Raw genomic sequence first — 72089 nt, forward strand, 5'->3', positions numbered from 1 at the left:
TGTATGTCAAAAGGCACTGTAGTGAGTGATGTTTGCATCTCAGCTGTGGAAAAGGGAAGAAAACTCTCTTGCCTCCCATTTGCTGCCCTGGAATCAGAGGGATCCCTTGAGTTTTCAGGGTGCTTTCCATGCTGGGTGGGTGACATATTTTGAGCTCTGTGCAGACCAGGCTGTTTATCCCAGTTACCTTCAGCCATTCCCAATCCCCTCCCCTCTGCCTCCACCACTAAAGATTATTTGCTTACAAAGGTTTTGTCTGTTCAACAAATAACTGGGTGCAAAATGCAATCCCCAGCAGAATGAAGTTAACTTGTTGAAGCTTTATGTAATTTAGGGTTTAACTTTGGTCTGAATTTAGTCTGACCTTCAGGATCCCTCCCATCACACAGAGACTGAAGCTGCAGGTGCTGGACTGGACTCAGCATCCCCATTTCCTGTTGGACACTTTGGTGGCAGAGCTTCTGATTTATTTTTCTCAGAAAAGAATCGACTTTGAGCTTCCTAAACCAATTCTGCAACTGGACCAACACGTGGCAAGTGGGGAAAACAGGAGAATTCATTTCTGAACTGCACTGCTGCATTAATCAATTAATGCAAATTAATGGATGTGGCCCATTAGTGTGAAACACATCGTTTTTTGGGAGGCTGGGAGAATTCAGAATATATTGAAATTCCATGTTATATTGTCAGCAGTTGCCAGTTCAATGAAGGAATGTATATGGTGCAAGAACTGAAACCATGGGGCATATTCCAGTTTTGGGAAGTGACAACAAAGAATATGCAAGATGAAGGCAATTCCTTGCTGTTAAAATGCTCATTCCTCTGGCAAGAAATAGGAGATACTTGGTGGCTGAACAGGGTTATGCTGTGACCTTGAGACATACCTTTGGAAGGAGATGAGTGGGAAGTCTTTTAAATAGAATTTAAAAAGCATTTCTGAAAGATGCATATTTATATATACATATAAAACTAGAGGATAAAATTAATCTGAAGCATGCCCTGGCTTTTATGTAGTAAGTTAAATTTGTGAATGGCTTTTTCCTTTTTTGTTTAATTTTATTTTTTTAAATTAATCCCTCTTTGTTGGGTTCCATAAGCATCCCACACATCCACACAAACATTAGCTTTGTTTCTTTGGTGCTGATGCAACAGATTTTCCATTTCCAAGGTTAAACTTCCCTCTGTGCAATAAAGCAGGAATATAAAAGTCTTGGAAATGTTAAGATTGCACTGAACTATGACAGCTGTTCTTGCTAACTTTGCTGCTTACCAGGGCTGAGGCTTCTACTGAGCAGAGAATTAACATCTGCTGTCACAAGCTGATTCCAGAAGTGACAGTAAGTTCCAAACTGAAAAACATTGGCACAATTTCTCCATATCCCTTACACTGAAGGCAACTTATGGGATTCACTGACTATGTGCAAGGGAGGCAGTGTTCAGTAATTAATGGTGTATTTAAAATCTGTGGCACACATTTGCATTTGTCTCCAGAGAAAGAGTAAGATGACAGCACGTAGGTAAATACTGAGCAGAATTTCACACTTGCAGGATTCCTCTGTCTCAGCAATCTGTAAGCTCTCTGTAACCAACCAAAGATTATATTTACCCTACCGAGAAAAATAATCCTTATTAAAGAGTTTTCTGACTGTTTGTGCTTTCCCCTTATTTCTTTTCCTGTCACTTTTACTTCTTGTTTTGAAATCTGCCTGTGGTGAGCGGATTCTCTGGGTTCTCTGTGAACCTGTCAGGTTTTCAGTGGTCAATAAAGCCCTCAAGTCTTTCCAGGTGAATAACTTACAGAACGAGGAGTGACTTCAATGATCAATGCCCAGAAGTGAGAGCTGAATTTGAAGACTGACATGTTTATCTTACCACGTTTGGCTCATTGATGCCCCGTGATTGGGTCTGCAGACAACATTAATAATGAAGTGCAGAGCCATCTGTTCAGCTGTCTATTGGAAATGAATCAGGAGAGGAGCCCGGCTCCAACTGCTCCAAATACCTACAGAAAACTTCCAGGGAAGAAAATGAGGCAGCTGTAACCCCAAAAGGCTTCTTGACTGTAAGGAATGCTCAGGGATCTCACACCAGTTACTCAGCCCACTTGGACACGCTGCAGCATCAGTGAAAAACCCAACTATGACTAAATCCTGCCTCCTCTGCCAGTGTGGGATTTCTGTTTGCTGCAGATGCTTCAGGAAAAATATGGAGAAACATCCCAGGCACTTACTTGAAAAAAAGAGGGAGGTTCATCTGTTTGCTCTCAGGAGACGTGGCGCAGCTGTCATTTCAAATCAGATTTTCAATAGGTGTGTGGGAGTACGTGTGAGACGGAGGGAAGATAAGAGAACTTACACTTAGAGAAGACAAAGACAAGCTCTTCACGTACCAAAGCTATTCCTTTGTTGCTCCTACTAGTTCAGCCTCGGCCACCCTGAAGTTTCCACTTCTTTTCACTTCCTAAGATTCCCTACAGCCACGGGTAATGCACTCTGGCAAAATGCTGTGCTAAACCAAGACCTAAATTGTAAGACCCACAGAACACATCAGTAATTTCACACAAGAGAAACATCTTCAACAATAAGGAGCATTAAGTACCAGCTTCTGAAGCATTCCTGGCAGGATAGAAAAGAAACCTGACTGACAATTCATTCCTCGTAGTATGGTGAGATTGATTGCCTTAGAAAGCCTATGCAATCACATTCACAGTGATATTATTTGAAGGCTCTGTATAATTCATCGACCACTGTCATGCATTGTGCATGTGATGTTATATTTTGGACACACTGGGAAATATTAGATATAAAATTACTTTGTATGATGCAGCCCAGACGTAAAAAAGTGCCTTGCTTGGGACTACATGATTCAGTGAGAACATATAAATGGGAAATTACTGGAGCTGAAATTTTATTGCAAAGTTATTTATCTTTCTTATTACTTTCTGGATCCTTTTGTGCTTATGGTTTGCCACAACAGATAGAACAACTCTTACTTACACTTTACACTGAGGATTATGAAGGTGGGAGTAGGCACTGCATACCAAAACCTGAATTTTTTACATGTGTATATATAGGTTTATGCATACACAGACACACAGACATTGTCTGACTAAACAGTTCCAGAATTACACTGAACACGAATAGTGAAGTGTTATTTCAAGAGAGGAAGATGTGAAGGTTACTTGATTTTAAAGAAAAGGAAGGGTCTTTTCATTTGGAGAAGAAGTTGTTATACATATATATAAATGTCCTGGCTCTCCATGGATTTCATAGGTAGAAAAGCAAATGTTTCTAAGGAAAATACCTACTCATAAAGGTGAATATGGACATCTATAGCTTTTACTTCTGTAAATGATAGAGAATGCTTTCAGTTCCCATCACCGGCTTAGGACTTCACTCAAGGTGCATCCCACACACCATTTAGTTTGTCAAATTAATTTCATGTTCATGTATGTAATTAGAGCACTGGCATTCCAAAATTTCACAAATGGGCTTTTATTTGCATTCTGAGTGTAACCACTGATGGTCACGGCTGCGCTCGTAAATCAGTCGAGTCCTGGCACTGCACCACAGAGTGGGCACTGGATTCATGTGGATTTAACTTTGGCCTCTGCCAACTGCAGTTTCTAAACATTTAAATTTCTGAACTGCCTTTCCAGAAGAATCTGACAAGTGATACACAACAAGCTAGGAGAGAACAAGCCGAGAGAGAGACAGGCCCAGAGTTTGCAGGGAGCAGCCAGCGAGGCACCACTGACTGCAGTGTGCCCCCAGAGCCCACCCTGGCATCACTAATTCCAAAGCCATCCTTACTTCTCTTTTATAAAGGTACCCACTGTGTGATCCCAGCCCTCTGGAAGAAGACAGAAAGAAAAAGGACATCCACATTTAAATACCCTAATCTCCAGCTGGATTCAGCACTCTAAGAGGAAAGGGAATTAGGGGTTACAGAGGAGGCTCCAGCACGATACACATCTCCAAAGGCCTGCCCTTTGCTCCAGCTGCTTCCCCCCTGGAAGCTGAGCAGAGTCTAACTCAGGCTGCTTTAAAAGCATCTTCAACAAATATGAGAAAATGAATTAAAAATAGTAGAAGGAGAATCCCATATGATGCAGCCAGTTGAGATCTTTGCATTATTTCTTATTCTCTATAGTCTGAAAGGATTGCAATTATGCTAATTTTTTGTGAAGGCTCATCATGGCAAGTTGGGGAGGAAGCATAAAATACATTAATTTATGGGGCTGTAGCAGAACTTTCTGTAACTCATACAAAGAACCTAAAGATTCCACGACCTGCATGGCTGTTCATATACAGGATAACAGCAGAAATCCTAAAATACACAAAGAACCAGATTTGCCAGGAGGTGGTAAATATTCTGGGTGATGCAGGATCTGCTAAACATGTAAAATATGAATACAATTAAAGAAGAAACCATAGCTGTAGTTTAAACAAGGTATTTGCAGAGCTGTGTGTGCTCAGAGTTTCACAAATAGGAAACTTCCAGCTGAAAACTTCTTGTGTATTAAAACCTTTGCTCTTAATTGTGGCTATGTGACAATAATGTTAGTTAAATGATCTTGGAATTTATCTCACACAGGTATCTCTAAGGATCTACATATTAACATGGAAGTGCAGTTGCATTCCTGATAGTGATGTCTTGGAAATAAATCCTTACAGAGGGATCTCTCAGCTCCAACGAAAAGAGTTTTGAGATGTTCAGAAGTAGAAACAATTTTTTCCCAGTGGAAAGGTCCAATAAGCTGTCTCAGAGCAGCTGATGAACAGCTAAACTGATTCGGCCTGTAATTAGGAAACATGTATTTGTTGTGAGAGGGTATTTTGAAGGGAAAGGGCAGAGGAGAAGAGAGTTTTTCATTTGAAGAATGTGATATCACTTAGTGCTTAGTAGCAAAAAAAGACTTATTTTGATCTTTTCCCTTGCCTGTCATTTTCCTGTGCATGTCAAGTTGTGTGCAAGCCTCCATAAATCAGCTGTAATAAAATCCAACTCATAGAAATGGTATCAAGTTATTTAAGCATTCCCAGAAAGATGACACAGGAATGACAAATACCTCTTTTAACAAGGCAACACGTTCACCTTGGCTATTAACTGGTGCATCTAATTTGTATTTTTATTTAAAATACAGATTTATAAATGCATCCTCGTTGTCCCAAAATTAAGCATAAAAAGACAGAGAAATGTCTGTGTTTGGTTATGACATATAGTTTGCCCAGTCTTTAATTAAAATGAAGTATATTTTTTATAATTCAGTGCCATGATCATTTTTGTTCAAAAACATATCTCTTAAGCTTTAGTCCTGCACGTATCTGCTGGAAAAATGCATTAGTACACTGCTTCATAAATGGGAATTATTTTAACCTTTCGTAACGTTAAACCCGTTTCCAAAGGTTAATATTCAACATGGAACGAGTCCTGAACAAATGGGGATCTCACCCCAGGCATTATTAACCAAGTGTTTAGAAATCACCTTTTCTGCATGAAGGGATGATCCCAAGTGACTAAACCCCAGGTATTCAGCTGGGTATTTAAGGAATTCCTTCCATCTATCTTTGCTGAGCAAAGCCCTGGAAGCTGCTGACCCCGAGTCCCTGGAATAGCAGGTTGTCCACAGGCCTGGATTGCTGCACTGGGGCGTTTCCCACTCATCCCAAACCACACCTTTATGCTCCTGCTGCTACATTTTTGATTGGAATTGAAAGCAAATACATCTCTAGAAAACTTAACTGTTTATTTTGTTACAGCAAGCTACGCTTCAGCCTCCACGGGAAACAAAAACTCCCTGCATGGAATTTCCAATACTGTAAATATTCATGGCTGTGTCAGATGAATTTCTTGCTCTGCACACAGAGCCCTTCAAAGCACATTCAAGCACCATGCAGCTAAAAAAATTAATTACTCTTTACCTTTTCTCTTTTGTCTTGGATTTATCCTTCTTTTTTTTTTTTCCACTAAATGTAAGACAATTTTTAATTGAACTGTCTCAGCATGGTGAGTTTTTTCTCTATCACTGCAGCCCTGTGAAAAATTGCCCTACATTAGTCCAACCTGAATTTGCACTGACTTCTTTTGTACCACGAGCTAGACTGGCAACTTAACCTGAAGAGACATGTCCTCTAAATGTGTTCTTGCTGTTGATTTTTTTAAATTCTATTCTACACAGAGGTAACATACCCTCAAATCCCATCTAGCTCAGACAGCCTCATAAACTTGGACAGTTTTAGGGAAGAACCCCAACTTTTCGTTGTCTATCCACCTCATTTCCTTCATAAAAAGCAAACTCTTTAGCTATAATTCCTATATTTTACAAAATGTTTTTGGGATCATAAGGACTTGTATCAGTATTATAATGTAAACAGTATTTGGAAAATAAACTAAAATATTTGGGGTAAAAAATGCTTTCTTTTGCAGCATTATACAATTTCTTAATTTTGTGATTGCCTGTAACTGAAGGGCCAAGAAATTGGGCTATAGGATGAATTCCTTGAGTTCATAGGCCTGTTTGTGGCCCTGTCCCAGAAAAACAATCTCTTTTGTCCACAACTCTGCTTTCCCAATTCTGAAACCCTGAGCCAGCAGGAAGCTCTAATTAAAGCTTCAGGAAAACCCCCAGGAACCACAGTCCAACCTACCTGCACATCTCACACGAGACATCCTGTGACTCACATGGAGGTGTTATGATTTTATACATAAAAAGCAATGGTTGCTCTAATTATGCTCTAATTGGTTCATAATTGACTGCAAAGGAAAGTGCATGTGCTCCTCTGACAGGTATGTGAAACACAAAAGACAAGAGTAAAAGTACAATATTGTCAGATTTTCCCAGACATTCTAACCAATACATCATTCCAATAAATTTTGGGTTTGAGATGAATACAAAAGCTGAACACATTCTATGGAACAGCTCCAGACAAACTGCCAGAACGAAAAAGATCCTGAATTCACAGTGTTTAATATATGATCACATCTCCAAGTACAGTAACTCAGAAGTGGGAGGGTACTGAGGGAATGTTAAATGTAGGGCATTATATATTAATATAATTTCTTTCTTTTCCCAAGATAAAGAATATTTTTGCTCACGCAGCCCTAATTTAGATGGCTTGTCAAGTCCTGCTTTGTGCAGTGTCACGATGAAAGACTCCAATGTGGGCCAGCAGAGGCAGTGCTGGGGCTTTCCAGCCCTTCCTGTACAAATTCTAATGAATCTCCTCCAATAAAAGGCCCCAGAAAGCTTCCTCAGCTAAACCCTCCATCAGAGCACCCATAAATTACCCATCTGTTTGCTTGTGCTGAGTTTCAGAACATTTTAGGATCTGCAGAAGTCTCACAGTGATTCCAGAGGGTGCTGTCCTCAGTGCCTGGATCCTGCCACGAGAGCAGGGTTGTGAGTGGCCCTGCACTGAGGAACGTGGGCTCTGCTCCAGGTCAACAGTTCCCAGCTTGTGCAGAGCCTGAGCAGTGCCAGGGGTCTGTGAGGAAAGGGAGGGGTGGACTGTGCACCCCCAGCCTGGCTCACACAGCTGCAGGGCCAGCCCTGGGCTTAGGGCAAGAGCCACATGCTGGGAGGCAACAGGGCTCCTGGCTCCCTATTCTGGATGTGTTAAGGCCCTGGGAAGCAAGGCAATCCCAAATGGTTTTGGGCATAGTCCATAGTGGGGACAACCACTATCACCAGGAGGGTGCAGAAAAGCAGAAACCTCCCCATTGCCATAGAAGCAAACAAACCAGCTTCCTGGGGCTCTCCACGTTACTCCTGTCAGGTGAGAGCCCGTGTTTCAACCTCCCATGTGACAGGCTCTCCTCTGGAGAGTCATCATCCCATTTTGTGTGCAGTGTTGAGGAGAGCTGAGCCTGCCCTGTGTGGGGAGCAGGGCTGACACACTCAGAACTCTGCCTTCATCTCCAGCTGTCATTACACAGCTGTATTATCAGACTGTGCTACAATAACACCTTGATTTCTCAGAGCAGGCACATCTCGCTGTTTTTCCTGTCATATTGCAGGAGATATTTGCTGGTTTGACCATCCCCATTAAGCAGATCCTTTATAGTCTGTGCATTGCCACAGTGCAAAGCAGTTTTAAGCTCCTACAAATAAAACATTTTATCATAATTAACTGCACGATGGGACAGAGCTCCCTAAAGACAACTATAAATATTACTTCCTTGCTGCTGACAGGCTGGCAATGAGGATTTGCCACTAGGCAAAGGAAACATCTATTTTTTTTACTACCTCAAGTAGCAGAGTGGGCTAATCAGAGTAGTAATTGCAATGATCATACTCTTTACCACTTGACTATGCAGAGAAACACACAGTGACATCACTGGAGAGTGGTCTTTGCTAAGCAGGATCAGTGGTGATGCAGCAAGGACTGGAATGTTAATAACTTGCAGTAAAATCAGCCATTTATGTTCTCATCAATCACCATCCCCACAGATAGAAATGCACTGAAAGAATTTCCATTGAAAGACTGGCTTTAATTAACTCTCACCCTCACTCAGCACAGCCAAACCCGTGCCTGGTTCAAGATTTGAGCTGCTCTGAATGTGCTCCCCTGTGCCTGCAAAGTGGTTTGATTTAGCAGAGCTTGTCTCAGGTGGCTCCTGCAGACCAGCCTTTCCCAGCTGGGAGAGCCACGAGAAGGAATCAGAAGGGTCAGGAAGCTTTGAAAATTTGACTGTGATGTAAATCAAAGGAAATCGTGTTTGCCCACTCCCTTTACATCTTTCTGTTTCAAGGTCAAGGATTTTCTGTAAACTTTTGCAGACACACGCAGGGAAAACGGTGACAACTCAGCCCTGTCCCAGAGCCACTTCAGCTCCCCCAGGGCAAATGCAAAGAGTGCCCTGAAAAAGGCAAGGAGGGAAATGGCCAGTCTGGGCAATCTCAGGTGCTCAGTCAATATGTAGCACAATAACTATTGGCAGTGTGAAAAAACCCCAACTAGATTTCTCTGGCTGTCAGCACCTTCCTTTCAGAGGAAACTCTGATGCCTCACTCCTGCAGGGTCAGGACACAATGAAAATATCACCCAGTGTGCTCAGGCTGAGAGATAGTTCCCCAAGTGGTGACTTTGAAAGAATAAGAAATCTCATGATGTAGAATCACGAATTCAGCCCCAGACAATCAGCAAAATGGGCTGACAGGCAGCAAAAGGCTAAACCTGGTCACAAACCACAGTTGTGTTGTACCTCCAAGGCAAAAAGTACTAAAATCTTAAGAACAGAAAGCCATTGGCTCAAGATACATCATGTGTTCACTGATTCAGATCCTTTTCTTATTTTCGTGTCACAACCCTTAATCCCTGGTGTCAAAAATCTCATCTAATTCTTTCAGCTCCTTGAATATATTCCCTCACATTGCCACGCAGGGGTGCAGGCTCATTACTTGCTACATGAACCTGCTCTGTTGGGTTTGTATTTCATTCCTGATTTTGTAATCCTTCAGATTAAGTCCTTTTATTGTCAGGCTCTTTTGGATCAACTTTATCAAGATTTTTATTTCTTCCTCGAGTTATTACTTTATTAAATTTAAATCTCTAATAAAGTCTCCTTTCCCCCATGACAATAACCTTATCATGAATAAAGTTTTCTCACAACTTTTGCAATTTTCCAAGACTATTTTCTCACTCAGACCTGATTTCTACATAAATTACATTATTTCTTTAGTGTACATGAGAAATTAAAAAAAAAATCTACACTATGAGTTGTGGGTGAAATTCCCACCTGCAGCACACTATGTTCTAGGATTTCCATGTGATACTGGCCTATTACTGGAATACTAATACTAGATTAGAGGCAACTACATCTGTGGCAATGCCATTCCAGTTCTTATTGATTATATACTCTTGTATAAGCTCAAAGCTTCTCAGCTATGTTTTGCTTCCATGTACTTATTATGGAGTCCTGTCACAGACTAAATTTGTGCTAATTGCCAATGGCTTCATTTTGTGAGAGAAGAGAACCAAATAACATCCTGAGGTCTTCTTTGCCTTCCCTACTGAATAACAAACCAGGGTTTTGTTTTATCTTATCCCTGTTCTTTACCACCAGGTAGTTGCACAACAGCCCTGCTCTGCTGTTGTGCTGGGAGCAGCAGCTCCTGATCAATCCAGGGGAGCAGGCAAAGACATCCCTCTTTTCCTGGCAGGCTGCACTTCTTCAGGAGCATAAAATCCATGTAAGGTCAGACAAGCAACCCTCGCCGTGCTGGAGACTCCATTATTCTTTGGCTGCTTTCCCCTCAGCCTTGCAAGTTAAACCTCTCAAGGGTCAGCTAATTAGAAATCACCCATGAAATTAGGGAGGCTCCCATCTCTGTTATCCCTTCGAGCTCTCTGGAGAGTGTTGCCTGCATCCAGTGCTTGGTCACTTGGAGCTCAAGGCTCACATCTCTAATCAGGGATGTGCCAAAGTGCCTGAGTTCAGTGGAGGTGCTGGGCAGACAGTTCCCCACCCCACTCCTGTCTAAGGGTCCCAGCAGGGGCGGGTGCTCAGTGCCAACCTGAGCACACTTGGCAGAGCAGCTGATCCTCTACAGGGCTTTGTACCCCCTTACAACACTCCAAACCCCCTTCACACTGGGCCACACAGGGAGCTACAGTGCCCAAATATGGCCTGAACTGCCTGAGCAAATTAACAGCTTAATAACAGGACACCTGGTGTTCACAATTACAGCGGCCACTGCTCCAGAGTTTGGCTTAGGAAAGGGAGGGATAATGAATTATTCAACAGCTACTCTGATCCTCAGATTGTCCTTTGCCTTCAATAAACCTTTACACTCTTATTTCTAATCATCCTCCCTCTTATTTATAATCATCCTTTTACTTTGTAATTGTTAAATGCTAAGTAATTGTTAAATATCTCTGCTATTTCCTGAATAGATTATAGGCACTGAAAAATAAGAATTACTAATATATTTGCAATATTTTTTTCTTAATTAATTTTTTCATGTTTGAATTAAACTACCAAAAATGAAAAGAGAGACTACAACCAAAAATCAACCAGAGGCCCTGACCAGTGTATAAGTAGTGCCTTGACAAATAAAAATACTGATGTGTTGACATCAATATTTAAGTCAGAAATGGTATTATTGCATTCTAAGTAAGGATACAAAATACAATGTCTCTTAGTCATGAATTAGATGAAATATTGATGCCATCTGCTTTAAACTTCTATGGCTATTATTTGGTTATTTAAACTAATACATTGGTCTGAGATAAAATCAGTAACTGTTACATATACAGCTCCCACAGTGAATCCTCAGGAACAGTTTTGCTGTGTGCATTAGACCAAAATATACCAATAAAAAGTCTGAGTAGAGGAATATTGCACGGACAGCCTCACGAAAGTTGGAGATGATGTTATTGCAGCTCACTGGAGCTGCTCCCGTGCTGATCTTGGTGCCTCTTGCTGCTCACTGGAAGCCCCCCTACACTGCCATGGAGAACCTGGGGAACAGGGCCTGAACCCCCCCTGCTGTGCTGGAAACACAGCTTGGCCTTCTGCAAATCACATCCCTTCTGCCCTGGCTCTGCAGAGATCACAGACAAGCCAGTTATGATGCATTAGAAAATGCACTTTTTCAGCTTGCTCCTGGCTTCTTTAAATTCCACATTTAAGCAGCTACTTAAAGCTCACTGTTTTTAAAGTCCCTGGCTGTCTAGAGCCTCCTCTATCTTGCTGTGACTGTTTCATTCTTTGATATTGTCTTTGACTCAATACTCTAATTTTTAGCACCAAGTTTCTAAGTATTTGTCCAATTCTACTAGTCAAGACCTTCCTGAGTCTAACCTGTTAAATAAACCTTCCCTACAAGTCCATGGAAGCATGAGATAATATTTTGAGTTCACTAAGCTTTGGATTAGGGTTATGAGTAAAATTATTTAAGTGTAAAATAATTGAAGTAACTTAACAAGTCCTAAGTTTCAACCCACGCGAACTTTGATCAATTCAGGCCTGACTGGAAGAAGTTCTGAGCAATTCTTGTTTCCTTCAAAATCAATAAGTGGCACAGCAGCTCTCAATCTCTCTTTATTTGATCCACAAGTAAGAGCTTAAGAATTTGACCCCACAAGGCAAAACTTTTTCTGCATAATCAATATGCGAGACAAGAGCCATATCCAAGACAGCTCTGCTGCCTAAACCCTGCTTAAAAATTGTCTCGGTGTCTGGGCTGGAGATAACCTCAGGCTCTGTGGAATTCCAGGAAAACAGATGGAATTAGCAAGTATATAGAAGGGGTTTTCAGAAGTGCTGCGATGGAGTCTTTCATAAATAACAACTCTCTGCAGTTCTGAGCTCTAAATTACTGTATGATAACATCTTCCCAAAGACAATATCTCTCAACACTGTGCATTTGTGGCTTCTTTACCGTGGTACCAGAATCAATAATGTCCTATCAAGCCCAGGAGAAAATGAAGGGAGTTTCCAGGACCCAGAGCTGAACTCCTTTCAGGCTGACTTAGTCCTGGATAAAACAGAGTAATAAGGTTCTCTACATTGATGCAAATGCATTCCTAAAGGTCACCTTAAGTTTAAAGAAAGCATTGGGAGGAAAATCTGATTTCTCAGTGCTGATTCAATAGCACAATGTGTTAGCACTTCCACAATGTGCTGGCACTTTTTAGGAGACTTTGCCACTGGCACTTGCTATTTTTATCTCCCCACCAGGCAGCTCAGCAAAACCCAAGAAACAATTTAACTTTGTTCATTCTTCCCCCTTGCGTATATAATAATACAGGAAGAAGAAATAAGGTGAAAACATAAAATGATCATTAAAAATGAATGAGAAGAGCGTGGATAGAAGATTTATGGACTGTATCCTCATCGGCACATGGCTTTTTTTTTTTATTTTGCTGTAGGTTAAAGAGAATATTAACTGTTTGCTCTGATTAGAGTGCATCATGTTGTAGCACTGAAGAAACAACAGAGGAATAAATTCTGAATAGATCAATACTGTGGCTGCTGCTTCTCCCTCCCTCCAGGGGAAAGGGAATTATCTGTCTTTTGTTCTGCAACCACCTACTTCCAGTCTGTGCTAACTCAGTTGTCAGCTGGCACATCAAGTGAAGGTACAACTCTGTTCCTCAACTGCCTGCCTTCTTTTCACCACTCCATGGAAACTGGGCACACAGGAGAGCAGTGGGGGGGTTGCAATATTTTCACACACACACAAGGGTTTGGTAGTTTATCAATCTGATCTGAAAACCAGAGAACGAAAAATTCTGTTCTGCCCTTGACTTCTGTGTTACATCCTGGAAAATGACCATTCCAACACGCCCAGTACAACCACTGGAACATGTAACTCCACCTGCTGCCATCTTTGGGAGTACAGTGACTGTTAAATGGTTCGTTGCACTGCACTCTACATTTATAAAAACTAATCAAAAAAGGGAGCATAGGTTTGGAATGGCAATCTCACACTAATCAACAGCCTAAGGGCTCTCCTCCTTGAAGGAGGAATAAGGACAGTCACATCAAACCTTGGTGTGCAATGTCTTGTTCAAGTTCACACCCAAGCTCATTTCACAACTTTCTCACACAGATAAGCAGAATTCATCCTGACATATGGAACTAAAGAGCCTTTATGTACCTTTGTGCTAAAGAGGGAATTAAGAATACCTTTAAGAGGTCACCACTGAAAATTTAAATACTTAGTTGTATCTTAGCATAGGAGCCTCTTGGCAAAGTATTAGAAAGACCAACCTGCACCCCAAGAACTCTGAAAGGGGCACTCACCAAACAGCAACTGTTTTGCTCTCTTGTTGTTTGCTGTGGGAGCCCTGACTGTCACTCCTACAGCTTTCCTGAGGTACAGAATGAGTTCAGGTACAAACTGCAAGCCAGGGAGCATTTCTAGTTCAATCTGTCCTACAACTGCATGATCATATTTAACACTTAGCCAGCATTTGGTTCTACAAAGTGACCTTGCTGCAGCAGTTTCAGTGGTGTTCAGACAACACTAATATTATAAAGAAATTACAATTCATAGAATGCACAGGTAGCTTTTGAAGGCACTCACAAGAGCACTGAAACAATAATGCAGTACCACAAAAAACAAACAAAAACCCACATTTAAGGCTGTTGAACTGTAGAGTCTGAAAATTGCTTTAAGTCCACAATGATACTGGAACAACAGATGGTTTGACAAACATTTTCCAGGAGTGCAAAGCACGTTCCTTCCCCCTCCACTACCCACCACAATTTTCCTGTCTTCTGATCAACATGAAAACAGCAGATCTTACAGTGACACTCCCAGAGGAGAGCCCAAACCAAGGCACTGTGTGCCAGTGCATTTAGAGATTTATGATTTGCCTCAAGCCTCTTCTGCAAGTGCAGTGGGGTCCTGTAGTGCAGATCTCGGGGCATTAGGTCATCTCAAAGCATCCAAACTGTACACAGCCACCAGGACATGGAAACTACCAAAATATGCCATGTGGCAGAATTTCTGCCCCAGCAGAGATCTCAGGAGCAGCTTTCAGGGATGCAGAAGAATGCAGACCATTCCTACTTTAGTCTGTAAGCAGATGGCAGCAATAGTTTGCCTCAGAAATAAGTGACCAGAATTGTTCAGTGCATTATTCTATCAGGAGGAAAGCATCCCACTTTTTTTTTTTTTTTTTTTACACATTTGTTATACTTATTTTTCACAGAACAGCAAGAAGGTCTGTGGGAGGGAAGAATACATTGTTGCTTAGCAATGGGATGCTCATAACATGATTGATTTTTTAAAGGTTTTGCTAAATATACACATACAAAACAAAGATAAAACCTTAAGTACAATGGAGAAGTCGAATTGCATTCCTAAAAATGGAATTACTTAGATCAAAGATTCCCTTTTTCTCTGTATCTGGTACCCAATCAAGTAAATACCCAGGGAGAGATTGTAAGAAATGTGGCAAGTACAAAAAGTGGTAATTTCTCTCAATTTTGTCAACACGTTCAGGACTTGCTGATCCACAGAGTGCAGCCATGCCATTCCTGCATCCTCATGGAAGCATCCCCCAGTAATTCACAGTGTAGTCAGGGAATGTGTACCAAATGCTTCCAGTGTTTCTGTCAAACTGCCTCCTGGTGATCTCACTGTCTTTATTGTTCCTTGTTCCCCTTCTCTGTACTGGTGCTCCCAACTTCTGCTCCCCAGACCTCCCAGCAAAGCAAGAGGCAAAGTCCCTGACCAGCTCTTTACTTCCAAGTAGATATTCAAATACTTTGGGTGTTTAAATAGATTCACCACCTGTAATTTGCTAAAAGACCAAAAGATCCTGCCAGAAGATCCTGCCTGTTGCAAAGTCTATGGGAATATCAGGTTTGGGAAAGTAACAGTAATTTTCCTCGCTATAGAGAGAAAATTTTCTCTTTTCTGTAAAATTAAATCAAGTACACAATTTTCACTTAAATGTACAGAACCCCCCCAGCCAATTTATATCGAAGCACCAATGAAGTTTCATTTGTATTTCTTTTTGCAAAAGTTTTTTTAAACCTTAAAGTCAAGAGAACTTGAAAACCCTTAAGTTTATGACTTGTAATATGTTCCATCAGTTTCTTTTTTGCTATGATTCACTAATATTCATGCTGATGAAAGAAAATCTTATCTACTTTTTCTGCCTAATTAAAATGTGAAGAATGTACAAAAAAAGTGAAGAAATAATCAAGCATATTTTTCTAGTTCTTTTTTGCTGGAATAACATTTTGAGAAGAGGTCCTTCTTGTTTTTATGCTATTAATAATCCTCCATTTGCAAAATCATCAATGTCTGCACAATTATAAAACTGTAATTTCAATTACTGAAGTATGAACAAGTGGGATGAAAGCATGAGTTATGAGGGAGAAACACTGCTTTTTCTTCAACAGTTCACTATTAAATCAGGAAACTAACAATCTGGGAGTGGTAAATGGACTTATTTCTAAACAGAACATTGGGTAAAATTAGATTACACAGGCAAGTAATTTCTGAAGCTAAGCAGGTTTGAAGTGCCATCAGCTGGGTGGACAAGTTGCACAGCTGGTGTTCTTACAGGAGGCTCAGAGCACTGGTAAAGAAGAGATACTCAAGTGAATACACAGCCCTCCAAGTATTTTGGCTGCTCCTACGCTGATTTTCATCACATCTTCGGGCCTCTCAGATGGAACAATGGGACCTGAACTTCTTTCTCCCACAGATTAGCAAAAGGCATTGTTAAGAGTTAAATGGAATGGAAAATAGGCTTCTCTCAGACACTTAAACATCTCTTCTGCAGACCAGGAACAGCTGCCTCCATCTCAGACACAATGGTGCACAAGCCTTTGTAGCTGGTTTGCCATGGAATTTGAGGGGTTTCTGAAAGCCTGAAGTACCAAACACAAGGGTTAATGCATAGATTAAGGATGCCAAGTGTCTGGCTTTTGGGAGAAATAGGAGAGAAGCTACAGAAACAGTATTCAGCTACCCCTGGTTTTCTTTAGAGCTGTGTATGGATTGGAGGGAGTGGGACTGTGAGAAACTCAATGTGAGAAAGTTCTGAGGTATTAAGGGAAACAGGGATTTCCTCACGTTTGGAAAGTACAAACCATGGCACCTGTGAGACTTGTTCCACCTCTGCCGACAGAAAAATTTTGTCTGAGGTTTGCTAAGGAAGAGAATTTCAAATCCCCAGACCTGTGGAAGCTCAGGATAATGTAAGTGATAAAAATATCTAAAACACAGTCAAGCTCCAGCACACAGTTTGCTGGTTTTCTTGCATTTGCTGCAGCAGCTTCTGAAAAAGAGAGGACAAATTTCCCTTTGGAGTGCTATGAACTGTACACTCTCATAATCCAGCTCCCTCCAAGGCAAACCTCTCCTGTGGGCAATTTAAGAGCAGGTGATTTGAATACCATTTACACCTCAGGCTTATGATCTGTAACTCTTACAGATCTTAACAAAAAACCAAAATGACAAAGGCACTCACGGCTGTAGAATCCTGCCATTAGCAACTGGAAATATTGACTGTGACACGTCTCATTTGTAGCATCACAGAGAGACTGAGCTATACCAGAGGAGCTGGAGCATTCCAGGAACTCAGGTTTTGAAACTGTTGCCTTCAACACTAGAGAAGTATTAATTCAGCAGAAAAATGTTCTGTAGAGGATTTTCCCAAACAGTCAAGTCACCAATTCAGCTGTGTTTGTCAAGCCCATGATATATAGGGCACAAAAACTGATTGCAGCAGTTGCCTCACAACTCCCTGTGCTGAAGCAATGACAGCAAAACCAAGGCAGCCATGGAGTGATAATGCAAAAAAATTTTATCAGGTAGATCAAATATCTCCGAGCCAAGTAACCCAGCAGAGCAGTTGGGTTAATTATTGCATTGGTGCAAATAATCTTTCCAAATCTCTCTCTTTAGAAATAAGGCAAAAAGATAAAAAAAAAATCAATGTTGGGGGTGTATTCTGTACACATATAAACTACAGTTTTGTTGCCCAGCATCTTCCAGGGCCTATTGTTGCCTTGTTTTCACCTTCTTGTGCCACTTCCCACGAGATGATCCAACAGCCTGTTTGCAAAAACTGTGGTGACAGATCCTGCCTGAAAACTGACTGTGTGGAATATTTCACTTCTGGAAGGCAGGTCTGAGGTTCCACCCACCCCACTGAACACCAAACTGGACACCTCCAAAACACACAAGACAAATAATAAAAATTTCAGAAATAATAGTAATTCTTAAAAATATGGAAATATATTACAATAAATAGCGTTGCACACCAAGGGCAGCATTTGCCATTAAATGGAATGGATGGGTATTCCTGGTTCGAGGCTATGTATTGGCATTTTTTTTCCTAGAACACTCAAAAAAATACAGTTCTAAAGAACCTGAGTGATTTTGGTACCAGCTTCCATTTCCAAAATATCAAGAACTTGATAAAGTTATGAGAGGGAAGCTACTGGGAATTGATTTTACAGAGAACCATCATTATTTTTAATCCCTCATCCTAACAACAAAACTTTCCATGTTTTAAAATAAAAACTGCAGCTTTGCAAAACTGAGCTCACAACTTCCAGCCTTCTAAATTCTGCTGCTTTTCTGTGCTGTGTTAATAACCATCGAGAAGACATAATTAAACCATAGAAATCACTGCAGTTCCACCTCCCATCCCTTCTTGGCTAAAAATGTAAGAAAAACATAGCAAATGAGATTTTGTCTCAAGTGTTTTCCCCCTGCTATTAAAGATGCTTCTCTGAAAGGAGCACTTGCTGTTTTTCTGCTATTAATAATCCTCCATTTGTGCCATCAGCCCATCCCTCCAGCAACACGCTGTGTTCCAGCTCCTGCCTCGGATCCTCTGCCTGGATCTAATGAGGAGATGGACTAAAATCATGGAAAGCTGCATCTCTTCTCTATGTGGTGGTGGGAATTTGGCTGGTGTGAGTTTTTCTTCACTGGGTGGGTGTTTCATTAAGGAGTGTTCATCTATTTAGTGAAGCAAATCTGCATCAAAACTTATTGATCTGGTGTCCATTTGCCCTCACATAAACAGGGATGAGTTGGACCAGCCCTATCACTTCCTAGTTAATGCCATGGGAAGTCTGGTAATGGGAATGGGGAGAGGATTGACCCTCCTAAGTGGAAATTCGGACACCTTATCACCTTTAAACCTACTGTGGAGTTGGTACAAAACAAAAAAGAAAGGAGGAATAAAAAATAACAACCCCCCCTGTGATATTTAGACTATTTTAGTGCTGCCACTGCTTAAATCTCTGGAATACTGTGTTCAGGAGTTCTCATTAACAGGGATTTTAATGGGAGATATTTTTCTGAGCAGCTAAGTCGTTTATGCTTACATAAGACTGCCATTTACAACAAGAAGTATAATAGCATCTTTGAGCTTTTTAATTAAAAATTAATTAGGAGATTTAAGAACAAACTCATTGGGGGTTACTGTACAATAACATGTTTACAAAATTAGGTCTGGGCTTTTTGTTTTTGTTAAGTGTTTCAATCAATTCTGTGTCTATTAAATATAATTACGTATGATGCTTCCTCAAAATTATAATGTAGCATTTAAAGAGCAGCTGGGAAAAGTCTGTAATTTTAACTTCAGAACTAGGGTAACCATTAAAATGCAAATAGGTGCAAACAGCAGTTTGTTGATGAAGAGACCCCTCAGCATAAACATTTTACCCATTAATCTTGAGATTACGAAGATTCCTTCTGCTTTATTACTACTTATTACTTTTACCAGTTAGGTTTCCTGGAAGATGTCAGATTCCCTCAAGAATAATTCACCGAAATTTGGAAATAAAACCTGTTCTTACTGAGCAGGATAACCCAGATATAAACAGTCACTTCTGTGCATACTCGTATGCTAAGAATATATTACACGGAAATTTCTACAGTGAATTAAGGAAAAAGAAAGATTTTGTTCCTTTTTCTAATAGACTTATCACTTTGAAAAAGAACCCAGGTATTTCACTTCTACCTTAGCTTAAGCAAGTAGCTTAAGTGGATCAGACTTCAATCTTCTACCCTGATTTAGGAAGGCATTCAACCATTTGCTTAATTTTACTTTGAACGAGGGAAAGAAAGAGTGAGCTCAGGTTTCAGAGATGTATTTCTGGCCTAGGGATTTATTTATGTTAAATTTGTTTATTCCAAAGATTTAGGTGGAGTTATTCTAATTTGCTGCTACTTCTGTAAGAAGAGAATTTGATCCACTCTGTTCTTCAATGAAATTCTTTGGGTGAGTAAGCAAGTAATGTGGATCTGATTGAAATAAGTTATTTCACAAATTTGAGTAAATTCAGTTTAACATCAGTTTATCCAACAGAACTAAATCAACGTAGCAGCTTGAATAAGATTCCAATTATGGATGTCACACTGTGTTGGTATTTAGAGAGAGAGATTTTCTAAAGGGTGAAGCCTAAGAACTCTGCAGAGGTAAACACCAAACCTGGCTGTACCACAGCTCAGCTGGAGGTACAAGCATAAAATAACATGTAAAATCAAACATGCCACTCCTGGGAATGAACCAATACGAGCATCAGTCACTGTAACAGAGCTTCTGTCACTGGGGCTTAAAGCTTCCCCTCCCAACAGAATCAGGAGAACATTCCAAGCAGTTCCTACACTGGGATTCCACTGTCAGACCCTGACACAGCCACACCCCCAATTACACCCCTCTGGCCATCAGAGTGTGGGATCACACACTCAGTGCTTCAGTTCCAGGGCTGTTTGGTCACTGGTTTCATTGTCAGCATCGTGGTCTTTGAGCCCCTTAAACCCATTCCTGGGTATCCTGTTAAAAGCACCACAAAGTGTTGCACCCTCAGTGTTACCAAGAAAACCCCAAAAGCTCTGCTTTTACAGGGGGTTGAAGAAAGGCTCCTAAACACTCTGTCTATAAACAGATGATAAAATAACTTTGAATTGCTATAATATGTATCACACAGTGTCTTAAACACCACAAAAGAACAGGTTATTCCCTTCTTCCCCAAACTCTCTGCCCCAAACATGTACTGATCAACTCATTCATCCAAAGGATGTCCTTTCTGCCTTCTGCTTGTGGAAATGTTCTCTGGAATTATTTAGTATCTGTTTCTGTAAATATTAGGTAGGGTTCAACTGCATCCCACTGCCACATCACACCAGGCTCTGGTATAAACTCTCATCATTCGTTCTCTGAGAGGACATTTCCTTGAAGGAATTGCTCAGGCTTGTGAGATGTGAAAACTAAGTGAGGGCTGGGCAGTGAACAAAGGACTTCATCACTCAACTAAGCACAAAAGGCTTCACATCTTTGTCTGGTAAGTTTGTGACTCAGCCAAACAATTCATTAACAGACAGATGTTCATATTAGAGGTTTCTGGGGGACGATGAATCATGATTACACTTACAATGACAATGTTTGGCTGAAGGCAACCAGACCTAAGATTTCCTGAGTTCTAGATCAGAAAAATGTCACCCAAAAGGAAGAGGGAAGAACAAAGATTTTGCTGAGAGAAATCCAAGTTTAAACTAACACTAGGCAGGGAGAGAATGAATTTTCCTGAAATTCAAATGCGTGATTTCAAAGTGAAGGTCAAGAGTGTTTGTGATGACAGTGGCTGGATACCCAGAGTACCAGAGGGCTTTTATTGATCAGGAGAAGTTATCTCCAACAGAAGGCGGCTGCTGATTCAGAAGAGAAAACACAGGGGGCTCTGGAGAGCAGGGGAGACTTCTGAGGATGGGAAGAAAACAAGAAGTGCAAGGAGGAGGATCAGAGGAACTACTGGCCTGTGACTCTCACCTCCCCAAGGACAAGAGCCCAGTTGAAATGCAGGAAATTCCACTGAAATATCAGGAAAACTTCTTTGCACAGAGAGGTTGTGGAGTTTCCATCCTTGATATTGAACCTCTGGGTGGACAGTCCTTGACCCTGCTTTGAGCAGAGGCTTGAACAAGATGCTTTCTAGAGAGAAATCAGAATTGAAATGTGGCATTTGCTGTAGCTATTAGACTTGTTTATTTATGAGCTGTTACATAGTTATGAAGTAAAGAGATTGCTTTTTCCTCTCTGACTTTAGTATGCAAGATAGTTCCACGTAATCAGCATTTTCAATAAAGTAACAATTACTGGATGATCTATGGTTGTCCAAGTATGAGCCTTCTGCTTGTCTTCAGCTGAGAATCAAATTACTGCAACAGCTTTATTGAACTTCAAATGAGGCAGAAATAAAAGCACCATTTTAAAAATTGTTCTCTAAACCATCATTTCTTTATTCCTCATTCAGGTTAAACTCCTATCAGACACTCAGAGAACAGAAATAAAACAAGAACATTTACTCAAGCCAAATAATCCTCCTAAAAAATACGATAAATATAATGATGTTTGGGGTTTTTTTATAGAAAACAAAACAACTGAAAAACCAACCAACCAATCTAATTGATGGAGAACTGTGTCATAGAAAGATCCAAAGCCAAACTTGGAACCTCAAAAGAAAACAGAACTAAGACCAAGAATTGGATTTTTGGAACTTGGTCCAGTGCCTTTCCAGAAGTGACCCAAGTGTCAAGGTTAAGTCTGGTGCAAAGAATAGAATCAAACAAAACAACAAAAACCACATGACAGATGGGGCAGAATAAAGAGCACTTTAAACAGTTCTTTTTACCTTAAAATTTTGTGGAGTTTGGTTTTCAGGCTTGGGACACGTTAAGTAACAATTTTTTGCAGGAAACATCTTTGCTGTAGATAACAATAACATTTCCTTCTTTGTATTTATTATTTTTGTTTAGATTCACTCCACATATATAGGAGTACATATGAGATGAATACACATGCAGGATGTAACCATTTATGAGTCTCATCAGGGCTTGGAACAAAGTCCTGCTGAGAGCTGAAAATCCCAATTCATCCTGAAACCACCACCTCAAATCTCTGTAGAAACACTTCTAAAAACTGAAACCAATGAAGACAAAACCAGGAGCTGCACTGAAGAGCTGTAAACACACACACAAACTTTCTATGGCTGTTCAGAGATTCATTCTGCAACCAGTGCACTGCATGTACAGAGCATTCACTCCAGCTAACGACTCCAGGAGTGCCATGAGATGCAGGTACTCAGGAAAATGTGATTATGCCTTGAAGATTTTGAAGTTTTATTCCCCAAAAATAGTAGGTATCGTATGGTAGTTTCCAAATTCACCTGTTACAGTCTCTAAAACTTCACTGATACTTTGCCTTTCCTTCGCAGAGACATAACGTTAACAGACAAATAATTCCATTTTCAGCACACCGGGAGTGAGGAGCTCTGCCTTAGCAAGGTCACATGTTATAGCAACAGAACCGAATTAAAATGTGATTTTGGAGTGGCTTAGCCACCAAGACAAATTCCCTTAGATGAGCCCTGGGTTTTTAACAAACCTATCAAAACAACTCGAGGAATTAATGGCAACAATTCAGAGGAAATACAGTTATCATCCTTCTGACCTCTGTCTGGGTTTTTGAAATTCCTTTTGCCATTTGAGCCCTACATAATTTTTTTATATGATTCAGGCTTGAGAAGCCCATGCACATGCCTTCCAAGAAATCACCAAGAACTCCAGCTCTGCAATATTTTTGACAGGTGTTAATATTACTGATTTTCTGAGCAGAGGTTAGAACTTAGAAGAAAACTGTAAGGAATTAAGTTGGCCGGAGTCATTTGCAAGAAATATGGAAACAAGGAACGTTTTCATGACTTGCTGGTGCTTGATAGCTTCTATTAACATCACAGCACTTTTCTGCCAACATGTAGGTTGGTACAAATTAAAGCACTCTCGTAACTGTGCTAAAACATGTGCAGTTGTAGAAAGCCACAGAAGGTCCATGGGGAGATGTTCCAAGCAAATGGCTCTTCCAGCAAACTCTCCACTAAGCTGAGCTGTGAAATCTGCTGGGGTGGGTTAAACACCAAATCTCAGGGGGTTCAGAGAAGCATGTGCTGGTTTTTCCCTCTCATTGTTATTCCCAATGCATGAGCTGCTCTGTGTTTTCCAAGCACGTTCCTGTCCATGCCCAGGACAAGCCACTTCTCTCAAATTTCCAAGGAGATGTTTTACTGCATCCAAGGCCATCCTGGCTCAGCCAGGTCTGATCTACCCTCGGAATGCTGCTTCCCACACTCCTGGCACAGCTGGTTTTGGGAGTGCAGTTCACAACATAAATAAACCATTAAATGTTCACCCCCAGGACACCCTCCAGAACATTCCAAGGAGCCATTAGGGGGTTTTGTGTCAATCTGCCCCGTGGAGACGTTTGTAAAAGGCTCTTTTGCAGAGGACAATGAAACAGCTCCTTCAGGGAGTGTAAAAATGAATGAGATTAGTCACAGTATGGAGCCTTAATAGTAGGAAAAGCTGATATATATTAATACATTATGATGAATTACCATGGAGGAAAAGCAGAGAATAGCTAAGCATGGGTTAGTTTCTGTTAGATTTTGGTCAAATAACTCCACAAGCATTATTAAAATCACCTATTTTCTTACAGTGGACTAAATTCTATGTTTTGGAGGTTGGATTTTTTGTCCCCCTTTTTTTTTTTCTTTGTGTATTGTAATAAATTTTTAAAAAGCTATGATTTGGCTAATTTTTTGCCCTGGATGTCATCAATCAGAGATTAACTAAGAAACCTGAGGGGAAAAAAATATCACTTGTTATGTCAACCACTATTAGACTGCTTTATTCAAAGCAATTGAGTCAGTAATTATAATGAAAGTAAACAAACAAAATCATAATTTGTTTACCAGAAAAGCTTGTGGCCATGGCCTACTTGAGAATTAAGGGATTAACTGTGGGTAAAAAAGAAAAAAGCTGTGGATATTGGTCTAGTAGTTTGGAGTTTTTATGTGCCATGTGCAGAGAAAAATGTTTACTTGAACCTAAACCTTGCTGTTACTGGGATGGAACTTTATCCCAAGGAGGTTTATGCATGAAATTCAAACATAGTGAAAAAATTTCCTTTTAGAATTTATGTAACCATGTGCAGAAACCTACATTTTCAGGTGTTAACTTATTCATAGATATTTTTGGCTTTTCATTGGGTGTAGGGGAACATTTTCAAAGCAACAAGGAAGATTTGTTTTAAAAATCAATCCAAGAAGTATCACTATGTCCTTTTTTTTTTTTTTGTTTGATGCAAAAAACAACATTCCAGTATCTTTATGTGAAGGCATTTTAATTTGAAACACTGCACAGAATTTCCAGAAGCCAGGAAGATTGTACTTCTCTAATATGTGACAGGGAATCTACCCTTGAAGATGCAACAAAGGGAGAGAAGAAAAGCAACTTCCTGAGATGAAACCCTTGGTAAGATGCTACCAAAAATACTCTAGAGAGAAAGCAGATGGCCAAGGTGAGGCATCTCCCCTTCCCTCTGCAGAACCACCCCAGAGCATTAAAATTCACGGGACACATTTCCATGGGTCTGGTAGATCCTGCACATGTTGCTGAAGTCTCTAAAAGAACCAGTGTATAATCTCACCAAGGAGCAGGGTTTTTTTTAGGGAATTCCTTGCCCCAGCCCAAGTGTGGGAAGGAGCTCTGTTCAGAACAGGAGGTTTCTGAAGGAGGGGGACTGAGCTGACAGTCAGAGCAGCAACATCCTCATACCCCCTTCCCCCATCTATCAGAGTGAAGAAAAAATGGCAAGAAAATGGGATTTGCAAAACATTAACACTGTCCTTGCTCACAGACAACAGCAGATACACGCAGCATTTCTGAGAGATACTTGTACAGTGTGTATTTGACAAAATATCCAGAGAATTCCCAGCCTCCCCACTGAGACCACTGCTCTCTGTCCTTATTGTTAATTTAAGCCTGTTATTTCTTGCCATTTCCAGCAAGCCCACGGAAAACAATTTATATCCTTTTTGCAGAATGTTAAGCTTAAGACTTCACTTCTCCTGTACATTCTGGTCTTTCTTGCTCCTCTTTGAAGGGATGCACTTTGAAGGGATGTGGCCAAGTCAGAGTATTACCTCAGGTGAGGCTTTATTAAAGTAAACCCAATTAAAATGCTATATCAATATATTAAAACCAGATGGGCTTTCCTTCAAAACACATTTGGGGTCATACACACACACTTTTTCCTCTCTGAAAGCAGAGGCTTAAGTAGACAAGGGCAAAAACTGTGTTTCTCCACAGAAAAATGGGAGTTCTCTATTCAGTAATTAGGAACAATGACTACAGGCAACACTGCCTTCCTCTAGATAGAAATTAATTCATACTAAAATTAAGCATTTATTTAAGACAAAGTTACATGAACTTAGGAACCAGTTTAGCCACCATACCTTACAGAAACAGGAAAGCAAACAATGCCCCATTATTTTACTCTCAGTAATGACAAGTCAGCTGGCCTGAACATTTCCTATAGCTACAATTAAGCTGATAAAAGTCAGGGTGAAAGATATCTATCCCTCTATTGCTACAAATTAAACAAAAATCACTTACAGAAAATTGTGAATAGAGCCCTGGAGAACCAAAGAGCAGCGTAGCACATTTCAGAAAGTAATTTTCTGCAAGAATATTGCACGGGATAATAAAACTGCAGATAAGAACCTCATTTTAGTGCCTATCTTTTGCCTCTGCTGTGTTGTTACCTCAGGATTATGGTGGTGTTTTGGGAAGATAGGAGACAAAAAGGAAACCCCAAAGAAGATAGTGTCCTCATTACTCAGACATCGTGATAAGAGGTGACATAAAAAGCCTCTACTCAAGGAATGGGGTACCTGGTGGAACCCCTCTGCCAGCTGTTGGCAGGTTCAGCTACCTGGAGGCTCCAGCTGGAAAAATTAAACAATTTTGGCAAGAACCCCCACCCAGTAAACCTGACAGAACTAAATTACCTCCCCCAGGTACCCTCAACAACGAATGTTTCTGAAAGCTCTGCTTTGCTGGTTTAAAACAAATTATGTGTATTGAGAACAAATGGAATTTCGCATAAACTACAGATAAAAATCAGTAATTTTCCCCAGGTAAGACCTGGGTTCCCTAGAGTATCCTGCCAGCAATTTTAACCACTCCCTTCTCACAATCTGGAGTGGATTGTCCATCCTCCTCCTGCCATTTCTCTTCCAGAATTGCCTGAACTCATCAGATGTTTGGAATAGGAACAACGAATCTGAGCTAGAACTTACCTGCACTGGTGGAAGTCTCTGATGCCTGAGTAGGACCAGGGCTCCTGGGGGTCCAGGCCAGCTCTGTAAGTCTGGTCTAAATTACAGATAAATCCACACCCCACCTCTGAGGCACAGGCTGCCCATGGAAGAGGAGGCAGCTTGGACCTCTCCCTGCTCACAGCTGGAGAGTTTGGGGGTTGATTCCTTTATATTAAGGCTCACAGCAAAGGCTTCAGCTCTTTCAGGTGTTTCACCCTCCTAATCTTCCCACTCAAGGGAGCTCCAAGAACAGGGCACACACATGAGGACATTTAGAACCTAGTGGCAAACCCAACGCACTCCTACACACACGGGAGCATTTCAGGGTTTGGGGAAAATTTTAGTGGTGAAAGGCTGAAAGAGGAGGTATCTCACAATGGTACTAAATCATATAACTTCACTGAAAGTAATTTGATTTTGTTTTAAGGCAAACCATGGATGCACTGGAAATCTAAGCTTTGCTTAAATGACATTTCTAGTTCTCCTTGTTGCTAAGAAAAGCTTAAAAACAGGATAATGCAAACAGAATAATCGAAAGCAAATGAACAGGATATAGACAAAAGAGAACATATATATTAATTTCAAGCGAAGCTGGGGATCTAGGGAAAATCTGGCTGGGATTATCAGCTCATTTCAGTCATGTTGTATTGAGCAATCCCTCAGTGTTTGCAGAGGAATCTACAAAATCTGTGCATAGAGCAAAGCTCCAATGTGTTGATAAATAATCTTGCTGAACCTGGCAGAAGTTTATAACTGTGCAACACTGAGGCCTGGGAAGTGCTCAAATCTTCACTATCCCAGTAACAGACCCAGCAGTGAGAGGGGCTACGAGTTTTCTCATCTGAAACACTAAAACCAGAGACTTTATGATGGGACATAAAAGTCCTACAAGGAGGGGCAGCAGAGTCATGTGGATAATTCATGCACAATGTTTAGGAGGTGAATAAAAAAAAGAAAACTTGGTCCTGGACAAGAACTCAGGATTTCATTTTATGTGATGAAAATAATTCACATTCAATGAGCAGTAAGAGAATGTAGTGAACAAAGGGCTGTATTACAGAGAGAATACTCTTGAGAAAAAGCCTAAAAATTATATCCCCTACATTAGTAGCCATCTGCTTTAATTTGTGTTAAATTAGATACAGGGTAGATTCAACTGACTTGATCTCCTGTTTGCTTTGAGAGCTGCTTCAGTGATAAGAAAAACAGTCACTTTTTGCATGTCTTTTGTCTTTTATCATGGGAGTAACTTATTATGTCAGGTTGCATTGTAACACATCCATTGTGTGATTCTGTGCAACAGATGGCAGCTTAATAAGGTAAGTCAGGAAATTCGAGATACAGGTAAGGTCTTCTGTGATTTGGCAACGTCTTATCTGTCAAGCTGCTGGATATCTGATGAGCTGAGATAGAAATGACAGGGAAAAGAGGAGGGCAGGCCAAAGATATGGGTGCCATAATGCTGATTTAGTAAATACCAACCTGCAGATTGCTCAGGCACGGTGAGTAGGAGTGTAGGTTAAGGCTGCCAAAGCACAGAAGCAAACCTGTGTTGCTCCTGTTGCTGTCAATAGCTGACAGACAGGGCTGTGTCTGGAATCAAGGTGTAGACACGCAGGGAACAGAGAGAAAAGGAGACCTGATCAGCTGTTCCTGTTTTCTCCCAATCCTGCTTAGGGGTTGGGAATGCTGATTGGTGTTTCCTGTAGAACAGGAGTATGAGGTGTGGGCTGTTCAGGTATGTCCATGCAGCAGGAGGCCCACAGCCTGCCCAGGGAGAGCAGAAACCTTCCCAGAATGGGTATTTTGTTCTGTGAGGAACAGAAGCTTCCAAGGAAATTGAACCCCATGGTCTCTTCTCACCTGAGAGCCTGGTGAGCTGTTCTAACACAGTGGGTAGGGCAGATCTGTCAGTCCTGCTGTTTAATTACATTTATAGCTCAGCAGCAGAACAGGAATAGAATGTCCAGCCTTAGCAGAAGAAATGTCTGAGCACTGATGTTCTTTTCCTTCTAGTTCTTCATCTCCAACTGCCTGGATGGGGAGATGTTGCCAAGGGTACCTGAGGTTTTCCTGTTGGGTCAGCATCCTCCTAATTTGTAGGTCTGGCTCAATTTTATCACCTGGCTCAGAGCAGAAGAGATGCAAGGAAGGACTGTGGGGAATAAACTGACAGATGGACCAGGATAACTACAACCCCCCCTTAAACTGTGCTATCAGCTGCTGAGAGGAAAATATTGGTTACATATTAGATGTTTATCAGTAAAGTCCATGGTGTGATGGAGCTCGTTGATGTACCAAATTTATGCAGTTGAAGCTGTGAATGGCACATTTTCTCTTCCAACACTGACCAGGAAATTGGGAGTAATGGGCTTAATGCAAACGAGGCTTGGATGATCATATTCCTGTAGGAATCTGTTATGGGAGGACAGATTGCTGAAGAAGTGTTTTAGAGCTGATCCAAGAGCATCTGCAGAATACCTATTTAAAGAAGGTTGCACCACAAGCACCAGAGAAAACTCTTACGTGAAAAATATGTTTACAGTTCCTAAGCAAACTTTCAGAATTTGTTCTAGACAAAAGGCTACCCAGAAACCTACACTGCTGCTTCTAAGAAGAGCTAATTTGTATTTTGTTCTCTGGGGGACTTTTAAAAAACAGACCTGACAGCTACTGATTAACTGATCTAATAGTGCACATCTATTCTGCCTGTTAAAATCCTCATCATTACATATCAATTGGTAAATATCAAAAGGGAGGACATGTACACTGAACATCCATCTGATACTCTGTGAGCTTGATTCCACGTGTTTCATAAAACTCCTATGCTCTGTTGGTCTCACACCATTATTAAAGATAACACAATGTCTCTGTTTCTCACGGTTTAGGGATATTTTTCCCAACATGGACTAATTCTTTGTTTATATTTATAAAAATGATATATTCTTTGTATAAATTAATAAGTCAACTCTAGCACTCGCACTGCTCTTAATGGAAATGCTTATTACACAAGAGAAAACAATTTCAGAATATGCTTTGATGATACCCTAAATAGCATTTTACTTTCAATCTGAGAAACACCGTTGTACTTGGTATAAATTCAAATTAAGATTAGTGACCAGAATTGCCAATAAAATAAATGAATAGTTGGGGAATATTTAGATCTATCAGTGGAGTGCATGCTGTACTGAAACAACATTATGTCCTTGCAGGTATAGAATTTTAAATCACAGTAACATTATTATCAGTGTCTAGCTCCCTGCACTCTGCTTCACAGACACTATTATGCATTGAGCAGCAATTAGTGAGTCACCAGGGATACCTTCCTAGACTCTTCAGGTCAGAAAAGCTAATTAACCTTCCTCCTGTATTCTGAACAGACTTACAACAATCAGTGCCAAATCTCATCCTTCTTTTTAGTTTTTTTTTTTTTAAACAACTTCTAAAATATTGGTGGCAAATTAGGAAAAATGTAAAGAAGCTCTCCTGATAAAACCAGAAAATCCACTGAAGAGGTCAAAGACCTGAAACTGTGATCCAGGTTTGTTTGTTTATGCCAGGGATTCTTTGTTTAATAGATTTTTTTACAACGCTCCATGAAGGCAATTTAATTAACTGTCCATTTACACAACAGACACAGGGTGGAACTGGCATGTGAGAACAGCTGTGTTTGCTCTGGCCTGGTGTGCCAGTGCAGGGACAGTGACAATTGCTGCCCTTGGACAAAGGAACAGCCAAGCATCCTGTGACAGAGGTGTCACATCGTGTCAACGTGTGTGATGTCATGGCAGGGCAGGGGGTGACACCACTGGGGGTGATCTCACTCCAGACAGAGCTGTCATGCTGGGAGTGCTCAGGAGTTGCACTGGAGGGACTTCTCAATACATCAACTGTGGTGTCAGCACCTCCAGAAGGTGGCCAGAATGTCACCTCTAAAGTGATGGAAATACTGGTGGAGTGTATTGGAGTCAAGTGGAACATGCATCATTTTTAATGAGTTTAATTCTGGGTTTAATGCCTCATGAGAGGAAAGGATGTGCTTGCTCAGAAACAACACCCCAGAGAGGCAAACTGGCAGCTGAGCCTTCCCCCATGTGATGCCTGGAGGATTTTCCTTGTGCTGTCTTCCCTTGCAGTTCATTCTGGAAGTGATGACACATCTTTTTTTCTTCTTTAGCTGCTGCTCAGCCCCTCTTGCAGATCCCTCAGTTAACCTTTGACTATGGGACCATGATCTTCCTGGGGCAAGGAGGGGAAAACCTCCCAGCATTTCAAGCAATGTGGTGCCATAAAAAACCAGCAACAAATGGATCTCATTCTGACCATAATTCCAGCACCTTTTGTACAAACTGCTCTTCCAGTTTATTTATCTTTAAAAAGCAGAGAGGCAAGTCAAAGCAAATCTGGCAACACTTGTCATCTTGGCAAGTCGACTTTCCAAATATCCGGATGAATCCATGAAGGAAAGAAAAGAGTTGCAGCTTTTCCTTCTGCCCCAGGATGTGAAAGGCCCCTGTAGGACCCTCTACATTTCACTGCAATTCCATTAACCAGATCCCAGCCAAGGAGTGCCTTCAGGGGGGTGAAGTACCTCTTACATCCCTTGAGGGGTCAGAGGATGTTGTCAAGATTTTGACAAAAAAAGAGAAGGCAGAAGTAACGTGCATGTGAATAGGTTAGAACAGGTTTTCTGCAGCACTTAAATACAGGTTACAAAATCTTCAGATCCCAGCGAAAAGTTACAGGTGAACTCAGGGAAGAGAATCAATTTAATGCTCCCAGTGTTTTGCCCAAGTCTCAGGACATGAACTCTGCTAGAACAACATGGCATATCTGTAAAACTAATGTTTCAAACTCCTGTGTGATAAATTAGAATAATTCCACTCGTCATACTGCAAGCAACTGGCTGTTCAGAAGCCTTTGAAAAAGTACTTTCAAGATAAAATAAAATATGTGCTTGTTTTTTCTGTGTCTTTTTAAAAGAATGTTGTATCTTCACAGCTTCAGTGGTAAAAGAAACACTTCATGTAAAATGTGTTTCTCTCTGACATTTGGATGTCTTGCAAAGTGGTTTATTATAGATCTTGTGGACGTTTAGATAGTTAATTAAATGTCAGAAACATATTCTCTGTCCTTGTATGAATGAATATCAAGAGTTTATTTATTCATAGTCTATTTGTTATTCTTTTTCTGTTTCTCACACCAAATTATCAGTTGGAAAGAAAGTCATCAGGGACACTTAAAATTTTTAGGGGTCATAAATCTAATTAACCTCAGCAACTGTGCTTAAAATGGTGAATAATATTAGACAGGTTCTTACAGAACCATTCAGACTTACAGGTACATTTGCACCTGTTTTTTCAACTGACCCTTAAATTAATTCTCCAAACATTCATGGAAGGCATGATGTGAGAAGCTGAGAAGACAGAAACCAGGCTGGGATGAATTTCAGTTCTTAGCAAACACATTTAGAACTTTACACTTCAGGCCGTGGTCTGAATTGTGAATAATTCAGTTAAAATCGTGGGCCAAAGCTGCAATCCCTGCAATACACTGCGAGCTGTCAGAAGATTGGAGTGAAATGACATCTTTGGGCTTGTTTTTCTCTGTTTAAGGAATGAATGGAGAAGCAATGAGCTGTAGAATATTGGAAATTAATAATCTGGAAAGAATTAATTTTATTTAGGTCGGGTAGATATGAATTAAATTTTGTGAATGTCTTTAGCTTGGATAAATCCTAAATTCTCTTGCATTGCAGCATGTAGAGTGGGAAAGCATTCCTTGTATTTTCTGTTTTCATTGCAATTGATCACTCTGAAATGATAACCTGGGAGAATATCCATATTTTTTGCTTCCCAGCATAAAGAGTGGCCTCTGGTTAGTGCTGCCTGGTACCATGCTGGAGGGAAAAACATGTATCTCAGACCTGAGCAGCTGAAAAACATGAAATATTGAACAAAGTGAACTGTAAGAGACCATGTGTTTGCAAATTTCCCAGTAAAACAGGGAAAGAATTTAAGGGGAAAATGTGCAGGTGGAAAATTGAGCCAAGGAGATAAATGGTTTTGAGTCAGTAGAAAGGGATGGAACTATTGATGAGCACTTGGGTTTGTTTGTACGTATCTGACATTAGATGGAGATAAGAAAAGCTCATGCATCCCTGTCCAGGGGGGCACATCAGGCCCAGCCTTGCTGGGGGAGGGAGGGGATTGTCCTTCTCTGCTCTGACCTGGGGTGGCCTCATCTGGAATATTGGGGCAGTTTGGGGCACCACAATATAAGGAAGATATCGAGCCATTAGAAAAAGTCCAAAGGAGGGCAATGAAGGTGGGGAAGAGCCTTGATTTGAAGCCCTGTGAGCAGCTGAGGGCACCTGGTGTGTTCAGCTGGAGAAGAGGAGACTGAGGGGAGATCTCAGTGCAGGTACAACTGCCTGGGGAGGGGCAGAGGAGGGGCAGGGACTGAGCTCTGCTCTGGGGGACCAGGGACAGGACCCAGGGAATGGTCTGGAGCTGTGTCAGGGCAGGTTTAGGTTGGATGTCAGGAAAAGGTTCTTCCCCCAGAGGGTGGTTGGGCACTGCCCAAGCTCCCCAGGGCAGTGGGCACAGCCCCAAGGCTGCCAGAGCTCCAGGAGGGTTTGGATGATCCTTTGGGGCACAGGGTGTGACTCTGGGGATGCTCCTGTGCAAGGCCAAGGGTTGGACTGGATGATCCTTGTGAGTCCCTTCCAACTCAGCATGCTCCATGCTTCTGTGTTTGTGAGATCAAATGAACACCCTTGCACGTGGCTGTCACTCCCAGCCGGGCTCAGAGGGGGGTTCACACCCCTGTGCACTCAGGCAAAGTGCTCTGGGATTTGCTGAGCTGGTTTGTGCTCCTTAAGAGCTCCAGTGTGACCCCAGTCCTGCAGGATGAGGCCAGTCACACAAAACCCCAACTTCAAGGACATCAATCCTGCCCAGCTTATGTAAGGGCCCTTTCCTGCTTTCCAGATCCTTTGCCTCCCCATATGCTGTGAAATAGGATTAACCCTAAGGAAGGAAACACAGCAATTTCCGGCCTGAAAAGCCATTCTGATGAAACTGTCCACGAGCAGAGACTTACACAATTTACATCAAAAAAGGATAAAAATAACAGCTGCTATCTCTGCATTGATTGCTCTGGATCAAATAGAAGGATGTTTGAGAAATGCTGTAAGAAGTACAAAATTTGTGTCAGAGGTCCTGAAAAGAAAGCCCACAGTGCTTCCAAAAATGTCAAAAGCCAAGAGGTTCTTCAGATTATCTGCCTAATGTTGCACTGTGTTTTCTGTATTCCTGATAGAAATTTTCACTGGAAAAGATTTCCATATTAATCCTCCTTTTTACTGTCTGTAATGAAAGAAAATTCATTCTAATTTATGCAGCTACAGACAAAAAAAGCATTCAAAGTCTGCTGGGAATAGTTGACTAGTTTTTGTAATATTTTCCCACAGCATATTCAGTAAAGTTTACAGCACAGCAGAAGACTTAATTGTATTGAACATTAAAATCTTGTATATGTTCTACTGTAATCTGCATTGTATTTTAAGTGAAGATAATCCTTCAGTATTTGTTTATATGTGGGTTTATTTGTTCTCTGCGGTGCTGCAATTGTTTAAGACTGACAATTTTTAGTACTTGTTATTGCTATTATAACAGTACTGAACAAAACCCAACAGAGCCAGATATCGTCAGGTATAATTCTATTAATTCTATATGCTTTTTTTCCACAGCAGCAGAGCAAACTACAAAAAGTCAAATTCTAACCAAACATCTCGTTGACTCGGCACTGGAGTGTGTGTGTGTGAGGAGGTTCAGCTGCAGAACATAGAAATGTAGTGCCTGACTTCTGTTCAGATGGGAATCACTTATTTGTGTGCTTTGAGCTTCCTTTATGTTTCCAGGGGTAGTTAAACCTGGGAAGTTTGAGGCATGTAGGACCTGTGATCTGAGGAGAGCTGGGGATCAAAGGCTGAATCAGAAAAGATTTCTGCAAATTTTCCTTTAAGTCTTCTTGCCTCCCTCACAAGCTGGATCAGTTACAATTTTGGGTGTGGACATCAGATTGATACCATTACATTGCCTCTCCCTGCATATTTCACATAACAGTGTTCACTATTAAACAATTAGCAAAAGCTCTTATACTGGATGTTACTTTCTGAGGAATCCTGTTCACTGTTCCCAACTAATTTCTACAGTGGAAAAAAAGATAAAAATCCATATTTTTATGAAATAAGGAAAATAGAATTAGATAATGTTGGTATAAAAAATTCCAACTTAATGCCCACATTTATGTTGTTGTGTCTGTTCTGAAAGCAGCAGCTGATCTTTGCCACTGTTCCAGTGCCAGTACAGGTTGCTCTGGCAACAGGATGCACAGGCAACAAGATTCCACTCAAGGCAAAAAGTTTTAAGAAGGAGATTTTCCCTCTGATATTTACAGCTAAAAAATTGAGCACATAGTTAACTTTCAGCATCTAAGTATTTACCATTGATTTTAGCTCTCCCTTCTCACAACCCCAGTCATTTACTTCTCCTACAACACAATAAAAACTACCAATAAGAAAAATTTACCCCACTGACTCCAGAGAGAGTCCACCAGGTTAAATCTCTAGTCAAGGAGGAGGATTGCTGGTGGAATTTTCTTATGGATTAGTGTTATATTTTATATAACATTTTACTTACAAAGCTGACACAAAATCTTGGGACAATGCTCATGACATTTGGTTCTGAAATGTAATTGGGAGACATCCTCAGTGTGAAGGAGGAGTGGAATATCCTGCAGGACACTTTGGGTGACATTTAGAACTGGACTAATGGAAATAGGATGAAATGTGAGAGCACAAAATGCACAACTGTTCACTTAGGGAAGAGTAACAAGAATTTCTGGCACAAGCAGGGAGCTCGTTAGCTTGGAAATGACAGAGGTGGAGGAAGACCTGGCTCTATTCCCTGATCCCAGAGTGACTATGAACCACCAGGATAACCAGGGCCATGACCTGGCAAATGTCATGGCAAGGCATATCAGGAAAAAAACCCCGCTGGAATTTGAAAATGGAAGTTTTTTATGAATAAGATATTAACCACAGTGAGGAAATCTACCAGACTCTGGTCTTTTGTCCACACATTTTGAATTTTTTTGTTATTTTTTCATCATTTATAGATTCCTTTCTTTGCATTAGGTACAGATATTTCTAAGAGCATTAAACTACAAAGAGCTACAAAAAAGTTGGGAAGTAAGTCCTTCTCATGGATCTCAAACATAGCAGTGAAAAAACATACAATGAATTCTGGTTAATATTGTCACAGGCACACCCACTCTCAAGGTTGATACGGTATTAGAGAACACCAAGGCTCAATCCTTCCTTCTTTCCTTAAACCACAGCAGCTCTATCCCAGCCTGGTTGTTTGAAAATAAGATGTGGAATACACATCAGCACATGGCAAGTTAGATATTCCAATACCTTCACTGCTTTCCAGAGGAAACAAGGATGACAGCAATGCATGGCCAGGCAGCCAGTTCCTTATTTTAATCCCTTCATCAGAGCACTCATCACCCCCTGCCTACACATCATTCCACACTTCCAATGGGAATCACATTTTGAGGACAGAATTTTTGAGGCAGATTTCATCACTACAGGAAAAGTGATACTGGAGTGGATCCAACCTTGCCAGGAAAAGCTGTATTACCACATGTTTCCCAGTGACATACTGAACAGAAATGTGAAGTGCTGAGTGGGAGCCAAGCAAATTATTACACCTCTGCAAACAGAAATTGTCTCTAAAAACTGCTTTTTCCAACCATGGGCTCTCAATTCTGGACTAGTTCAGGTTTTTATTAACACAGAACAGTGATGAACTAAAAATCAAATTACAAGTTTGTGCTGTACAATGTTCCTCCACTTTGAAACTCCAAGGTAATGCCAGAACCCTGATGAAGATTCATTCTCAGTTTTCAGTCACAGTATGTATTTCTTTGACCCCTGTTGTCTGGGTGATCAACTAAATAAAAAGCAACCATAAAGAGCTGAAAACTGCACAATTTAAGATACATACTGGGAAAATAAGGCCACAATTAAAATAATGATGGGAGAGCTGAAAGATTTAATGCTGCAGATGATGGGCTGGGCTGCTGGAACAGTGGATTTCTCTGATAGGAATGCATGTAGCACTTCCTGAAGGCAATGCCAGTAGCTGGCATCAGAAGGGTGTCCCACACTTCAATTTTGTCCTGTCACTAAAACCTGCAATTGCTGTTCATGGCCACTGCTTTCCTCTATGCATTTCTTAGCATCAGTGTTAATAAAACATTTATTTAGGCTCATTCCATGTACCCAGAGAGCAGTGAAGCACTCAGAGGATGCTACTCAATATCCATATCATGGCATTACAGTTCCTATTAGAAAAATTTAGGGCTACATGCACAAACAAATTATCTTTGGTCTCTTGCCTCTGTTCCCTCAGTTTGACAAATCTGACCTGGTGGCCTAACAAGTTAATGTGATTTGCCATTTCACCAGGCTTGGTTAATCTTGATGGATGGGTTATGGTTATTTCAAGTACAACACAAACCAAATTACCAAAGTCTTTGGATCTCTTTCAGTAACTCAGTTTTCTACAAGAAGGCATTTTTATCCCTTTTGTGCGTATCATTTTTCTCAATCTATCCCTTTCTTTTTTCTTTCTTTTTTTTTTTTCTCCTGTTTAAAAATAAATAACATTGGCAACGCAGCAAATGTTGACTTTGATCCCTAAATTGCATTACATGCTCTTTCCCATGTGTTAAGCAGCAAGATTCAAGATTGGAAACTGCTTAAAATAATGTAGATTCACTGATCATGTCTTGGGGTAGATAATTGCATTGTTTCTAACCATGGAGATTAGAGTTACAAAGGGAGATACAGCCTTCCAGTAACTCTGGGCTGGGGGAATCTTTACATTGTGCTGTCAGATGAACTGTATTTAAAAATATCTGGCAATTGTACTTCTTTTAGTCTAATTCTTACATAAAAATCAAAGCAATTTTGCACAGTTTTTTTCAGCCATGGTTTGATTCCTTCAGGTTTCACTCGAGTAAAATTTGCAGTTTCTCTCCCCTCAGTTAACAAAGGAACAAAAGCAGTAAAATTACTTCTATTCCATAACTGAATAAACCAATCAGCTGTTCTCAGTTTAGCTCTCAATATCATTTTCAAGGTCATTTGTACTGTATTGTGGTAGCATGTTGTTTCCTGATCTCGGACTGGGACCTCCCTTTGCTACCCTGTGTGCAGACACTGCAAAAAAACCCTTTGTCTTTACCCCAGATGATGGCAGCATAAATTAACCTTCCGTAAAAGCCCTTTTCCTGTTATTTTATGAGCTTCAGCACCACTTGCTCTCTGAAGAACCATCATCTCAAGGTGTCTAGAACGGGGAAATGACACCAATATATCACCTTATGTTTTGGGAGAATGCATTGAGAAGCTGTACTGGGCTGGAGGATACAAAAGAATGAGTGTAAGAGAGAGATCTTTGAATTTTAGAGATGGGAACTGTTTGTATTCAAACACAAATATTGGAATAAATGTAAGTGAATATTTCAAGTACTCCATCCCAGTGATTCTCACTCAGAGAAATGGACTGGAAAATCAACTCTTGTAGTAAATTGGGTTAGAAGATAATAACAATGCAGATTTTGAATGTGTTTCATCATTCTGAACATGTCTAGATTACAGCAATTCTGGTTTCACTATAATTATAAACCCACAGTTTACCATGTTGCATATTGTATTCTGGATTGTGCATTCGGAATTTAATTGTCCTGGGAAATCTGTCCACGGAATTTAGTGTGCAAATCTGTTTTCCTCTCTTCCTGGTTATTGCTGATACTGCTAAAGCAGTGGGTTGAATCCCTGCCCTCTGTACAGGAGGTGATGGGATGAATATTGAGAGACATCAGATAGAGCAAGACCAGGCACCAACCAGTGCCATTACCTGGGACAATGTATTGGAACCTTGGAACACAAAATTAGGCATCACTGCTGGTGTGCACTGGGTTTTTCTGGCCCAGTTGAACCCCAGTGATGGGAGAACTCAGCCCTTCTAAAACCCAAGTCAAGCTTCCTACACACAGACCTAAAACTGGTAACAAAGTAGCCCCAATCCATTAGAAATTGAAGCCTGGTAACAATCACCCAGGTGCTGAGGAATAAATAAATAGGATTTTACCTTTCCTGTCCATAGACTCTAGAGGGACTCTACAGATCATTCTCTTCCATTGGCATCAAGGGAAATCCAAGCAGTTATTGACATGTGAGCAGAGCCAGACAATTACAGAAATTCTCCTTAAAGCCATTTTACTGGGACCAATCAGTAACAAATATATATAAAAACATCAATACCTTTTTATTTTAAAATGAAGATATTAACAATGATAAACAGCACTTGAATCTCTTAACATTTCACTCAGCTCTAATAGGTGGTCATTGTGTTTTTTTTCTTAAAGCAAAAGTTGATTCCAGGCACACACATGATACTATGAAGTCACTAAGTTTTCCCAGATAAGTTTGAAGCCCCTGAAAGCTGGGATGTGTAACAGAATTGCACACTAACTGCCAGGAATTGAACCATAGAATATAAAAAAGCTATTACTGAATGACATATTTTTTATGACTAGCTCCTTATTGCAGCAACTTTTTCTTTGAAGTATCCCTCTATAGTGGAATAATTTTATATGCAGCACCAATCTTCATGAATTCACTTGGTATTCATGTAGGTGCCACACGTATTTCCACTGATTTTCCACCACTGTTTAGGATTAGTTAATGGGCACTTTAAATAGAGTGCTACCCCCGTGGGAGTAAAATAATTTCAGTCTTGGTGCACATGTTTCCAAGTTAAAGCATAAATGATGATATTATATTGAGAACAGCTCAGTCAGTTGTTGCCTTTTTGAATAATATAACAACAGCCTGCTGAAAAAAACTATGGGGAGGGCAAGTGGAAAGAGCCTCTTGTCTCTGAGAAAAAAGCACTTGGGAATAAAATAATTACTTAGTCCATAACTACGGGGAGACAGATGCTGCTGGGAATTTGGGTGGTCAGTGAGGCTCTGCTAATTCACAGCTATTTGTGAGGATGGGTTTACTCACTTCTTTTCTGATGATCCTGGCTGTTCTACAAGTAATTCTCTTTTACAGAGGGTTCTGTCATTTTACTTGTTTTCTACCTTTCTTATTCCTGTGCATTACAGTGGTAGCAAACATGCTTTACAGCCAAGGAAAACTCTCTTGTGATTCACTGGGTGCTTCTTATAATCTGAATTCAAGTATGATGAAGAATTCTTTTCAGATGACTCAAGATAACTAAGGAATGCAAATTTATCTCCCTTTCTTTAATAAATACTCCCATTTTCTTAATAATACTGTATATGACTAATAATAACTAACAAATGCCATGTATTAATAATACAATAATAATATTAATAACTACTGGTTTACCCAAGATTTTTACTACTCTTGAATGATACAGCAGAAAATTAATACAAGAAATGAAACTATTCTACTATTCTTTTGTAAAAGATTTTCAGGCTTGTTGCTTTAAGCACTGCAAATTCAGTCTTTAAATAGGGCATCACCAGCATATTCCAAGAGTTTTGCAAGGCGCCATTTGAGTCATCAATGTGAATTCTGTAATAACCTTTTAGTTTGCAGATCCAATTCCCCTGATGAATAGTCCAGCACTCACAATGCTGAGGCTTATGGAAGGGAAGGATGGCATAACAACAGACACCCTGGGCACTGTGACCTTCCTGGAGGTGGTTCCTGCCTGGTGTGGGCTCAGACAAGGAGTCTCAGGAATGGTAGATGCTGCAGTGCTCCAGGAAAAGGGATCACCTTCTACCCAGTTCCTATTCCAATGACAGGGAATGACTCTAAACTCAACTACCCAAATTGCCCACGGCCTGACAAGGCATCCCCACATCTCTGCTACCCCCTGCCTGCCTTCCCTTTGCCTGCACTCCGGGTTTGGTTTCCACATTAAGAGTCGCTGCTGACGTGAATAAGGCCAGGGGGGAATACAAGCATTTATTAAAGCTTTGTGCTGAATTTCAAAGGATCCCAAGGAATCTGGCTGCTAGATGCCCATTAAAATTAATAGGAATTGGCATCCACCAAGTCTCTGTGGTTTTGATATCTCAGCTCTAACACTCTGCTTGTTTGGTGGCTTGTTTGAAGTGCTCGTACCCCGAGCTGCGAAGATCTGACATTGTTTGCACTGAGACACGAGAACTGTTTCTGTATTTGCACTGATCTTCTCTTTTTTATCACCCTGCACACCTTGGGTCAATTCTACCTCAAGAGTTCATTTCAGACCACAAATCTTTTAAGCTGACTCTGTTTTTTCTCTTAATAGAGCAGCCTGGGGATGCCACTGTCCCTGTGTGTTGTTACTTGGGACCTGTCATCAGTTCACACGTTTGATAGATGAAGCTGTGGAGAATTGCAATATCATTCAGATTCACACCCCTGAGAGATACAAACTGCAAATTGAGACAGGAAGCTTTGAAAGCTCTCCCAAGAGGCAAAATCACTTCTTTTTGCTGCTGATTATAAAGAAGATTGGCTGGCAGATGTTAATATTGGCAGTTACTCTCTGACAAATTTTCTCTAGGTACAGCTAATCAATTTTTGCAGCATGGAATGAGAAATGGAGCTTGAATATTCAGATGTCTAGACATGTAAATACATTACTTTTATAAATAGATTTAATGATTAATATCTATGAAAAATAAACACGAAAAATGGATAAAGCAGAAGTGTTGGGTGAAGATTCATGGATCATTTAGATAATGGATAACAAAATTTGTCTGTACATTAGGAGACTGAAATGACCTGTGCTGTTATCACATGTATTTGTACACAGCATTGGTCTTTCCAAAAAAATCTCTCTTAACTTAAAAACTGTCCCTGAAGACAGTTTAAGGGCAGTTATTTGAACCAGACCTGTTCCAGACAGAGAGCTCATTGATGTAATACAGACAATGCAGTTTGATCACTGCAGAAACAGGTGCTTTCTCTGAGCAGGGTCCTGCAAACACTCCAATAATTTGATAGCTCTGGAGAGGATGCTCTGAAGGCTGAGGTTTAGGGGAGTGCCAGAAGTGATCCCAGAATTGCACCATGATCATTGCATTCATAAATGTTCCCCTTTCATGGTGATTGAGTACAATTCTCAAGAGGAAAAAGTTGAAAGTTCCTCCCTGGAGACGAGCCGGGCCCATTCCCTACTGTGTTATTAACTCCTTGGATCTGCCCATGGGAGAAGCTTTCCAGCTCTGTGATCCATCCCCCACCCAAGTACCCTGCTGGTTTTACACACCAAATCCCATCAGCTCCTGTGAGTGCCTCTGACAATCCCTGTCAGGCTGCCAAGGAGCACCTGCAGGTAGCACAGAAGATTCTCCTGCTTTCCCAGCATATCTGCTCCCTTAGCTCTGGCAATATGATTAACCTCATTATTTAGGAATCAGTCCAGTGTGGCAAATGCTGAGGCACCACATGGCTTTGTGAGGATGGAAGCAACGTGTCTGTGTGGTGCAGGAAATGTTTCTGGACGGGTGGGTGAATTATGGATTGTGATTCATAGTTAAATACCCACCTAAAAGAAAATTCTCTCTGTGGAGACTATTTAGGCCGTTTCTATATTTTATAAAAGGCAATGGATCAAAGAAGAAGTCTAAAGCAGCAATGTGTACTTAATGACCTGTTCCAAGGAGTAAATTATGGCTGGAATTGTCAGGGTATTAAACTTAGTAGAGCAGAGCTTAAGCAACAGGGATGGAAATTTTCAAAATATAGTTCATCCTTTTACAGTGACACAATAGTAAAATAAAGGAACCCCTGACAATATGATTTATTGAAGAAACTAAACAAAATATGTTGGAGCTACTGTGTACCCAAGTTATTTAGCTGTTCTATTACTTTTAATGAATAGTCAAGATCAGTGAATATATTCAGCCAGATAAGGCATTTCTGATAAGGGGAGAGAGGTAAAGAAAGAAAACCTGCATCAATTTTTCATTCAGAGATTTATGTAGTGGAGGTTTGTATATATATAAAATCCCAAACAAGCTCTAAAATGAAACATCCTATTTTCTCTCCGGTCCTTTTATCCATTTAGAACCAAGGCCTGGCTAGAAAAATATATTTGTGTGATAATGTTTCAGGGAAAGGTCAGATAAATATCAGATGAGAGTTTCAGAAATTCACAGGTGTTTGTGGCATTTTCCTCTGTTCTCGGTGGGACAGGAGGCTGAAACAAACCACGGCCTCTGCTTGGAGCAAACTGCTCACAATGACATTCTACAACAATTTGAGCTGAGCAAAGACCTGTGGGTTGATCAATAAAGGACAATCACCTTTATTAGGGCTAAGCCTTCAGTGACTGAACAAGCCTGAGCAAGTGCTGCCCTCAAACTGTGCTCTGCACACAGCCCATGATTCACAATCTTGGCTCATTTTGCTGATTTAAACACTTGTACCTTTCCCAAAATTAATGAGGGTCAGGATATGACTTGATTCTTTCCCAAAGATGACAGGACTCCATAATGTTTTTGTGTGACCTGACTTGAAAGTGGAACACCCATTTCCTTATGCTGTATTTCCTTCTTTCCATATGACTCAGGGAAATATTTGTTGCAGGTGCAAGTGAGAGTGTTAGAAATGGAGCATTTCTGTTGCTCTTAGGTTCACAGCTGCATTGGATGTTTCAGGAGCTGACTCAAAAATTATTAACAATGAGGTTTTTGATGGAAAAAATAGATCTGTTAGAACCCATTTGGGTCTCCTAAATTTATCTGTGTATAAACTCAGTATACTAATAACTGTTTTAAAACTGTTCAAAAATGCTGAATAGCACATTGATGATTAATTTAATAAACTATGACATACTATTAATTTGATGACTAAAATCAGCACTGATCAGAATTTTAGGAATGTTTATTGGTTCTCTTTCAGAATGAAACCACACAGTCTCTCAGGTACTGTACATTTATGGAATGAAAAGATGGTCTTTGCACAAAGAAGAGTGATGGGTTTAGTAAAAGTTAGAGGAATGATGGGATTGTCAAACTGTTTACATGGAATCATAGCAAATCCAAGTTATAGGGAAGAGTTAGGGCAGGGCTCTGTAGAAACTTCCTGTACTTCCACAGGGATCACATTCCAGGCATGCAAGGAACCAAGATACTTGTGGGAAATTCTGCTAAAAATCCCTTCAAGCTGGTGTTGTTGGTGAAATGAAGGGAGAATACGATGACAACATTAAGATCTGAATAGACTTTATTAATAATCCATTAAACAGCCTCATAAATATATAAAAAGCTATGTAAGACCCAGATTAATAGAGTCCTTCCTCCAAAGAGATCGTTCAAGTACCTCAGTTCTTCTCCCAACTGCAGTAAATGGCAAAGCTCTCATGACTTCATACCCACTTTGGGACACAAAAGCCAAAGCACAATGCAGTGTTTTAGAAGGAGAAAAAATCCTGTCTTAAAAAAAAGGGGGAGGGGGAAAGAGATGAGTTCTCGGAAGCCAGAATACTTCAAAAAGTACCCGACCCAAGAAAAGAGAGCGTGAAGAAGAGTTTCTGAAACACAGGTCGACAAGAAGGACAGATACAAAGCATAATGTGAGACACAGTTTAGGAAGTTATACAATTTAGAAAATCCAAGCTCTGTGATGCCTCTAAAATTCAGTGTTAAAGTCTTGGCTCACATTTGTACTGTAAGAATTATTTTCTGTCTCCATGAGACCTGAGGTCACATGTTGAGCAGTGTGATACGGGATCTGACTATATTAATACTGTCTCCTTAGAGCAGTTCCTCAGCCCTCCAACCCCCATGGAGGAGGCACTGTGATTATTCCAGCATAGCTGAGACCCTGGGGCTGTATTTTGCTATTGATCCAGAGCTCTCCCTGACATTAATGGGAGCTTCTGTTCATCCTGGATGGAGTACAGCAGGTGCCTTTAGAAAAGTCTTGCCAATAACTGGAAAATCTTTTTAAAACCACAGTAAAATAACAATAAATAACATATTTAAGAAGCTATAATGAAACAAGGCAAAGGTGCAGATGAGTTTTCTATTGTTTATATTCCTGGGTCATGCATTACCTGTAACTTTACAATTAATCTTAACTCTGCATTAAGAACTGGCATTGTCACACAATTTAAGGCAGTTAATGGAAGAACAGGGAATTCTGTCTGTTTAGGAAAGGGCTGGCAAAGCCAGTGAGGAAGAAAAGGTATAAAAGGTGTGCAAGGAACAGCGATTTAGCTGTGGTAATGCCCTTGTAACACTGCAAGGCAGGGGCTTGGAGGGTCTTCACTCTTCAGAGACTGAAAGTGCCCTTGTTCTCAGAAGCCAGTGGTTCAATGGGTGACAGTTTTGGGAAGCTCAGCATCCAGGTACTGAGCCTGTTCTACCTGAGTGCATCTCTGTGCCACTGAATATGGGACTGCACTTCTCAGGAAAGAGCCTCCCTAGTTTGGGGTCAGCTAGGAAATACAGGAACTGAGAACATGGCATTTCTTGTCCTCTTTCCTTAAAAAAAAAGGCTGATTTGGCTCAAAGAATTCTGTGGTTTATCTTGTTTCTTTAAGGAGGTCCATATTTCAGTTGTGTCACTGTTCATTGAGAGCAACACACACAAATGACACCACTTGGAGTTGGTCGATTTTGGGCCACTCTCCTGGGTCTCCTTAGCACTGCTCCAGGGCAACATGGAAGTTGTGCAGCTGGAAGCGCCCACTGCACCCCAACAGCAGTGACAAGTGCCTTCTCTGCAGTGGGATTTGGCACAGGTAAAGGATTTGGGGTAGGTTTGCAGTTTACCCGAGTAGATCCAGTGCTCTGATTCTCTGAGACTTCACCTTTCGGCCCCTGCAATGTCCTTGCAGCTCATCTGTCTTTGTACAACTGCCTGAACTGCTGCCACCAATTAATGATAGTTAATAGGTGCCTGACTACTGAGAACACTTGAAGGCAGTAATTACAGCCTGTTCACACTCCTCTGCCCTGTAGGAGCAGAGCTGCTGCTGATTCTGCTGGGTAACATTTTATGACCCCTTATAGAGACTTGGGAAGGCTGTGATTGAGTATCTGAGAAAACATTGATCTAGTATTTCTATAAAGGTATTTGTAGGAGTGTGTAAAACATGTTTTGCTTCCATTTATACTCCTGCATAGTACATAGGCTTAACAACATCTTACAGTTTTCTTTTTGAGAAAGAGTTTGGCATACTCGAACTATGACTCTTTTCCCCCTTTCTGAATGTGTCAAGAACAAGCAGTGCTGTCAAATTACAGCACTGAAGAGGGAGAGAAGAGGAAGGTCTAGTTTTCATCTCTTTGCTGCTTTAAAGTCAGATCCTGAACCCCTGTAGGGCTGTATTTTTTAGCAAAGAGTTTTCTTCCTGCCCTGGAATTAATTTTGCATGGTGGGATGATGTTTAAGGGAGGGAGCAGACTGTGGAGTTTTAGTAGCTCTCTTCCCCAAAATGTTACCCATCTTCTCACTGACAACACAGAGCTCTATTTCTCTTGGTTTTATGTTCCATCTCCTTTCTCAGGACAGAGAGAAACATCTCAGTTGTACCTTGGGTACAACTGGAATACTGCTCATCCTATGTGGGAAATATGCAAAATATGTGTTTCTTCATTTCTCTGTTGGTTTGAAGGTCGGGGAATTTAGTGACAAAGAAATGAAGAAACAGATTCTTGTTCTGTTCTTGGTTTTACAAAACTTTCCCCTTTGCCCAGCACAATGCCATACAAAGTTTTCCTCTCTGGACACATGACAAAGAGATCAGGATGTACTGACACTCCTGCACTGCTGGTTTTCTCCCCTTTCCCCTGCCATCACTTATCCTCTCTGGAACTTCAAAGCAGCATTGCCCAGCTTTATCCTCAGATAATGTTTTCATTCTCAGTTGTGCCACTAATTAAAATCAATAGTTTTAAGAAGGTTGCACAAATTGTAAAATGTTGTCTGTGTTTTCCCTTCCCCTGCAGGTAAGAACTTTCTGGGCATTAGGAAAATCCGTCCAAAATACATTTATTTAGCATAGGCACAGTCAGGTTAATGAAAGCAGTAGGTGTCCCATCTCCAATTACCCAAACATGTTCTGCCACACAGGGTTTTACTTCCCAGCACCAGACAGAGAGATTAGGAGTCCTGAGGCTTTTGACAACCTTTCACCACAAGCTCTTTTCCCCCTCCGTGTAATTACATGCTCCAGCAGCCCCAGTTGCAGTGCCTGTGAAGGGAAGGTGTTTCCTTCAGGGTTATATTATTCTGCCTCTGGATTCTAATGAGAACAGGCAAAAGAAAAAACACCTTTTCTCTTATGATACATCTCTGGTGTCCACCTCCATGTTGCTCATAAACTCTGGTGTCCAACAGTGCAGCTGTTCACAGGGAAAACAAGTTCTTTCTCACCTTATGCACAGGGAATTTTTTAATCCCTGGATATGATCTTTTCAGGAGACTCCAGGCACTAGTTAGTACTCAGTGAGTACTCCTTGTGCAGGGAGAAAGGTCACAGAAGTCATTTTCAGTTAACCAGGAGAATTAACAAGTGACTCAAAGATAGTCACTGCACAAGAATGGTCTACACTGAGGATACATTTCTTGCTGCCTCAGTGCACAGATTTCATCCCCTTGATTTACAAATACAGAACTCTGGGTAATTGTGTGTACGGACTGGGCTACTTGTGATTTAAACAATCTTGGCAGATATATGCTGACTTGGAGAGATGTAAACTTTGCAGGGTGGTTCGTAGGTGAAAAGGGTTTTGGGAGGTCAGGGTGTTCTTGGAGAGTTCTAGAAAAATAGATGAAGATTGGAAGTAATTTTCCAGGAAGGCTGCATGGGAAGGTGTCTCAGGGTGAGCAGGCTGAGGACACCTGTCCAGCAGTCTGTCAGGAGGGATAAGCTGTCTCCCTACACGACCCTATTTGTAACAAAGAGACAACTTCATTAAGAGATCACTAACCAGTTAATTACCACTAGGTCATCTCTGCTCTACACTCACAGTAAGGATGATCAAAACCTGCTGTTGTCTGAATACACAAACACTTTAAGAGTAATTGTTTGTGTGGGGGTTTTGGATGTTTTGGTGGGATTAGAGGGACCAGGAACCACTTAGGAAGCAGCTCTGCCATCCTGCCCTGCAGCATCATCAAAGCAAACATTTAAGCCCTTCTCCAGAAAGACAACCTCTGGCTGAAAAGGGGGCACAGAACTGAACAATTCCACCTCCAGGGCAGGCCAGAGGCACCCACACACAGAAACCACTTTCCTGCCACCCTCTCTAACTGTGCTGGTGCTCCCAAAGGCCAGCTGGGACATGAGACACTGTGAGAACCCAGCCTGAAGCCTTCTCCAAAATTCAGTGTTTCACAGCAGGTACCACAAGCCAGACAAGAACAATGTCCATAAGCTACAGCACAAACCAGCTGTTGTCCACTGCTGAAATATTTGGCATGTGAAGCTCCCTGGAATTCTGTTTCTGGAGTGAGGAAGGAAAAAAAAGCACCCTCTGGATTTATTAACTTTTTTCCACTTCTTAAAAAAAAAAAAGAAAAAAAAGGAAAAAAAGAAAAAAGTGAGTAATGAGTACCCCAAATCCCCATCAATGTAGTAAAATGAAGCATGAAATGGTGTTCAGAGATGAAATCCATCTCATGAAAGGCTTTTGATGGACGTGAATTAACTGTTCAAGCTAAAAGGGATAAAGCTTTGGAAGTGCTTTGTACAGTTCCATTTCTCAGTAGGTGTGCCATTAATTTCTTTCTATTTTTTTGAATTCTCTGGGCGTCTGTGTCACCACAAAGCAAAAATTAAATGCTTCATTACCAATGTCTTTGTTTCAAAGAACAGACAAAAGCCATCAAATAATTGGTCTTATTTTCCAGGAGGTTGCTAGCAAATCAGAAGCACATCTTCCCGAATCACCAGGAGCTGAACTTTTCCTGGAAAATTCCTATTCACATTTGGAGGTTGCTTTGGAATCATATTTGCCAAAATAGCTTTATCACCCTTCCTGCCCTTCGCTCTTTCACACACCACTTCTGAAAAGGTGCAACACAAACCATTAGCGCCCAAAGTGTTGGGATTTTTACCTCACATTCCGCATTTATCCATATCCTTGGTTTTGCTAACACTCTTCTACACACAGTATCTATTCTGGGGAAACTGCTTCTTTCCTACTACTATTAATACCCTTCCTATGCTACTTATTCTCTAAATATCTGTGCTATTCTAAGTACAGTGTAAAAAATACTCTGAGCATGTCAATTCACAGCTTTCAAACTGTCTCCCTGATTCCAAGGAACTGTGTGTAAATCTGCTCCATGCTGTGCAGTAGCACAAGTGCAGGAAAAGCATCTTTCATTTGCAGGAATTCTCCTTCTGTGGATCGATGCAAGTCAACCGTGGCATCTTCCTAATCCTCACCAACAGTTTACCTGGGGCTGCTGCTCGGTGTCAGAGGCAGAACCCCCTCGTTGTAGCCTTGTGTGCTCCCTGCATGCTTTGTTACCCAGGAGCTTGCAAAGAAGCTGCACAGTTCCTGGTGCTCTGCTCCACATTCCCAGCAGTGCTCCCACACCGAGACCCTGCTCTCCAGCTGGTGCTCACTGTGAGGCAACGACAACTTCCAGCTCTAAATTGGCCCAAATAAATGAGCACCATGCACGAAACATGCCTGAAACACTCTTGGAGTACATAAGGAACATGTTTCCAGGCATGTTCAAACATACCTGGGCCTAGAAAACTCCTGGAACACAAGTAGAACACATCTGGAACATACAAGGAACACACGTGAAACATGTCCAGAACATATTTCAGGGCGTATTTGAACACACTTGGACCTGGAACACACCTGGAACAGACCTGAAATACTTCTTGAATATGCCTGGAATGTATTTCCAGGAGTGTTCAAAGATATCTGGACCTGGAACATGCCTGGAACACACCTGAAACACTCCTTGAACACTCCTGGAACACACCTGGAACGCACCTGAAACTTTCCTTGCACACATCTGGAACATGCCTGGAACACGTTTCCAGGGGTGTTCAAATATACCTGGCACACACCCAGAACACACCTGGAACACGTTTCCAGGAGTGTTCAGAAACTCCTGTAACATACCTGGAACAGGTTTCCAGGTATTTGCACCTGGACCACGTCTGGAACATGCCCAGAACACACCCAGGACATACAAGGAACACACCTGAACATGTTTCCAGGTGTATTCAAACACACCTGGACCTGGAACACTCCTGGAATAGGCCTGGAACACACCTTGAACATACCTGGAACATATTTCCAGGAGTGTTCAAACACACCCTCCTATCTGGGGACGTGACCTGTGGCCAGAGCTGCAAAGGGGGCTCAGCTCTGCAGAGGGAAGAACCACAGCAAAGTTCCACCTCCTTCCCTCTAACCAGGGAAAAGGCAGCTGGAGAGTGTGTTTGGGGGCGAGCTTTGTTCTCAGTGAAATCATCTTTTAACCTTCAGCTTCTTTAATCCCAAAAATATCAAATGCCTGGTTCACAATGTACTTTCTTATCCTTTAGGAAGCCTTCTGATTGGAATTTTGCAATTGATTTCAGGCATGTACTAAAGCCTCGAGGAAGGCCAGTTTCCCATCATTTAGCCTGCAGAGAAGGTGCAATGCAAATATTTTCCACAGCTCTCCTTCCAGGCTTTAGTGCCAGATTTTTATAAAGGTAACATGTAGGATTTTTCTGTGCAACCTGAGAGAAGAGCCAGAGGAGATGAATCACAAGTATTTTCCTGGGGTATCAAAATGTGTGTGTCTTTCGGAAACAAATTTAATAAGCGATGTGAGAAACTTGACTTGCTAAATGCAAATGAAAGGGGGTCTCAAGTTGTCTCTTATCTGTAGTTGCTTATTTCAATGATGTGCAAATGAGTAGCTTCCATGTACAAAAAATTACAGATTGGCAGAAAAACTTAATAAATCAACCTACTGCAGTAAGATGTCCAGGCAGTGTCACAGAATCACTGCCCTGGGGAGCCTGTTCAAGGAAAATTCCCCTTAAAATAGTGGGAGAAGGAATTAGACCTTACTGACAAAGGTGTTCCCAGCTGAAAAGCAAGAAACATCAGACTGTTTAATTTTATTGTGTTTGTCTGTAAGGCTACAGTGAAAATACTCTTGCCTACTTTCTAATATCTGGTTCTTTGGGGGGTTCTCTGTTGTGTAGTTTGGAGTCTACATAATGAATATTTTCAAATGGTTCACTTTTCTACCCAAATTGTACATGGAATTTTCTCCTACTGTTATATTTTCCTTACCTTTACACACTAATATATCTTTTCTTCCTGAGCTGTTTGAAGAGAAGCAATTCAGACACTTGCATTAGAAAACAAAGTCTGTTCATCTCCCAGGGATTCCAAGAGAAAACCTTAACAATCTGTGCCTGTGCTCACATTCCCTTTGGCTTAGTAAGAACAAGAACTAAAGATCTATAGGATCTATAGGACTACAGCAGGAACTATTGATTTACAGACAGCACAGATCTTTTATCAGAGATCTAACTTAGCCTTCAAACAGGCTGCTTTTCTCTCTAAAATATCTCATTTATGTATGCACTATGAATTCATTTGTAAATCATATGAAATTGCTCCCTAATACACTCCAGCTGGGGGATCTTATTTGTTAACACAAGCAACATTTACATTATTCCCATAAAGTTTTCAGACATACAATGGTGTTGAATCTTAAGAAGTGTCCAATAAGTAACTTGGAAAGCAAAGCTAAGGGATTTGTGAGGACACAATGTTTGAACTGTGTTGCAAATATTTTCCAGGATGCTGTTTCTCGTGATTAGGTGTGATTTCAAAAAGATTTTTCACATAATTTGTGCATAGATCTTTGATAAAGTCCTATCTGATTATGATAATAACTAACTATAGGTTATCAAGTGCCATGAACTGTGCTGAAGGTGTTTGACACACAACACTGAAGACACAGAAGAGTCACCTGTGCCACACCTGTTTATCCAGCCAGTTTGCCACTTTTAAAAGGCACAATTTGTCATGTACTGAGATTGTACACAGGGGGTGGAGATGGATTGAACAAGCTGTATTTTGAGCATGAATTATATATGTGGGTAATTTATTCAGAGTCTTTCACTCCTATAATTTTAGCTGAAAGCCCCAGAAAGCTTCTGATGAAGTTTTTTCTTTTGACTCGAAGGAATTACCCAGGAACAGTCCCTGGGTGGGGGAAAGGTGCATTTGTAGTCATTAAGCACTCAGGCAGCTGCTTTCAGCATCCTGTGGAAAATGTGCCCCCTAATTGTTGACTGCTGATTGTACAATGCACAGGTAGAACTCCATTGAGGTGCCATCAAAATTCATGGAACCATCCTATTAAATTCAGTGCACTTGAGATCAGACTGACAGGGTATTTAAAGCCCAAACGAAACTGTGGACTAACAGCTATGGTTTTGCATTTTTTTAATACTTTTAAAAGTTAAAATATTGACCTGCTTCCCATGATTTTATCTCAATGGCTCCTTATGGCAACACAGTAATAATTACATTTTCTCTTTCTTACAGATACTGAATTGTTTATAATAAGTAGTCCAAATTAACAGATTATTCTGCATATTCTGCTTTAACTAGCCAAGGTTCAGTTCTTTTGAATGTCATGTAAACAACACAATTAACAAATCCAATATCCAAACCCTACAGAATACTAAAATGGCATTTCACTTTTATTTACTTTATGGTATGCTGAGTGTATGTACTTCCAGTCACTAAATACACACTTACAGAATCACAAAGCTTGATTCATATGCCTGGAGATTAACTGGTTAAAGGGGATGGATATAGGTGCAGATAAAGGAAATATTTTGCCAGGATCACACTGGTACTGGGTTTAGGTGTAGCTGGGACACAGAACACCAGGCCCTGAAGGACTAAGACAGAAGAAATAACACAAAATCCCCCCCATACTGGTTAGAGGACAAATGTGTAGCCTGCATTAGAAAAACCCAAGAAACAGCATCCTCAGAGATGCTGGGGAGCCAGTAACAAAGGTGAAAATGGCCAAGAAAGAGAAGGCATGCTGGACCCTGGGAAACTGTGCAGCAACCTCTTGCCAAGAGCTGCATTAGAAATACAAATTTCCCAGCAAATTCCACTTACAGTAGGATGGATCCCAGAAAGCCACAGTCTGTAAGGCACAAGAAGATGAAGTTTGCAATCGTGTTGATTTATTCAGTTTGGGATTGCAGTGAAATGGGGAATTGCATCAGATACTGTCGTGTTAACGAGTTTTTTCCTTCTCCATAACGAACTATTATTATTTGTCTCTTAAATAGACCTGCTCTTATCAAATGAGCACATCTGTGTTGGCTTGCAGTTGATTGCTGGCCATTTATTAGTTCTTTCACTATATAGTTCTGTTCTTCACAGCCTAATCCCCAGTCTGACAATATTCCAGGAGTAATGTCTATTCAGTGAGTGGGAATGTTGACTCTACTCTCCTCAGGAGCCCTACTTGAAGCATTTGTAGCCCTTAATGATCCATATGGTGCTGCAAAGTTGTAGGCAGTGGGATGAAATACCCTATTTTCACCAATAACTTCACTCGAAAAGAAAACTGATTTCCAAGGCAGACAGGTGAGGAAAATGGGTAAATGATTCTAAAAGTGTTTGTCACATTGTGTAGAAACAGCAGCTCTCACAAACCCAGCTTTGGGCCACGTAGCAGTAGTTAATATTTGGTTATGTACCTACCAGACCCCAAAGCTGCAAGAGACAATAACCTATTTCAGTGTTCAGAAATCATCACAGGAAACCACAGTCCAGAAATCAAGGCAACTCTCCTGCCTCTGTTTGATCCCTCACACAACTCCAAAGTAGGGACTAGTCATGCATTATTTGCATTATTTTTCAGGTATAACTCACAGTTCTGAAGGACAGACAGGTAAATATTGGCACCTTATGCTATGGAAGCAAAGTGTTGCAGTATTAGAGAAAAATTCCCCCACAACACAGGCTTTAAATTGATATTTTGTGGTGGAAGTTGACACCCACCCACACTATAAACCCAGGTATTTGTTCCGCTTTGTGACACACATGATCATCTCACCAGCATTCCTGGCTGTTCTTCCCCTACTTTGTAAGTCTTCCATCCCTGTTATCACAGATTCCACCTCTTTGCAAGAAAATTCCCCAGAATTCCTACCATTGCTTCTATGCAATATATACATTTACAATCTGATGTAAACACTACCACATGGGGTAAGCCTGGAAGGATCAAAGCCTGCTGCTCTCAGGGAGAACACTCCCATTGACTTCAGGCCTTCCCAGAGGAAAACCAAAATATTCAGTGGTGCACTCAAACTAGAAGACTGTTCTCCCCTACAATCCCTGGGGGAAGAGGTACATGTGGAGCAGTGAGACCTCCAACAGATTCAGTATTTCAGCTGAAATCCAGCCCTGAATAACAACCCGGAATTCCACAAACCCTCCTACACCAAGTCAGAAAGCGAACGGAGTCTGGCTGATTTCTGAAGATTGACATTAAAGTAGGTTAGATTGATTTAAATATCTTGGCATGATGGCTCTTCAGAAACATCAATTTCTTGAGAGTTGACAGGGGATGGGAATAAAACACAATTCTACAGCTATTTTAGCTGTTGTAAGCATGTCCTGAAGTATAGTTTTGTTACAAAAAATCTGTTTTAATATTTATAGAGATGTGTATTCAGCACTGTAATCCCTTCCTAGACCATCAGCAAATTATTCATCCTTAAAAGCCTTGCAGCTTTTTCATGGCTGATTTTCTTTTTTCTTTTTTTTTTTTTTTGCTGTGACAGAAGGAATTAATCATGACTCTAATGGTCCTTTGGCAAGTGCTGCTTAAAAACAACAAATGCATTTGGAAAATCATTAAGGTTTCTGAGCCAGTTTAGAGTTAAAAAAAAAAAAAAAATAGTCAAAAAGCTCTTGTGTCCTAAAGCATTTGGGAGCTGGAAAACAAAGGCATAAAGAAAGAAATCCCAGCAATATCTGCCTTTCTAATGTTTCTGCTTCTGATCTGTAAAATAGGACTTTTTCTGTTCGAGATTTGCTGATAAACACCTTCATGTAAGGGGCAAACATCAGTGGTTTTGCTTGGAGTTTTTAGTGTTTATTTGCTTGTGTTGCAAAAAAAGCCTTGACCAGTGTCCACATTTATGTGCTCCAATTTGCTTTTCTTGCAGCTCTGTATCCAAACTCCTTCAGAATTCACCAGCATTAGTACTGGCAACACTCTTCAAACAGAGCTCCTTTTCTCTAATTCTGCTTCTCCTAAATAATTCTATTCCAAAAGGAGGAACGTGAGGTACCAGATTTTATGTGATTAATATGCTTTCTAGAAGCCTTTCCACTCACATAACACATGAGGGAAGTGCAGATACTCCGAAAAGAAACACCCCATTTTATTTTTATCTGGTAAATGGATTATGAATGACATGTAATTACTTTCCCTCTGAAAATCATGTTAATTTTCAAGAGAAAAGGCCCAGCAATAGAATCAACCACTGAAATGTGACAGTGGAACGCTGTTTTTTGGTCAGACAGAAGAAGATTTCCTAATCCCCTGTCAATCATTTCCAGCAACCCAATCCTGGGTGACACTGAGGATTTGCTCTGGTCTCTGGGCACAACGTGCACAGGAGAGCATTTAGGGTTTTGTGTTTGCAACTTGAATCAATCAGAGTTTTTGGGTGAGGACTTGAACTTGAGGATGACTCAAGAAAAGTAACAACCATCTCCCAGTACAGCTGGACTTTCTGATCTGGACCTACCACTGAAAAGTTCTCTGGTTGAACAGAAAGATGAACGTGCTCAGCACCACGATTCAATCTTCCAACAGTGCAAATCACTCACAACAGGTAATAACAAGAACAATAATCATCATTATCACCATGTAAACCACACTGTGTTTCTTCAGGATGCTCAAACTTCACGTGTATGAGCACAATGACCTGTCCAGCCCCTCAGCACAAGATGATTATGATAGAAAGGTTTTAATGTTCTCTCTTCAGCTTCCCTTGTTCACTATGGAAATCTCCACTGATCTTCATTTAAAGTTTTGGATAATGCACTGAAGATAAATTTTGGAAACTGTTCCTTACAAATGATTACACACAGTAACATTTCACAATAGCACAAATAGTTAGAAAATTAATTTCCTGTGAAGTACGGCGTGTTTATTAATAATGGGGGTCCAAGTTGTATATATTACAATTCTTTCTTAAGTCATAATTCAGACTAGTATTCTGTTTCTTTATTTTTAGATTTCAATAAACTTGACATTATTGAAGAGGATTCATAAATTTTACTGAAATTCAATTACTATAACAATTGCTTCTTGCACAGTGTCCTGACTGAGCCACTGGTAAAAGTATGAGGATTATATATTCTCACCTCATTTCACAGGCAATAATGAAAGAGGATGAGGCTGAATTCCTCCTATCTAGGCTTGATTTAAAAAAATAACTAGGGTTTGTGAGATTTTCTTTCCACTCCTAGTTTTTTCTCTACTTTCAGAACAATGAAAACAATTAGAAGAATTGAATGTCTAATTAGCAAAAAAATCTCAAAAGCAATTTCTTCCTATAGGAATTTTAGTTTATTTAAAAAAAAACCCACAATTGAAGTGAGAAATAGATGGCTCCACATATGATCCTCTACCTTTCAGGAATATGAAACAGCTTTAAAGAATAATTGCTTTATGCAGAAACCTTACAGTGAACATCCTCTAACCTTCCCCCCTTCTTTGTTCCTACAAGGTCCAACCAATCCAACGGGATTCCCAGCACTGTTCCCTGAAAAGGAGCAGTTTATGCCCCAGGCCAGAACACTGTGAGGTTGCTCTTGGCTGGGGCAGCTTCAGTAACTCCCTTGTGCTCCCAGAGCTCGTCTGACTCATCAGACAATCTGGGTTACCATTATTTCGGGGTTGGGAATATTTTTGCCTACTAGAGTATCAGTGTCAGAGAGTACTTTTATTTTTTTCCATACATTCCTTTAGCAGGCACAATAAAAACTCTCATTTCTGTCTGTGCTTTACAGGAACCTGCAGAAATGTGTTTGATGTGTTGGTTCCTTCAGGTGCCTCGTTGGTTGTAACACCAGTTGAAGGTCTGAGATGCAGAACTGAACTCTTGCCTATTAAATTAAAATTTTCTCCAAATTTAGGAAACAATCTCTTAGATCCTTTCGGGTTCCAATGCTCAGTCAATTAACTTGTGCTCATTTAGAGTGAGGTTTGAAATCTGAAAACAGCAGTGCCCTGTCTAACACCAAAGCTGTGAGTAGTGAGGGGACTGGAGACATCAGTGTCTTCTAAACTCTTTGTTCAGAGCAAATACTTATAAGCATTAACAGGTTAGTTCATTCTAGGAGGATTATTTTAGAAGAAAATTGTTAGTATAGAGATAAATATGCCCCAAGCTATTTAGGACCAAGGGAACAAGTTAAAAAGTAATAATTTTATTTAAAATCTCACTAGAGTTCACCACTGGGTGTAGAAAATTCAGACCATTATAAGGTAACTCCATAGAGAAACAGCAGCTAAATTTGCTGAATATTATGACCCATTTTGGCAAGGGAGAATGCCAGTCAGCTTTTTATCAGAAATAACTGTGGATATCCTCAAAAAAACCCTAAACCAAAATCTTTTGGGGTTATCTTACACTGAAGTTCATCTTTACTTATTCTTACCACAAGGACTAAAAATCAAACCCAACTCTAACATTACAAAGTGGGAGAACATTGCCTATTCTCAGCTATTGAATTAAATATTAATCTACTGTTCTTATTTTTGACATCAGATTTCCTTTTCCAGGACAGGTAGGTCAGAGGAGACTCTATTAATCTGTCTTTCTCTGAATGATAACTTACCATTATAGTCACAGGGCACAACAGAGCCCAGAATTTAAAAAAAAACCCAAATCTTATTTATTATTAGGACACTCAATGTAATATTTGGCCAGAAGAACTTAAAATCTATGAGACACTCTATGAAACCAAAACTCTCAGGGAAGTTCATCTTTAACAACACATCTCTGTGAGACATCATTTTCTACTTTATTAAATAACATCTATTAACTTGGCTTTATTTTATTTTCTATGGTAAAGAATGTCTGACCTTTCAAGGCTTTTCATTTGCTGCAGTTTAAGAGAAACATTATAAATGCCACAAGATGCTGCTGAATGGGGAATACCAAGGATTCAAAGAAATTAAACTCTGATATAAATACAAAAGACAACTCCAAATGTACACACTCCTTGCTATTGTATTAGTTTCCTATCAAAAAGCTGACATTCAGAACATTCAAGAAATATGACTGCCCTTTCAGACTTCAAATTTGGATTTATTTCCTTCCCCTGCAATGTTTATTTGACCCTGTAATAATGTCAGATGGGAAAATCATGTTGTGATGAAAATGAAATATGTTATTTGACTTTTTGATTCACATATACAGCACAAATGTCATTAGAAGGAAATGATATTCCAGATTTGCTGATACTCTACAGCTCTTCTAAATAACCTGACAGTCATTTGGAAATCTAAAGTTTAACATGTTCTTGAGACTAACAATTCACTGGTCCAGCTTCACTTGCAGGGTGAAGCTGGAAAGGAACTCTGGAATCTGTTCCTGGGCTTGTCTCATTCCTGTTAAATCTTGAAGCACCCTGGGAGAATGTTCCTTTTCTCCCTGTGCACAGGTCTAACAGAGTTGGGTTTTTATAGGATATATTCTGCATTTCTCCTGTCTGAAAACTGTGGAGTTTAACTGGAAATCTCCAGGTATCTTGTGAGAAAGTTATAAAGTTTTTGGTTTCCTTCAGTCCTGAGTTCTAGCGCTGGTCTCTTCGTCTTCAGACATTCTGATTTACAATTAGTAATTCTTCAGTCATTAAGTTGGAAAGGAGAGAATAAAGAAAAGGTAATTAAAAAAATCTCTGTAGAAGAATAAAATTAACTGATAGAGTGATATTAAGTGAGTGGGAGGCAGAGATACTGAGCTACTGCAAAGTGATATATCCTGAGCCACTGACTGCTCTCTCCTCCTGCTCCACAGATAACAGACAGTTAATCTTCACACAGCAAGTCCATTTTCCTTCTACGAACAATTCAGTTTGTTTATAATGATTTCTGTAGCCAAATTTTCTATCCTTTTATAAAATGACTCCAAACTCACTGTTTTCAGTCTCGTGTTCATAGTCAGAACACCACAGAAGGCAGAAGACCTTCTGACAGCTTCAGAATATGTCTAAATATATATTTTCCATAGAAAATCCACCTTCAAATTTGAGCTACACATCTTTAGCATGGCTATCTAATACGCTACTGACAAGCTTCTATTAAAGTGGACCCAAAATGATAAATTCTTTAGGTTTTGCCAAAAAGGGTGGGTAGAATAGAAAGTACTTCAGGAAAAAAAAGAGACAAGGGAGCCTAGGACTGCAAATACATTCTTTCTCATTGTTAACTGCCTTTTCCTCTCAAAGATAAGTTCAAAAAGAAATGTATATTAGAAGAGTAACAGATAAATTATTAAAATGGGTATCTTTGAAAGAAGGGAACTTCTAACCTTAAGAGCTTCAGGATCAGTTAGAATGGCTTGAGGAGCTTAGAACAATGACATCAGTTTAATTATAAATACAAAAAGGAAGCCCTTCACTTACAGAGATACTTACAAAGGTACCCTTTGAGTAACTAAATGCATGGGAGTGTAATATTTATTTAAGAGACAGGACAGTGATCAGATAGCAAGAGAAGTAAGTAATATTCAAAGAACTAACAGGATGAGGTACCCTAATCAACCACAGAATTCTTGGTTAGCTCTTAAAACACTAGAAATCATTTCCTCAGGCCGGATTAGCCACTGTCTGCAGTTCAGCAGAGTGCTGAGGGAGGCACAGTGAAGCCTGAGGGCATCCTTGACTTCACAGTGTTTGGGAGAGCAGCTTCAGGAGGAGGAGGTGCTGCAGACAGAAACAACAGCAGGCAGAAAGCAGAGCACACACATGCCAGGAACATTCCAGAGGGGGGAATTCCTGCCCTTACAGCAGAAACAAGTCCTCCTATCCAAACCAATCTTTCCTTGGCACTTCTGCCCTGTTAGAGCTGGCACATCACCCTGAGCAGGAGCAATGCCATGGCAGCAGATGGGAAGGGCACAGCCTTTGGCTGAGCATCGAGTGTGTTTGGTGAAGACACATCCCCAGCCAGCCCCACCAAACTCGGCCAGAACCTCCCCGGGGGGAGAAAAGCAGCCTCCAGCACAGAGCACTGCAGCCCAGTGCAGCTCCAGGGGCTCAGTTCAGTCATGCAGAGGCTTTACTCCAGTGCCTCCCCTGGTTTCCTCTGTAAAAACCTTTCTTTGAATAAGCACAGAACTGCACAGAGGAGACAGAAAAAGGAATTTTCTTGTTCTTGGAAAAAGCAGCAAGAATTTCAATGGGACAGAAACCTTAATCCCTGCCCCCCCAGACTATTCCTTCATCTCTGCCCTCCCTCACCCCTACCCCCAAAAAAACCAAAACACAAACCAAACTGAGCAAGTAAGCAAATTTAGGTAACTGGACACACAGGTGGGAGAAAACTCTCTACAGTGATGGAACAAGGAAACCAAGGGGCACGAAAGATCAGAAATAAAAAGATTTAAAAGTCTGTGCTGCAAGAGCCATACAAAGTTAGATCTAACTCAGTCTTACTGGTGGACAAGAAATCCACTTGATGGTTTCAACTCACTATGACTGCACTCTGGTCAAAAACTGCTGCAGCAAAGCAGTAAATCGGAGCCAAAAGTTTAATTTAAAATTCCATGTTGATTCAGCTTTAAAAGACCATGTTTTGTCCATCAGGGCACAAATTATACCCAAGTCCATGCACCTATTCCCCTTCCCAGCCCTTGAGTTCTCTTCAGCAGCCTGAGTCAAAAATATAACGGCAGCTCCCACTGACATCCCCAGAGCAGCTTCCAGCTGGTTTGAAATGCCCCCGTGGGATGCACACACGCTTTTGGGCAGCTGCTCTTTGTGTCTGGGAAGGGAAGTGTTAAATCTGAAATTCTCTTGACATAAAAGGGATATTGAGATGAAAGAATAATCAATCTTTCATAAATAATATACATGGGTGGATACATTATATATTCAAAGCTACAGTCAAATGGTTGGGGAGAATGATAATTTATTCTGCTGAATTTCTTCAGAATGAATCCTGGAGCAGATCAAACAAAAAAGTTATAAAATAGGAATTACAGGTAATGAAGGGCTCCTTGTTGCACAGGAGATCTTCTAGCTCTTATACATAATTAAAATATATGAGGTCAGGGATAAGCTTTAAGGTGATTATGTCAGGAATCATTTTGTTATTCTTTTATTAAACAATACTAGACCTATATTTATTTTACCAGTACACATATATACAATATGAAATGACTGGGATTGAAATGCATATTTTAAATTAACGTGTTTTGATTAAACACAGAAGTAGCAGAGAACTTTAATATTTGTACCTTGTGTCCGCAGCAGGCTTGTTCAAGACATCTAAATTATTTGCCTTATTGCAATTTTATTACAGGAAGCAGCATTTCCAGGAGTCATTTTTGGGGGAATGACAGATACCACCAACTTTCAGGGGTTTTTTGCAAAGTTTTTAACCACTGTCCCTGAGAATGGGATCAAGCAATGGCTGCTTGGCTGAATAACACTCACTGCACTTAAAATATCTGCTTTACATGACATTTGTAGTGGACACTTTTATTTGAATAGAATAGATTTATAATTGAATATCTATTTATAATATTTGATGCAGGATGTGGTATAGGTTGGTCTACCACTACATAGACCAACACACATATATTTACATATGATATTAGATATAACTGGAGCTACAAGCATTCACAGGCTGGTGAATAAATACATTTTACTTGGCCAAAACGAAACCAGGAGCTCATTTATTTTTACAACACCTGTTCATCTCCTTTGGTCGTAACTAATAAATGTCTCAGAAATTTTGGACCTGACAGAGATGGGTAACTGGACAGTCACACTAACAGTACAAACCTAATTTCCTTGGGAGCGCAGAAGGAAAAGACAAAAAACCGAAGGTAACGTTGGAAGAAACTTATTAAAAAACCCCACATTTTTGTTGTCAAGCTGGTGGAAACAAAATGTCTTAAAAAGCCAGGATTTATGAAAGACAGCAGTGGGAAAGAAGCTGGGAAGGCTGGATGATGGGAGGTGGACAAAGAGGGGAAAAGCAGTGATTGATCCCCATGCTGAGGCTGTGCAGGAGTGGCAGAGCCTGACAGTGCTCATCTCGTGGCAGGTGTTCAGTGGCTTTGGAGAGAACTGAGCTCGGATGATTTGTCCCATTCAATTTTGAAGAGCAAACAAAAGGAAGAAGAAAAGTTTCTAATGTGCCTCCTCTTATGCTTTCAACCTAGATTAGAGTGTCTTCAAAGACTGGTGCACACTCAGCTTCCCAAATAGTTTTAAAGGAAATATATAAACGGAATATTTAGGATTTTTATGCTTCTCTGTGACAGACTGTCAGAAAATTAAAGTAGCAAATTCAAGAAGGGTTTAGTCTTTGTTTTCTGGTTCTTTTTTTCTTGGCATTCACTCAGAAAAGCATAAAAAATTCTCTTTGTACTGGCCACATAAGGGTTTTTTTACGGGGGAGGAAAAAACCCACAACAGCCAGGGAGATAAGGAGCTCTTGGATCCTTTTCCAGCCTGAAAAAACAAATTGATTTGCGAAAGGGAATCTGTGAGATAGTAACCACCTTTTCCAGGTTTAACTGAAATAAACTGAATTTAATTTCATATACAAATATTTTATTTTTCTATGCAGATTAGGGGAAGGACCCGTCTGCATTTCAGGTCTGGGTCACGTTCTTTGGACTCAACTGTTTCTGTGGGAACAAAGAGAAGGCAAATGAACACAGGTGGCTGTTCCTTTGGATGCCTTTGAATTATTCCTGAAGTTTTGGGTGCTTCTGGAGTTCTGATAGGGAAGTATTGACTGTCAGCATCCCTTCAGAGAAACAACCCAGAGGCAGAGCAATGGATGAGCAAAAGGTAATAAAAGTGGGAGGAATGTAAATGAAAAATAAATGTTCCCATTTATTCATAACTACGACAGTGTTATGGAGAACAGATTCTACAGGATTCGACTGACTTTTAATATAAAAGTTACAAGAGAAGTTTTGGATGGTGTGTTCAAACATCTGAGGGATTTCTATTTTCCCTTGTTTTTTCAATATAGACAAAACCTTGTAGATGATCTAATTAAAATGTGGAAATTAATTTACTGTTCACAGAAAAAAGTTTCCTTTACTCCACAGCTGAAAGTCAACAAAAAAGGTTATAAGAAAATTCTTGCTTGAAGTAGAGCTTGTTATATATCACATTTTAATTCTGATAAACCACATTGATATGACAACAAGTTCCATTTTAACAATCTCCCTTGTACCCTATGAAAGAAGTCAGCTTTAGTATATGATAGTTTGCCTAAGAGTAAATAAAAAACTATTCCTAAATATTTTCTAGTACTTCTACTTTGATTACATTCATGTATCCACACTCCAACCCTTTGGAATACAAGAATTAAAAGTGATCTCCAGCTTTCTTTTGCGTGGCTATATTTAAGAACTGTGACTGAATGACACTATAGTTTCTTAATATTATTTTTGTTATTAAGAAGATAATCCAATTACAGTGATATGAAAGTTTATTAGCAATTCTGGGTCTGGCTCTAGCACTTTTTTGACTTAATTAATGTGATCACTTACACTGTAATAAAGTATTTCATGGATCAAGTTAAGAACTGAATAGAAGATTGTATATTCCATGAGGTAAATAATCATAATAATGTTCCCATTCAAAGCAACAGGGGTAGCACAACCTCCCTTGTCCTGGTTTGGTTATTCCCACGTGTGGACACACAGCCTGTGGAACACCAGAGTTCCAGGGAACCCACAGCACAAACCCCCAATGCCAGAGTGTCAGATCAGCAGCAATACAGAAAGAGGAGAACAACCACAGAAAGTAGATTCTTGACGTACACTTTGAGGAGAAATGTTTCAAAAGATTTTCACGAGCTGCTCTTTAAAGGTCACGTTCCAGTGCTGCTGTTTATTCCCTCATCAGTTAATCAGCTGCTGCTCCTTTTTGTAAGGTCGCCAAATCCCAGTAATTGAGTTTGAGATTTGAATTTTTTTGGAATGTTCTTAGCCCAAACCAGGTTATGAGTGTTTCTTTTTCAGAGCACATGTTACTAAAAAGTAGAAGCAGCTCCGGTGTTTACAGAATTCCACTTATCTGGGCTCTCCTCCTGATAACTCATAAGCACATCTGTAATTCACATATTTGAGTAAAATTGTGCTTGATGCAAGATATTCAAACCCCCACTATTAGGAACAAATGCACCAAGAACTTGCACAGATTTCTGGGAGGCAATCCCTAAATGCCTCTGTGGCTCTCAAAACAAAGGGTCCAGCTCAGAATGAAAAGAAATAGATATTGATAAAAGTGAGACTTGTCTTTGATGCTTTACAGGCATGTTGTTGTAAAGGATCAAGGTCCCCAAACCCAGCAGACTTGACATCCTTCACATTCTTATAAAATTATAACCCCTCTAAATCACTAAAATATCTGTGTTTGTGGCTTCTTTCTGAATCAAACCTTGCTACTCCTAAATTAGAAGCTAGAGAGGAAAACCCACCAGAAGCTGCAGCCCCTGATCCAACACCAGGAAAACATTCCCAGTCCTGCCTCTGCCTCCCCCTCCAAGGGCTCAGAGCCCTCCCTGGGATGGGCCAAACTCAGCAGGGGGAGGCAAAGCACAAGGAAGGGATTTACTGCAAGTTCTGCATATGGGTTTCCTCCATCCCTCTCCTGTGATGTTCTGTCAAGGCAGTGTTTTTCCAAGCAGGATGCATCTGCCACAGGAATGCTTTCCTTGGGAGCTCTGCAAGGGAAGCTCACAGGATTAAAGGCAGCTCTTCCATCACTGCCCACGCAGAGCAACAGTTCTGATCCTTTTCCTTTTTTTACCAGATCTCTGGAAATGCAGAGGAATACCACTCCATACAGAAATTCATAACCTGGCAGGTTAAAATAGCATTTAGAGAACTAAAAAAAAAAAATAAAATTAAAGATAAGTTTGTCCATTTAGGTTTGAAAAGTCAAAAAATCTCCTGCTGCACTGATTTTTCTTGCACAACATTCCCTTTATTTTGACATGTTCTGTCTTTCAGACTAATGTCTACTGGCATTAAACCCCTCTAGTTTTCATTTCTGAATTTACCACTCTTCTTTTACATTTTATTTCTGACTTTTTCTCACTTTGATATTCCTCCTTGACTTCGATTAAATTCTAGCTTGCTAGAGATTTTCGTGAGAATTTTTCCACATCCTCTTTCAAAACAGACTCCAGAGGTGGGAAAAGATATTTTAGACTACTTTTCCTTCCTCTCACTGACTGGTTCCATTTTTCTGTCCTCTGAATTTTTATGAATGATGCTCATTCAGGGCCCAATCCAGTAACAAACTCATTTGACTGCTGGATTCCAAGAGAACAAAATTCCAGCATGGCACAGTAATAGAGCCATTTATTTGTTTTATTTATTGCTTCATTTGTTTTGTTTTATTTATTTATTACTTTATTTGTGACTACCATGGTGTTATTCCCAACTTATTCCGAATTTACACCACAAGAAGACAATCAGATCCCACAAGCTCAAAACTCAACTGAAAAAAACCCATCAGTTTATTTTGTTGCTAAACAGCAAAGACCTATTTTCAGGTCATATCTTATAAATTCTGGGACTTCCTCAGCTCTGCTGCTACTTTCCTCCAGTGATTTCTCCCATACCTCCACATTTATCAGGTTGTTTTTTCTCCTCACTGTCAGGTAAAACTACAGCACTTAATAGGAAGTGTAGCATTGACAGGTTTCCTTCATACCTTTTTTTTCCCCCCTCTAGACTCACTTGCAAAGGCAATAAAATGATCCCAGAATGTTACAAGAGCTCAAACACCAAACTGACAAATGCTTCCAAGGAATGCTTGGCTGTAGGTGTTACTCAAGAGGAACATAAAGATGATGTTGCATCAGTGACAGGGATAAAAACTATTTTAATTAAAGAAATACATCTCTGAAGAAAATTGATTCCAGGCAGAAACTCTTGCAGGAATGAAAAGGGATATTAAAAAGTAGGGATTGATGAGGTATTTTTGAATTCTTAGAACATTTTTTCAATGCTGAATTTGTGCATCTGTGGGAAAGCTTTTAAAAATCCTCAATTCCTCAGCGATGTCTTTCCCAGTTCTTGGTTCATCCTGTCCTTGGGCTCAGGAGCAAAGGAGCCACAGGGATCATCTGGTCTGATCCTCTGAATCAGCAGAGGAAATGCCTCTGTTCTACAAGGGGACTGCTCAGATATTTATGGAATGAGGGAATCCAAGAAATCTGCTGCCTATGTGTAAAACAGCTGAGAAAGGTTTTGCTACTCATTAAATGAAAATACTCATTTTCAGAATAGTATTTTCCTGCTAACATTCAACAATTTTTTGGGGGAATCAATACAGTTTTTCATGATAAAATGGTAATGCAATGAGCCTCCAAGATGTAAAATATAACCATTTATTCAGAATTATAAATGAAAAGATAGCTTCCCTCAGAGTTCCATTGTCCCACAGTTTCTGAAGTTGGATACAAGCTTAGTTTTTCCATTTTCTATCCCTTGTTTTTAGGGGAAATGCTTATAATCAATATTTCATGCTCCAGGGTTTGAAGCCAGGAAATATTGACTGGCATGGAGTTTACAGAGAGATCTTTTCCATATTTGTGCTGATTTCCTGATTTTGAAAAGTTCCCAAAGTTTCTGCTTCTGTAACTCCATCTTTACCTACTCAAATCTCCCCATATGCTTTCAGCCAAAGTGACTGAAGTGTATTTCACAAGCAGAGAGGCAAGAATGTTTTTAATGGTAGAATATTCTTCTCCTTTGAGATACTTTCCTAATTAACATGATTATTCAGTATTTTTATTCAGTATATTTCTCAGAATAAATAAATCATTTTAAGCATCAACACCCCAACAAGCTAAGAACCACCCAAATATATAGTAGAGTTATTGCCTTCCTTTAAATACTCTTTAAGTTTACAATTAAGATGCAAAATGGCTCAAAGAATAGCAGAAATGTGAAGTTATCTGTGGATATCAGGTCTGATTTCCCCATGTTTTTAGAACATGAGACCATGAGTGAATGCAAGAGGCATCTCCAAGTCCTGGTGAAAGTCCCTGTATCCTGTGTATTCAAAGCCTGTCTTTTGGCACATTTAAATATCCTGTCAACACACAGCACTCATTTCATTTGGACTCAATGAACATTTATCTTACCCAAACAGCCCTTGGGAATTTTAGACCAGTCCAGACTAAGTCCAATATGTATCTTTAATAGATCAGTTGCCAGCACTGCTGTAGCTTTGGGGCTTGTTACATTAATGACCAGAGAGACACTAGGCTTGGCCATTTTTCCTTCTGTGGCTCCAACTTAAAGGTTTTATAGTGTTTTTTCACCTCCTTAAATTCAAAGTATTGAACAGAGCTCGAGAGTTCTGAGCTCCAATCCACTGCCCTTTATAAACTCTTTACTACCACTCACTTTGTTTTACATTTTATTAAGTTTCCCCCAGCATAATTTATATACATATGTGCTCACTTAGGTACATAAAACACTGTTTAAAAGTAGCATTTGCAGAATTTTATGGCAATTCATAGCAGGCTAATGAATTCAGCCATCTTCGGGCAGGAAGCAGTGCCAGCCACAAAGTTTTTATGTGAATATCTTTGCTGCTTCAAGATAACTAGAAGGCATTTTTTAGTTAAATGATTCTGTGGTGCTCTCATTGATGATGTATAACTCCATTTACAGTTGTAATCTGGGTAACAAAATGAATAATCCATCATTGTACTATGAATAGTAAATTAACCCAGATAAAAGTGTTGAACATCCAATCAGAATCATTAAGTAACCAGAGGACTAAGATTGGTGGGGACACATTGGAAGCAATTATAACTAATGAATACATTAACTCCAGGCTTGAGAACAGCACAGCTGATATTTTAGCCCATCAAAATAAAATTAGATTGGGGGCGAGCAGATACAATATGGAACAGTCTCTGAAAATAAACAATTATCCAGGAATGTAATTATTTTGAGGAGGAAGGTTCCGAGTAGTGATGTATTTTACATCACAGCAGACCCAGTGCATTCACTGAAGGTGCTACTGTGGAAATAACAGAATAAGGACGTGCTGAAGAATGTGCTGCAGCAGGAAAACACGGGAGCATCACAAGGGTGGGGGTGAAGGAAAGACAAAATAAGTTCCAAATTATTTTCCACACCACCCCCCAGTGGTTAATCAGCTGCTGTGGAGGTCATGGGCTGTACATGATGCTGATTCCATCAGCCAACATGCACTGGAACAGTGTAGAGCACACTGACTGTAAATACTGAAATGCTTTTGCTCATACACCTGATACATTGTGAAAGAAGATCACTGAGCCTCTACCAGAAAAGGAAGACAATCCCCTCCTGCTCTCAGGCACAGGGTGTGACTCCTGGGGATGCTCCTGTGCAGGGCTAAGAGCTGGACTCGATGATCCTTGTGAGTCCCTTCCAACTCAGCATATTCTGGGATTCTGTGAAACCTTTCACTTGCCCATTATCACTTTGTTGTCCTCAAACAGTGCTTCTGATTATACCAACATCTACCTGTTCCCCAAGCCTCCTACCACAATCCAAAGTCCACCAAGTGTGGACCTTCTATTCCAGGTAAAATCACCTCTGAGTTTGCACATGTAGCTCCTCTGCTCATTCCAGCAAGTTGGGAGTTCTCTGCACACCACAGTGGATAATCCTTTTTTTATCCACAATACCAAATATTCATGGACAACCCTAAGAAAGCTCCAAATCTGACCCAACTGTTGTGCCACAATTCTCTGGCAGACCCCTCTCCAGCTGCCTGCCCTCCCCAGGCTGGATAGGGTAGAACCAGTTTCCCAATCAGTGCATTAAATCATCCCTCCATGCAGTTCCTTGGCACTTCCACACAAGTGCAGGCAACAGTTGATTTACATAAAACCCCACTGGACTAGGTTTTACAGGTAATTTTATAATAAGAATATTTTTTCCCAGCATTTAAGAAATGAGACAGTATTTACTTGGTTTTTGTTCTAGACACCATAAGACACCTCAAAGATGGAACAAACTCGGGGCAAGAATTAAAGCAGAAACTTCCACTGGAGGAGACAGAGACTTTATATTCGTATTTACAGAAACTTAGCTATGAATTAATTTAGCTCTATTTTTAAGTAGTTTACAGTTGTGGCAGGTGCTGAAAATTGGACTTCAAGGCATTAAGCTTTCAGTGAATCCTGCAGTCATGTCATGTTCATCACAAAACTGCACATCCAACAGTAGGAAAGCTGCAAGTGCTGTCAGGGCCCAGTTGAGCCCGTTTGGACCGGAGTCAGGGATGCTGTGCTGTGTGTTGGTAGCTCACATTCAGTCTCCTCCAGAAATAAAAAAAACCTCACCCACAATCAAACAGCAGATTTTTGAAAGTGTTAGGTTTTGGCAGCCCCCAGACATGAAACTACTCATGCAAGGAGATGTAAAACTCCAGCTCATACGCAGGGCCTAAATAAAGTGGGAATAATGCCAGCAGTGTTTGTCATCTGATGCCTTCCATCTCATTATGAATGGCAGAAACAATTAACTATTAACTCTTTAGTTGCAAAATGCTACACAGTACAGCAGTATTGCTTCTTTTCAAGGCTTATTTTTCCTGAATTCCAGCTGAGCTTTACATAAGAGCCAAGCTGGAATTACCTTAATTAAGCATAGCAGTGAAAGATTGATTTTACTGAGCTGGAACAACTTGACAACGTCTTTCTTGTAACTGGTTACCTGTCAGTATTTAATGGGCTAGTAATTACTCATTTTATCTTAAGGTAAACAGTACTAATAAAGTTTTAAAAACATTGCACTTGCAGAGCTATTATTTTTGTTGTGGGTCTAATACACGAGTAATTATGTCATAAAACTGGAGAAAACCCTCAGCTTGATACATTAGCTTATTCTGCCTTTGACAATATGATTAAAATTGCTTCGAATCCTTCTCCCCCAACAATTTACTGTGAAGCAAAAGTGCTGAGTATTGCTATTTATAATCTAAGGTTCGAGCAAAAATGAACAGTTTATAATATGCAAGGTGGTAGAAATGTCTAGAATGAGACAGAGGGGAAAAATCAATACTGATTTGACAGTGACTATGATGTAGCTGGAGAGTTCCAGGCTTCGGACCTCCCTGAAGAAGCAGAGATCCAAATCCTTAGTGAGTCTCCAAATCTCCTCACATTTGAATCTTTTTTTTGAAGGATTTTATAGATTATCTCCCATTCCTCCCCCTCCCCCCAAACCCAAAGTCATAACAGATTTAATCACAGTTGTAAATAGAACTGGTTGTATCAATTGCACATTTGGGTAATATTTTGCTCCTGTGAGGGCAATTAAAACACATGTTCTGGTCCCTTCCACCTGACTGTTAGACTCCATACTCTGACTTGCAGACCTAGGTTTTATATCCCTTTCTAACCTCTTGGTTACAATAAAAAAAAAAGAAAAAAATCAACCTTTTCTGTCACAGCAAATGGGAAAACTGACACAACACACTTTTCACTTTGTCCCATCCAACCAAATTGAAATATCCTGATTTCTAAATGTGTATTTCAGTTGTAAAAGTGTCACAGAAGTCTTAACTTGTAAGTGCTGTAGATCTAGTGTGGAGGTCTCTGATGGGGAATGAGCACAAGACACTGAGCTGTCATTTCCATAGTTACTTTTCTGTTCATTATTATGCTTAAAATAGACAATCCAATGCTTTTTTTATTCTCAGCTAACATAATTTTTTTTATCCCTAGTCTATGAGCATTTCCATTGTTTTTGACATTATAAGTATTTTCTTCTCATTATTGATTAATAACTAGAGACTTGCTAGTTTTAGGAGGCTATTTTTGACTTTCTTAAAGTTTGATGAACTCAATGAAAGACCCACTGAAGTCCAGCTACTTGGGCCTTTTCTTTACAAATGTCTTTCCCATCCAAAGTGAGAAAATAAAATATATTTTATAGCAGAGATGACATCCAATTAAGAAAGCCATATTATCCCAGAAAAGGGTAAGAAAGCTCAGCCCTGAGCCCATGCATCACTCAGGAACTGTTCCACAGCTACCAAGGAACACATTTGCTCTTGGCAATTGGAATTAGTGCTGCTGATGTGTGAGGAGGAAGCTTTACATCAGCAAGAGAGCAGAACAGTGTGAATGTCCCAATATTTCCAGGGCTCTGAGCCATCTTTCTTCCACTAACACCTCATTTACCTGGGGCTTCCTCCTCCCAGTGCCTGCCTGCACACAGCTGATATTGCAGCCCTCAAATACTCCACATTTTCAAATACCACATCTTCACTGTTTACTGCAGAAAGGTCATCCAAGCAAGGTCTCAGCCCACCAAGGTGTGTTTACATTTTTAAAACACAGATGAACACGACAAGAGATTTCTACAGTGAGAGAGAAACCTGCCCACTTCAGTCCAGCACTTGTCTGGGCTTTGCTGAGGGGAACACACCGTTCAAGGCCGAGTTTGCCTGGTAAAGTGAAGGACGTAACGGACTGGAACTATGCAATTAGATATTGTTATGGTGTTAAAATGGTGAAAAGAAAGACAAAAAGCCTTCTTCTCATGAAGTGAAAATTAGGAGCCAGCGATGAATTACTGTATTCCTTTAAGAAGTGTGTATCAGGCAGCGTGATTTCAGCAGTGGCTGAGCCGTGGATACCACACTGATGCAGGAAAGTAAATGTAACAAAGAAAACCAGTTCTCATCAAGGAGACTTCCACCCCTTCCCCCAAGTTTAAAATAACAACATATTTTTATTTTTCCTCCTGCAAATTACACAAATACTAAACTCCCCTTGGATTAGGGCTGCTGACTGTTCATTTTCTTACATATTTACTTGTTCTGCAAAGAGGTGAAACATCCACCTGGTTAAAATGCAGCACCTACCAGAACAGAGCCATAGTAAAGACTGGATGAGTTCAGGGCATATTTCTACTTAGTGATGTAACTCCTAAGTTTGGACACCAAGATTAAGCCCACTGTGACTGGTAATATACATACATACATATATATATATATATATATAAAATATCTTTACTATAGGCTATTTACAACTA

The 72089-nt window shown here is 40.3% G+C and overlaps 2 long non-coding RNA genes across 2 annotated transcripts; both read left to right on the forward strand.

Moving 5' to 3' along the window:
- The first annotated feature begins 17073 nt into the window (after window positions 1-17073).
- LOC116795567 lies at window positions 17074-21695 on the forward strand. Its single transcript, XR_004360084.1, has 4 exons — window positions 17074-17289; window positions 18273-18379; window positions 19636-19718; window positions 21139-21695. It is a non-coding gene; the product is annotated as an uncharacterized LOC116795567 (long non-coding RNA).
- Window positions 21696-33467: 11772 nt separating this feature from the next.
- LOC116795568 lies at window positions 33468-34821 on the forward strand. The gene is made up of 2 exons (XR_004360085.1): window positions 33468-33848; window positions 34409-34821. It is a non-coding gene; the product is annotated as an uncharacterized LOC116795568 (long non-coding RNA).
- The last annotated feature ends 37268 nt before the right edge of the window (window positions 34822-72089 follow it).

The sequence above is a fragment of the Chiroxiphia lanceolata genome, chromosome 17, assembly GCF_009829145.1.
Source record: "Chiroxiphia lanceolata isolate bChiLan1 chromosome 17, bChiLan1.pri, whole genome shotgun sequence".
Lineage (NCBI taxonomy): Eukaryota > Metazoa > Chordata > Aves > Passeriformes > Pipridae > Chiroxiphia > Chiroxiphia lanceolata.